Source organism: Triturus cristatus, chromosome 5_1 (genome assembly GCF_964204655.1).
Source record: "Triturus cristatus chromosome 5_1, aTriCri1.1, whole genome shotgun sequence".
Taxonomy (NCBI): domain Eukaryota; kingdom Metazoa; phylum Chordata; class Amphibia; order Caudata; family Salamandridae; genus Triturus; species Triturus cristatus.
In genome coordinates, this window is record NC_140587.1 from 573643360 (window position 1) to 573715448 (window position 72089).

A 72089-nucleotide genomic window follows, 5' to 3' on the forward strand; every position below is an offset into this window, starting at 1 on the left:
TCCTAGTTTTATTTTAAAACTTGTCTTGAAATCTAGGTTTATCTTTTGTTCTCATAGTAAACACTCCAGTAGTATGCACCTATTTCTATTAGGAAATAACACCCAGGAACTATATCATACATGACGGCCTATATGTACAAAGATTTTGCGCTGGTTTTGAGTTAACTAGTTAGCGCAGACCCAAGGTAAATTCCAGATAGGTATTTACAAACAAATGGATATTTGCTTTGGTTAGTAACCAAAAGTAACGCAGCCTTGCTATTTTTGCATGGGGGGGGGGGGCGTTCCAGGGTTAGTGCATGGGCATTCCCCTGAATCCACCTATTGATTTTGACAAAATCCACATCTACAAAGTCTTGTAGACAGGGATTTGTGCCGAAATTGCCTTTCACAAAAACTATGCTGACCACAACAAATGACACCCTTGCTCTATGGTGCAAGGGTTCCTGCATTGCTGCATTTCTGAAATAAGTGCGCCAGTGCAGGGAGAGTGCAGAACTGTGACACTTCTTAGTAGATATGATGCAGATCTGCTCTCTACAGTTGACACACCGCAATGCAGCAACTTTGCCTGCTGCCCTGCATTGTATCAACGTTTTGTAAATCTGGACCTCCATATTATACCCATGTCTCACTTATAGGTACTTAAGATTCAAGATATGAGGTTGTAAATAGGTGTAAATTTTTTTTTTTACATTCTGTTGCATTCTTTTGAACTCCGCGTGTTCACCTGAAATAACTCAGTCTTTGAGGACAGTGTCTATGATCTAAATATGAATTTGCATAGATAGTGAAAAATGCATTTTAATGTCAAAAAGGAACAATTTCTTCAACCCTGTAATTTATTTAAATTGATACAGAAACATCTTAAAGATTTTGGGGCCTCTAAGCCAAACCTATTTCGGGGGCCCCTTTCCCCAACAACTTTGAATGTCTGATCCATTTTCAGCTAAATCACGCCCATTGAGTCATAACTTAAAATTTAAAAACCGGTAAAAGAATGAAGACAAATATTAGGCAATTGCTTATTTAGAATCAGCACCATTAACATCCCTCCTATTTCAAGGTGTCCTTGGACTTCCTTGATCGACACTCTGCACACAGATGGCATGGAGGTGGACCCTGTATGAGCCTGTGGTCCACCTGCCAACATTCTATTACCAAAAGAGTTTGGATCTTTCAGATTTCTTACATGCTATTTTGCATAATGATGACATCAAAGAAATGGCATCACATGGCTTTTAGCCAGACCATGAGATCACAGGAAATGACTACACAGCACATGACTTGTAACAAACCACAGGAAAAGGCTGTGTGGCTGTTGATTCAGAGGACATCACCACGGGGGTGGAAGAGATAGGCTAAATGTATACAGATTTTTATTGTGCACCATAGAAACATAGTAGCAGATGAGGACTGCACGCCTAATCCATTCTAGGCATTTGATACCCATGGTTTGTTTACCAACCATATGTGAACTCCAACCTTACCCATGCCTTTTTCCAGTTCTATTCTTACCCTATGCTTAAAGGGATTTAGTGCACCCTTTCCAGACATTTCATAACTATCAAACCATACATGGGCTCCAGCTTCACTCAAGTACAATAGCTCTATTGTCTTTTTCTTGTGCTTTCAAGAATAAAGTGGAGGGAGAGAAAAAAAAGAATATGAAAAAGGAGACAGGGATAGGAATGAGAAGGGAGTGAAAAAGGAGGTAGGACGAGAAAGGAGATATAGGGAGGAAGAAAAGAGAGAAGGGATGGAAGCAAGACAAAGGGGCAAAAGAAAGAAGGAGCCGTGATAAGGAAAGGAGGGAGAAAGAGGATTAAACAGGGAAGAACCTGAGATAATAAAGGAGCAGGAGTTGGGAACAGGGAGGTAAATGAGAAAGGAAATGAGAAGTAATGAGAGAACAGAATATAAAGAGAGAGGAAAATTAGATGGGAAAAGGCAGTTTTAGGGATAGAGAATTTGATAAACAAGTAAAACTTGTTGGAGGAGAGGAGGTTCAAGAGAACAGAGAAGGAAGGGGAAGCAAAGTGACAGAGAGAACAGGGGTGTAAAGAGGAGAAGTAGGAAGAAAGGAAAGAGAAAGTGAGAGAATGGAGTGAGAAATGGCTGGGACAGAAGCCAAGGATGATGTATAGAAAAAAACTGAAGAATTGAGAGAAGGTGCAGAGAGGGGGAGAAACAGGGATAAGTAAAGAAGTTGTCAGAGCAAAGAGAAGACTGTGAGAATGAGGGGTATTAAGACACTTCTTGCTTTAGATGAAGCAGACAAAAATACAGGAACTTTATATCCCCTTAGGTGGCTAAACATTGCTGAAATAGATGTTGGCCAGTGCCTGGTCATTGCTTTGGTCCTTGTAGACCTGTCCGCGGCCTATGACATGGTGGACCATTCCATTCTGTTATCCATCTAGCAGTGGCAGGTCTAGAGGAGCATGCACTCAGCTAGTCTCAGTCCTTTCTTTTCAGAAGCTTGCAAGCCTTGAAGCCGGATAATGTGATAGCCAAAAGAGTGCCAATTTCCTGTTGGTGAAGAAGGACTTGGCTCTCTCACCCCACCAGTTCAATATATATTTCGTACCCTTTGTAAATGCCTTTTCTAATTTAGACTTTAAAACTTCTATGTATGCTGATGACACACAAATTGATTTATGTCTTGGTAATAATGCTCATTTCCATGAAACTTTCCATGACTTAAAACAATTTATTTGGTACTGTATGTGAAGCAATTGCCTAAAACTTAATGCAGAAAAAAGGTTCTAATGATTATTGGAGAATCTGACCTCTGCCTAGACTCTTACACAGGCTACACAAAATGGGTCCCCTCTCGTGCTCCTGTTTTAAAGAGCCTTGGGAGTCAAAACTGACACTACCGGACCCCGTTCACCCACATTTCTACTGTAGTCTCAACATGTTTCTTTAATCTCAAAATTTAGAAGAAGCTTCTTGGTATTCCAACAGAAGATGGCAGCAGCTATTTTTAGAGAAAGATCAGATTGCACTAATGTGCTCTACTTAGGCTCCTTCAACATTGGTGAAACGACTTCAAATATTCCAAAAGTCTTCACCAAGGCTGATCCTAAAGACCCCCAGATTTTGTTCAGCTCATGCGCTTCAATGACTGCTGCATTGTCTTCCCATCATGCAGAGGAACCATTTCAAATCTATCTTCAATGCATTTAAAACTGTTCATGGTGCAGCTCCTAAGTTCATCCCTGATCGCATGAACTAGGCGTATCCTTAGGCACACGCTGCACTCTCCATCTGACTTTGGGTTGATTGTCCATAAGATCAGGAAAGCAAGGCGTGGAGGTTGCTTCCTTTCTTACGGTGCCCTGAAGCTATGTTATCATCTGTTCCACTGCCTCCATATAGAATCTGATCTTCTATCTCTTAGATTCTCTTTGAAAGCTAGACTCATTTAGCATTCTGCGGTTCAACACATATTGTTTTACTCACCAGTTAGTGCCAAGAACCCTGTAGGTGAATGTGCATTCCACAAATAGAATTAACATAACCTAACAACATAATGTACAACAGAATGAGGACAAAACTAGTCTAACTAAGCTTGGTTGGTAAGGGCCAAAAACTACAATGGGATTGTATATACTTGCTGGATGTTATTTCTTTCCTTTTGGAAGGTCACTAGTCAATGAGGCATCATTAAAGTGTTACAACATGTGCTGGGTATAGCCTCAAGGATATATTTAATGCTAAAAAGTAGTTCCAAAAACTCAAGTACTGCAAATGACAGCCCAAACATTGGGGTAATTCGGGTTGTTACGGGTAATTACACAGAATGCAAACAAGGCATTTAGCACTATGTTTTCGCAAAAAAATCATCCTCACATCCGGTTTGGACTCAAGGATGTATTTAATGCAGAAATGTAGCTCCAAAAACTCAAGTACTGCAAATGACAGCCCTCGAATTTAAGTTATTCATGCTGTGTCCGCGCAATAATTTTGCTACAAATTTATGCGATGAGGGAGATGCGGGGATTTTGCATAACAAGCATATGGTGACATTTCCAAAATTAGGCCGGCTGAATTTAAATTTCACTCAGGCCTAGAGAACTCTTGCTTCACCTCTTGGTGCTCTCAGTAATAACAGATGAGGTCAGGGAAAGATGCTTAGAAGCCACGGACAAAAGAATGCCCTCTTCATCTTAACTTGTGGGACTGGTAGCACCCCAGTGGACTCGACTAGCCAGACCCAAGGCCACTTTACGGCAAGCCACAATTAGTGTTCAGGCAAAAACAGCAAATAGCTTTAATGTTAAGCTGCAAGTGAGCTGGGTCTAGCTGACTTGCAAAACAATAAAACAATGAAAGAAGGAAGTAACTGGTTTTTAAAGTGGTTATTGCAACTTGACTGTTGTGCTAAAAATTAATGAGGGGCCCTGTCCTGACCAATTAACAAGAATCCCCCTTCAAACTGGGGCCCTGGGCCAAAGCCCACTTTGCTCATGACTTAAAACGTTTTTGAGTTTAGAAGGATTTTGTTTCTTCGTAAAGACAATACTCAGTGCATCAATTGGGAATGTTAACATCACCTAGACAAAATGTTTACCTCTTTAGTACCTGACAACATCAATCAACAAGTGATAGATTGCCAATTACATTTTGTAAAATTTGCCACTTAATTACATTTTAATAACCTTTGAAACATTAGAGTTGGAAGCAATAGTTTTTGTTGAAATTATGCAACAGATGGTGACTTATGTGTTCCACTCTTATGCAAATACACCAGCGGTGGAATCACAACATTTCAGAGGCCCTGACCAGATTTCAACAAACGATAAAAAATACAAATGAATCATTCTCAATGTAAAGTGCTGAATGTCATGCAATAATACTTCTGTGTCAGAAATGCCTTGGCAAGACAGCCAGTGGCTGTGCTTGGTTCCATTGTCATCATGTGATTTCCACTAAATCAGTTGCACATCTTCTTCTGCATAGAAGCCTCTGTCATCCTCATGGTGGAAAGTGCGACACATTGCATTTTTATACTCTCTTTGGGAAATACCGTAAAGAAATCTAGCATGAGAAACATGGATGCATTCATCCCTGCAAGATCTCTCGTGAAATTAGGGAAGTTCAATAAAGCCAGGAAACTAAAGATGTGGCCAACTAAGAATTAGAGAATATAAATAATCTTATTGCCATGGTTTGGTGGTTGGCAACTGTGCATCCCATGCTCTGCCGATGACAGTGATCTTCTAAATCACTAAATTATTGTAGTGAGTTCAATTTCTATTAATGTTCTTCTGTCACTGTGATCTCAACAGGTACCAGGACAAGATTATTTTTGTCACCTCAGGACATGAGGACATTAGCACAACTCTGATCCTCTCAGCTCTAGAAATAATAGAAACAAAGGTAGCACTTAGAGTCAAACATTTTTGGGAGAAGTTAAAGCATGCATACTTTGCCTGTAAAGTGTGTCTCACCTCTAAAAGAGAGACTGTATGTTCACCCCTCCTCGGCCATAAGTAAGGAGGAATTTGATGAGTATCCATCTTAGGGCCAGATGTACAACCCGTTTTTGCATGCGGAAACAGATTTGTGAACCCGTTTGCGCATGAAAAAAAATATTGGTCCATGTCCCTAGCCTATTTAGCGAGTCACAATTTTTTTGCGACTTGCTATATAGGTTTTGCGACTCACTATTTGGAAGGGACTTTCCCTTCCAAATAGTGAGTCTCAAATCAATGTACTAATGTTTTGAGACTGCAATTGCCTCCTACTTCAAGTAGGTGGCAATGCATTTGACACCTTCCCCTTTGCAATTGCATGCAAAATATATTTTTAAGGGCAGGAGGTGGTCCTAGGGACCACTGCCTGCCCTTAAAAAATGAAACAAAAACGTTTCATTTGTTTTTTTAAATGCATCCTGTTTTCCTTTAAGGAAAACGTGCTGCATAAAAAAAAAAAGCTGCTTTATTAAAAAGCAGTCCCAGACATGGTGGTCTGCTGAGCCCAGAAGGCCACCATCCCTGGGATGGCTGGCATTCACAATGGGCACGCAAATTGCGAGAGGCTCATTCATATTAATATGCCTCGCAATTTGCGACCCCATTGGGAATTGCAAAACAGTGTAAACACACTGTTGTACATTTCTTTTAGCACCTCGCAATTTGCGACTCGCATGTGTCGCAAATTACGAGGCGCTAAATGAAAGGGTCGGACATCTGGCCCCAAGTCCCTTAAAAAAATGTTGGACCCTTAGAAAACTATTCAAAACCTAAAACCTACTTGTCCTACTCACATATTAGACCTACATATGTTTGGTGAACGAGGTCCTCGCTCTCGGACCCTCCCCCTCTGCATGGGACAACACCTGGTGGCCCACCGCCCTCGACAGCCCCGTAACCCCCATGGACCACTCCCGGAACCTCAGCATTGTACTCGACTCCTCCCTCTCCATGACCCAACAGATCAACGCCATCGCCTCCACCTATTTCAACACCCTCCGCATCTTCCGGAAGACCTTCAAATGCATCCCCCCGAATCAAGAAAGACCGTCACCCACGCACTCATAACCAGCAGACTGGACTACGCAAACGCCCTCTATACCGGATCAACAAGTTTCTGCTCCGCAAACTCCAGACCATACAGAACACCGCAGCCAGACTCATCCTTGGGATCCTTCGACACAAACACATCACCCAACACCTGTGAAAACTCCACTGGCTCCCCATGGAGAAGAGAGAAACTTTCAAGATACTCACCCACGCCTACAAATGCCTACACAACACCGGACCCCAATATCTCAACAGAAGAATCTCCTTCCACGAACCCAAGAGAAACCTCCGATCCGCCGACCTCGCCCTCGCCGAACACCCAGGCGTACGCAGAGCAAAAACGCGTGGAAGAACCTTCTCCTACATCGTGGTGAAGACCTGGAACAAGCTCCCAATCAACATCAGATGCGCCCCCACTCTGCACATCTTCAGGAAGACCCTCAAGGCCTGGCTCATTGACTGACTGGAGCTTCTCCCCACCCCCCAGCACCTTCAGACCCTCACAGGTGAGTAGTGCACTTCCAAATTCCCTGATTGATTGATTAATTGAATAAACGCACCTGTAGGTGATTACATTCAAATTGTGAGATACAATCTTCTAAATCATGTAAATACTGTAAGAATGCTGCTAAGATATAAGGAGATGGGACACAGTCTTGAAATGAGTCGTGTTAGTGCTCACACAACAATACACATCGATGAAACAGGTTTCAATAAGTGCAGCCAAGGAATACATTTGGTAGCCCAACCTGAGCTAGAAGGCAGTCCTTGGAGAAAATTGTGAGTGTGAGTTATAAATATCCAATAACAATGCAACTAAGAAAAATAAAGTCACTAAACCTTAGAAGACATGGCATGGACATGCAGGAAAAAAGAGGACCACCTTTGATCATAAGAAATGTGTACATTTATTCTGAGTGCAACGGTGCCTGTTTTACACAATACCACTTTATTCTGGGGGGTAGAAAAAGGACTCGCTGGAGGATGTCACTGCTGACTGTAGAGCTAGTGCCCCCTGCCTACCCTGCTTATGCGGTAGTAGATATCCTGTGTCCTTCTTCCGAAGATTTATACCATATGGTGTAGTGAAAAGCCAAAGTCTTTATAAATGACAGATACTCCACTCCTGATGTTTCAGCCACCAAAGCTGAGAAGCAGCTTTGAAACTGTACCCTTATCGTAAAGCAAGATCACGGAAGAGAACAAGCAGCTCAATTCCTGCAGGAGTTAATTATTCCATGCTTAATAACCATGCAACAATTAAGTCTAATTCTTATATGATGTTTCACAGCTGACAGTGTGTAATCATAAAATGGGGCATTACTTTTATCATTTATATGCAATCAGTACTAGGAGAATTTGTTTTACCCGCCATGAGTAATGAGTACTTGGGGTACTGACTTTACTTTCCATGATAAACCAGTATGTGCATTTATCTTTCATGAGCAATAAATACTTGCAAAACTAGTTTTATCCTCCACACTAACTGATTAAGCATTACGTTAGGCATTGGTTTCACCGATCATTTGTAATCAGTATTTGGGAAATTTCTTTTTACTCTAGCCATCATTAGAATTTCATTCAACCCTCCACTCGGGAGTAATCAGTACTTGGGGCATGTTGTGACCTTTAATGAGTAATCAGTACTTCTAGAATCACCTTGATCCTCCACTATTCAGGAGAAATCAGTCCCTGGCTAAATACCTATAAACTCCATGAGCAATTAGTACATGGGATAGTAGATCTACTTTCCATGAGTAATCAGCACCTGGGGTAGGAAATCTTCATGAATATATTACCAAGGGTATTAGATCCACTATCCATGAATAATTATCTCTTGGGTTGTTAGATCCACCCTCCGTGAGTAATCAGCATGGTTTTTTCCTGCAGGAGACTCACGAGATTGCAGAAAAAAACTATTTTTGTTCATTTTAGCCCAGAAGGGTTAGGGTATTTCTTAAGGACCTTTTTCAGGACAGGGGACTAAGTCGCCAATTCCTGTAATGGCCGCCACAACATTTCTTTTCATGTTGCGGTCAGCAAATCAGAGTGCCAATCAGGGTGAGTACTCCTGTTGGAGGGAGGTGGCCGATGGGAAAAAGCCCTCTCGGGCAATCAGTTTGCTCTAGTTATTTTAAGTTTCGTGATCATGGGACTCTCATGAGAGTCCCACGAACCCAACCGTCCAGTTATACAAAGTTTTTGACCCTTAATTTCTCATATATAACTAAAGGGAATTACATCAAATCACAAAAAGAACGCTTTCTTGAACAAGATCTAACTTTTTGCCGCATTTGGTTTAATTCTGTTTAGCCATATCGCAGTATCACTGTTCAATATTGCTCTGGAAAAATGAATGGGGATTTTAAGTTTTGGGACTGTCTGTTTTTTCTTGGCCCAAATCTTTCCAGGAAGGAGCTGAGGTGTATCAACTTTTTTTGGGATCGTTTGATGAAGATTCGTCAAATGGCCAATCCATTTCCTATGGTAACAAGGTCCTAACTATAACTACAAAGTGGAGAGCGCCACTGTGTAATGTGTGTGTGTGTGTGTGTGCGTGCGTGCGTGCGTGCATGTGTGCTTGTGTGTGTGTGTGTGCCCTGTGTAGATAGTCCCACCATTATCTGTGGCCCAATGTGTGCCTGCCACCCCCCCAAAAAAATTTACTTTTAGAGCTGTCACTGCACAAAAATATTGTATCACAAAAATATCATAGGAAAATGTTGTGAAGGTAAATACAGATAATGTGATATAGATGCATGAGTATAAACTCCACATCTAAGTACCTTGTGGAGTTAAGTACTGCAAATCTAGATAAATATTTTCATTTAATTTAATAAGTGATATATTTTGTTTGTGTGCATGTTTTAAAGACGAGTAATTTGTGTGTTACTGTGAATTTATATATATATTTGTAGCTGAAAGAGCGTGCTACTAGTTTCAAACAGTTAATAGAATTAAGGGTTACGGGATGTCAACTTCCATCGCCTGCTAAATCTATTTAACGTTTTTGTGAAGATTTTCCTGGCCAGTTTATAAAGTCTGAAGTGACTTGCTTATGTCTTGGCAAAGTCAGTGGAATGTCATGCTCTCTGCCTCTTCGCTGCTCCGCGCCCTTGCATTTCCTGTTTAAGAGGAAGTGTAAAGTGATGTGCTTACACTAGCTGTACAGTGCAGACACAACTCAAAGGTACATCTAAGTAATTCAGCATTTTTAAGGGTTCTCTAAAAAGGCAACCAGAATTATCTTGCCAATGGGTGACTAAACAAGACGGCCTCATTGGCCGTCTGCTTTCCAACGTGTCAATTGGATTTTCAGATGATTCTCCTGCCAGCTCGGGCAGCAGTGAGCAGGCCTACTCGTGCCAGTCAAGTTTAGCCAAAACGCATGCCGTGATGAGACAGATAGAGTGAAAGGAAAGGAATACTACATTCTCTCTGTAATATTATGCATTCTATGTTCGGAAATATACATCACACGTGTAAGCGATATTAATACCTTTTTCATGCCACCACAGCAAACTGTGCTGCTATGATGAACATTTAAATATGACTTTATTTTGATTATTTCTGAAGAATTTCCATCCTACTAGCTGAGGTAATACATATGTCTGTCATTTTAAGATGAAACGTACAAGATGTGAACCTCGCGTCTCTATTAGATGTCTGGAAACCTGAGGGAGTTGGGAGAGTGCAAAAGGCAGAGGGGGAGATCCTGAACAGCTCCAATCCTGCCCCCAAAATATTCCCAAATTACTAGCTTGCAGGCCTTCGCGCCATTTGACTGCTGCAGTAATCAAGACCAGCTCTGCCCCACCTGCACTCACCGTCCACTGAGAGGCTTCGGCCTTGACCTTTCACCCCCAGCGTTATTTTGAGTGGACGCACACAGAAGGACGGCTGCATTTACACAAGTGCCGGGGTGTGTGAAAGACCAATCATTTCCCGTCTCCGTGATCGTATAGGTTATATCAACAGTGCTGGGTGGTATGTGATGTCACCAGTGGTGTCGCTGATAGTGTCCTTTGCCATGGCATCAGTGATATTGTGTGTGAGGTAATGAGGCGGAGTTATGGTTGTGTAGCTCAGCATCATTGCCACATTTCAGATGGTTAGTGGCTTTTACGTTTTGGATCATAACCATATTACAAATTTAACTGAAGGTTTTTTGAGAGAAATTTCTACTTTTTGGTCTTCAGCACAAATAGTCACTCTCAAACCGTTCTTCAATGACTTGCTTTGGGTTTGTTTTGATTCCCTGTGACTACTGCCCGAAGTATCCACTGGTTAGAGCTTCTGCCTCTCATCTCAGCCTGTCTGTTTTCCAGCTGAATCTCCCATCCTGAACCATCATTCCCAAACCTCAGCATACATTTGAACCCTCCTGCACTTAGAAACTTGCATAGTTATCTTGACCACAGTTGTCAGGTATGGAGTAAGGAACAAATTCAAAATGTATACAAAATTTCCCTTCCACACAGCAAAGAGTCTGATCTCTGCACTAATCCTCCACAGACTCGACTCCAGCAGCAGCCTATTGATAGTCTGCTCTCGACTTCATCTCCCGACATGGTAAGGTACTTGATTTCACAACGAAGACCCTTACAAGTTTCAAAGGCATATCTGTTCCTTGTATCTTACCTATCTTTCAAAACGAGAGACCTATTCAAGCTATTGCTCCTAATGCTTTTAGATGTTAAAAGTTCTTCTACGTACCCTCTTCGATACATCCATGATCGCAATTTATTCCCAGCCCGTTCAAAACATCCATGCAGTGGTGGCCAAGAGGGACAGTGCCAAACACTGGGGAGCCCCAAACCCCTCTACAGTGACCGAATGGAGAACAGGCATGGATCTTTATATGTGGCAGAAGAGGTAACGTACAAGGTGAGAGGGTGCCCAAAGAAGTTCTCAAAGATTTGGGGCCCTTGGCTGAGATACTATGGGCTGGAGATGGGTGGAGAGTCCGATGAACCTCGGTCGCTAGCTGTAGAATAGAAAATTAAATGGAAGGTGAGACAGCACTCGTCCATGTGCATCATAGGTGTTTGTATTGAATATGGGGACGCTGTCTTGTGGTGACTGTGCCGGTCCCAATTTGTAACTGTACCACTGCTGATTTGACTCCATGTACCATTGCTTTACGATGCTCTTCGTTCTTAATTCAAAGTTCTGTACCATACTGTATTTTCAGAAACTGTTTAAAAAAAATTATTTAAAAAACCCCCAAAAAACCATCCCTGCTACCCACTGAGTTTCTGGTCCTGCAGTCTACTGGACCCACTCTACTATAACTTGCATACTGCTGACCTGAGTTCTCTCTCATGGTATCTTATGTTCAACATTGCTCTTACGCACATTTCCTCCTATATGAATACAAAAATTACTAAGCACTCACCATCTTTCTATTTATATTGTTTTCTTTTCTCAAGGTAATCTGCAGCAGTAAATATGTTTGTAAATATGTTAGAATATTCTATGTTGTGAATATGCCTAGGACTCTCTGTCCACTTTCCCTCTTGGCAGCTAAATCCCTAAGGGATGACAAACATTTACCATTTCACCACACTGCTACCTTTCCACCTCGCGTCCAGTATATCCCTGTTGTATTCACCCATGAAGGTAACAAACTAAGACCCACTAACCACTCCTCCCCAAAAACCACATGCATCATCATATCATGATCTTACTTGATAAGACAAAGGGTGACTCCCGGCCCTGTTCTAAAGATAGCTCCTAAGAACCTCTCCATCATTTTCTAATGATGATCATTACCAAAATATTTCAAAAAAATAAAACAAAAGTGTTTGCAGCAACCATTGTTGCAGATATTTACATAAGGCATACAACAGGACTAACTAAAAGTAACCTCCTATTTCCCAGAGCCTACCTAGAAGCATATTTGGCCACATTCCAGAAACTGCTTACCACCACAAATCTAAGAAGTTCTTATCCTTGATACAGTATATAACCCCAGACCTCTAGACAAATCTCCCTCTAGATCTATTTAAATGGGGAAATCACAAGCTAGGATAGCAACAGAAAACTGGCCTAATTGAAAAGGACACACCAGAACCTAGAAAAGGACGAACGAACCACTGCATCCACTCCGAAACTGTCCTCAGTACTGCCCCATTAAAGCTGCACTCAACTGAAAACATATATCTGTTTTTTCTCAATTCTCTGCCATCACAATTTCAGGCTGTCAACACTATGACACCAGATGTTCCAAGCCATTCTTAACAGCACCATACCCACCAATTCCTAAGCCCCAAAGGTGTAACCCTCCTCTCCTGCTGATGTCGACACCATCCTTACACCTCCTCCTCCTATCTTTCTGGACCACCCACAACTCTGAACTATCCTATGTCTTTGCCCAGCAGCGTAACCCAGCTAACCTCTGAAACCAAATATAGCTCTCTCATAAAACTGTCTCTACTTCAGAACCTAACCAGGCAAATTGTAATCATTACGGATTCAGCCTGTGGATCGACAGACTATACTATAATCCAGTAAATAACTGCCTCTGGGGTTTATTGCCTTTGCATTAGAAATGACTCACCATTCATTTTAATTAGTAACTATAGAAAAGCCTCTAAAAGCATTGGAAAGTTCTTGTAACCATGCAAAATCATTGCTCCAAACTCACCACACACTGAAGTACTGCTGGACAGCCTTTGTTACAACATAAATCCAACTGAACTAAAGTGATATAGCAAGAACCTGGAGCCCATTTGTCATAATCATTGAGGTCAGAGGACACACTCCATTGCGTGAAACAAACAAGAGGTTATCACAAAGCTACAGAAAGGGCTTCAAATAGTACATTAACAGGGCCTCTAAATGGCCAAGTGAGATCTTTTTCCAAGAACTGTCCTATCCTGAGGCCCCAGCTCACTAAACAACATTGCCAAGACCTCCTGGATAAGACTCAAGATTCTATATCCAGCAACATTGTGGCCAGGGTATGCCTAGACTGTATTCAAGCTAGCCTGGCTTAGGAGGGGTGTTACCCCAAAACCGGTCCCAGGAAGCTTGTTTCCGGTCCAGGGAGGACCTGGCCTGATCGTTCGGATGTTGTGAGGTTAATTCCTCTCTTCTTTCTTTGCCTCAATATTCTATATTTATAACTGAAACTACTTGGAACTTATAACTTGTCTGCATATGGATTTTCATACTACAACATCGGGCTGGACTGTTCCCATGAGGAACAGGGTCTAGACTGATTGGCATGTGGCTGGGTCCAAACTGGGGTGGCTTAGTGAACAGAAGAACGATGATGGATTAAACCTAGATCTGTGACTGGGGGTGAGTGTCTGAAAAGTTTCAGCACTCCGTCCATCATCTTATTGTGTTTGCCAATCAGTGGCGGTTCCTCTGCTTTCACGGAGGAGAGTCGCCCCACTGCATTTCGCAGCGTAAAAAAAATGATAATAGCTTGATGTTATTATCATTTTATTTGTTCAAGCTGCGGCGTCTTGTAGAGACAGGTGGATCTGCTCTGCTATCAGTGCTGGGATGAGGAGTGGTGGGCACTCTGTGAGTGTGTAATGACTGATTTGCCACCCCTCTCGAGCTGGCCAAACAGTCATGCATATTTTGTTTCAAATTCTTTTTATTGAGTTTTAAAGTCACCACACAGAAATAGCACAATTGCAACATTTTCCATGTAAGCCAAGAGTTACAGATATAACATGAGGGTTACAGCTTGTTCACAATATCTTTGGGGAGCCAGGCCTACTTGTAGGTGCAGTTGTGGCATGTCACAATTTGCTATCCTGCAACATTACTTTTACCATACCTCTAAGAAGAGGAACAAAAGAAAAGAAAAATGAAAAATGAAAACCAAAGATAAATACGAAGAACAATATTACATTGATGTCATGGTGCATATGTTATGTTGTCGGTCAGGAGAGGAGGGCGTCCGACCTAATGGAGAGGCAACTTCCTAGATGCAAGCCCAGTCTGTTCCCCTGTGAGGTTATATATGAAACAAATGGAGGGCTCTCAGCCGTGGAGCGCACCCTGTCAACTGGAGCCCTTCCGATAGATAGCCCACCAGCGGGGACCAAATATACTCAAACCCTTTCCTCGAGTCTTCCACAATGTCGGTCATACGCTCCAGACCAGCGCCCTCCACAACCGCGCATGCCATTGAGTTAGAGAAGGTGCCTCTTGTTTCTTCCATGCGGCTGCTACTGTCATTTTTGCTGCCCCCAAGCAGTGCCACATAACCGATCCATCTCAGTGCATTTGACGTTTCAAGATTGGATCTCTCACCCCCAGCAGTGTGTGTTCCAGGGAATTCGGGATTGGGTAACCTAGAATGATTTTGATTTGGGGCAGGATCTCTTTCCAAAATGGTTGTATGGAGGGGCAGTCCCACCAAATATGGCAAAAGTCACCCAGCAGACCACACCCCCGCCAGCATCTATCAGAAGAGTTGGGGAAGATCTTGTGCAGTTTCTGGGGGTATAGATACCAATCGTACATGATTTTGTAGTGAGCCTCTCTAAGATACGTCGAGCGGTTGAATTTGGAAATGTCTCTACATAAATGGTCTCACTGTTTTTCCTCTACAGGGGTGTCTAGGATTGTGTCCCAAAATTGTTTATGTCGCGGGTCGATCTTAGGCTCAGTGCCTGAATGAGGGCATACAGGAATGAAATGCACCCCTTGGAAGTGGACCCAGACTTGGCAAATTTCTCTATGAGAAGCAGGCCTCTGGTAGCGGCCAGCCGCACCAAAGGTTGCTGTACCCAATGGTTAAGTTGCAAGTAGTGGAATTCCTCCTTGGCATTCAGAGTGAATTGTTTCATGCAGTCTCGAAAGGTGAGTAAGTCCCCTCTGCTGAACAAGTCGGAGATCATGAGATAGCCCTCTGCCTGCCAAGCCTTGAAGGGTCCATCGTGAAGCGCTGGGGGGAAGGCAGCATTAAAATGTATGGGAGTGTAGGGAGATGGAAAAGTTGCAACCGCTTAGTGAGGTCATCCTAGACTCGTAACGTGTAGGCATTGGGCGGTCTATCATGTTTTGGCTTCCAGAGGAGGTCCCAAATAGTCCTGCCAGTTACCTGCCTGTCTAGTGAAGCCAGTGTTTTTCAGAGGCTCACGGCGACCACTCCGTCAGTACCCGCAACTGAGCGTCCCTGTAGTACCCCAAAAAGTCCGGCAAAGCCAGACCCCCTTCCTTGCGCGGTCTGTTGGGAATACGATAGGGCAAGTGCACCCTCTTCCCCTGCCAAATGAATTTAGTGATCATCTGTTGCAGCTCTCTGAAAATACCTTGTTCTACCTGTATAGGTAACCCCTGAAAGAGGTAGAGCAAGTGAGGGAGAGCGTTCATCTTGATGGCATTGATCCTGCCCATCCAAGAGATATATGCGGCGCTCCATTTGCCCAAGTCAGCTTTTAACTGTCGCAGTTGGGGGGGAAAGTTGACCTTACATAGGTCTGCGACCCGGGGAGTGAGCCTAATGCCCAAGTAGGTGATTTCCTTGGCTGTGCAGCGAAAGGACGACGCTCCCTCCACCTGTCGCCACTCCTCTCGAGATAAAGTCAAATTAAGTAAGAAGGAAGTAGCCAAATTGACCCTAAATCCTGCTACTTTTTCTAACAGTAAGAGCTCCATCTGAATAGCCGGAAGACAGGTCAATAGGTCCATGACTGGGAGGAGCACATCGTTTGCAAAGAGTGAGATCTTTTGATAATCCGTTCCAAACCTCACCCGCCGTATGTCGGGATGCTCTCTAATTTTATGCGCTAGGGGCTCTATACACAGGGAGAAGAGAAGGGGGGACAACAGACACGTCTGTCTCGTCCCCCTTGCCAGGCTAAAGGAGCACGATGCGGCGCCATTGACCAGGACTCGGGAGTTGGGGGAGTGATAATTAGCACAAATCATCCCTATAAAGGTCTCGCTAAATCCAAAGCGTAGTAGCGCCCGCAATAAAAAGGTCAGTTCCACGAGGTCAAAAGCTTTCTCCACGTCTAGCGAGAGAAGAGCTGCCGGGATGTTATTTTTCCGGACCTTTTCAATGATATGGATGATTCACCACAGGTTATCATGGGTCTGACGCCCCTTAATAAACCCTGATTGGTCTGGGTCAATAAGGCCTGGAAGTACATTTTCTAAGCGGGTAGCTAACATTTTTGAATAAAGTGTGGCGTCCAAATTCAGAAGGGCTATCGGGCGGTAAGAGGAGCAAGCTTTGGGGTCCTTACCTGGCTTATGTATCACCGCAACAAGTGCCTCTCCCATGGTGGGAGTGACCTGCTGTGTAGATGCAATAACATTAAACAAGGTTGCTATGTAGGGGGCTAGGTCCGGTGCAAGGTGCGGTAAAAGTACACCGTAAACCCATCAGGTCCTGGTGCCTTCCGTAATTTGAGCGTGTCTATCACGTTCTGGACTTCCTCAGTCGAGATAGGTTTAGCCAGGTCCTCATTGGTACTTGATAGGACCTGTGAGAGGTCAAAGGGGTCCAGGTAACCCGCTTGGTCCTGTGGCCGTGGGTCCTCCGAGGTGTAGAGAGTGTGATAGAACTCCCCGAAGGCTTTGGCCTTCCCCTCTTCTGTCATGTGGGAAGCGCCCTTGTCATCCACTATTAATTTGATGTACTCTCTTTCTTGCCTGGCCCTTAACTGGCATGCTAATAGTGAGCCCACCTTGTTCCCCCCCTCATATCCCCTGACTTGCAACCGCAGAATAGTTTTTTCCGCCATGTTGGTGTATATGGCCTACAGCTTCCCTTTGAGGGATGTTACTTTCCATAGTGACGGTGCTGATTGACCCTCCTTGTGCGCCTTCTCTGTGGCCTGCAGTTTCCTTTCTAGCATGGGTCTCTCCTCTCTCAGCTGGGTTTTCAGAGTAGTGGCCAGTTCTACACATTAACCCCGGACAACCGCTTTAAAAGCGTCCCAGGTAGTGGAATGGGAGGTGAACTTGGGATCATTATTCGCAAAAAAATTCTTGATGGTCTGTCTGAGTTTGTCCCGCAGGAGTCTATCCCTGCAGAGGAAATTAGGGAAATACCAGCGCGCATGCTTGATCGCGGAGCCGGCCAGCTGAGGGTCATCTCTAGAGATGCGTGGTCAGACAGGCATATCGGGTGAAAGTGGGACTGCAGAATCGTGGGGAACAGAGCATGTGATTCAGGAGTATGTCCTATGAGCATGGGAGAAGAAGGAATAGTCACGCACAGTGGGATTAGTCTCCCTCCACATGTCCACCAAGCCCAGGTGTTGGAGTCGTGACCTAAGTGCCTTTCTAAAAACTCCCCCTACCGCGCAAAGTTCCCCAGACTCGTGAGTAAAGAAAGGAGAAAGTCCTGCTGGCCTGCGCTAGGTGCGTATATTACTGCGAACGTGCATGGCCGTCCTTTCAGGTCCCCCGCACCATTAGATATCTCTCTGTTTTATCAAATTTTGTGTTGTGAGTTTGGAACGGGACCCCCGCATGAAAAAGTAGCGCCACCCCATTCTGTTTTGAGGCATGAGAGGATCTAAAGATGAGAGGGTAAGCTTTGTGTTTTAGACAGTGTTCCTCAGTTTTTTTAAGGTGGGTTTCTTGGAGTGCCGCCACTTGGATATTGTGGTCTAGGAGGTATTTCCAAAGGCGCTGCCGCTTGTTAGGGGAATTAAGATCCCTAATCTTCCATGTTAGACTTCGAACTGCCATACTCATCAGGGTGGGTACCGGCCCCTCCGCCTTAGACCCCCTGTTCTGACGCTCTCCCCTTTCCTCCCTCTCCCCCCGACCCATTGAGTGTAAAGCGAAGCAAAGACATCATGACACCGAGCTTGCGCAACACAACAATACAAACAAAAACTATGAGTTCAGAGAATCCCCATCTCAGAGGGGAATCCCGTTACAAACAACTCCAGGAGCAAGACCACTTCCGCTCCCCCAGCCCCATCATCCTCAACAATTAAGGTGTATGCTTAGCTGTGCTTTACAGCTACTTACTAATTAGTGCACCCCATACTTCCCCTGCATTAACTACTCAAGACTGTCCATGCAGGTATCTCCACACCCTTCAGAGTAAAAGCAAGTCCTCCGCCCCATAAACCCTCCATCCGATGTCCCGCTACCGCACCAGTGGTGGGGCTTGAGCTGCTTCGCTGTCAGAAAGGACAGTCTAACCATGGGACCCACAGTTCGCACAACTTAGTCCGGAGTTTTCTTGCCCCGCGTCCTGCCTGACGCCATGGGGCACCACCTGGTCGCTCTCGCAGCTGGTCCCCCTCGGTGTCCCTCGAAGATGCTGCACTGTTGGGTGAGGAGATCTTGACTCCCAGGAGGTCTGCCGCCTCCGCCGACTCCATACAATGAAGGTGTTTATTGTCCCATTGGAAGGCGATCCCAAATGGATATGTCCATCTGTACTTGACCTTGTTTTCTCTTAAGATGTCAGTGATCGGGCGCAATTGCGGCCGTCTCGTAAGCATGGCCTGAGCTACATCCTGGTAGAGCGATCACGTGGCATTCTGGAAGGAGACCATATCGGTAATCTTCGCCTTTTGTTGGCCCATTTCTTTGACCTTGATTGAGCTGAATTTCACCAAGATGTCACGAGGCCTCCGATTCTCCCTCGGGAGCTGCGGCCCCACTCTATGTACTCATTCTAGTCAGACGTCAGGACTGTCTTCCCCCATGACAGAGGAAAAAAGACCCACCATGAATGCTTCCAGGTCCGGCCCTCGCAACCTTCCTCCAGGCCTCGGACTCAAATATTGCCTCGGTGGGACCGATTTTCCAAGTCATGGCACTTAAGTAAGGTAGTCCGCAACTGACCGCTCAGGTCCGCCAAGCCTTCTTCCAAGGGTTTCAAGCGATCAGCCAACTCCTGACATTTCACCTCAAGGTCCAGCGTACAGGTGCCCACCGAGTCGACGTCCGCCCGTTGAGTCACCAGATTCTCTCGCATCTCCGCTCGGAAAGAATCAAAGAAGGCATCCATATCTGCTTTGATATCTGCACAAAGCTCCTGTTTAATCTCCCGTAGGGAAGCCAGTAAGTCCTCTCTTGTGAGCACCATGGTGCTTTTCGGATGTGACGCTTCCTCACCAGGCGTCCCTGCACCTGCGGTAGCAAAATAGTTGGAGACTTTGTTGTTGGGTGCCTTTTTCGGTGGCATAAGGGGACAAGCACTTTGGTCAGCTCTTGGCCGACCCATCTCCTGCGTTGAACCAGTCCAGCCTCTCTCAGCGTTCGCGGGGGCCCGTCTCCGCTCCTCAACCCTCTCTAGAAGCTCCCCGGGTTCTGGTCTCGGCGGTTGTGAGGTTTGCTGAAAAAGCCCACTTGGCCTACCCTTGGTTAATGCATCTTCTTATGCTTCCCGTGCTCCTTCTAAGCTGCCCGAGACCTCAGACTTCCTTCCCTCATTGCTCATTGTAAGGGGGACCGGCATTCGTGCTGCTCCTTGGTCCTGCTCACGTTCATCAGCTTGCAAAGGCGGCCATCTTAAAGTCAGGCGCCAGGCGACCAGAGCTGTGGAAGGGGCTCTGTCTTGCAGCTCGTGGGCCACTTCAGGAGCAGAGTCCCCCACTCAGGGGCCCTCACCTGCCTCACACCGCTTGCCTGGTCCCCCGCTGGTAAGTCTTGCCTTTTATTTCAGTCGGGAGTCCCGGGGGCCCCTCGTTGCCAGCGGCCATTCGCCGGGTGCTTGAGACCACCTGCTGGTTACTGTGTGCGGTTCCCCCGATCACAATGGGGGACCCAGGCTGCACCATTCTCCATGCACTTTCCCTAGGGCACTCACTCTTTGCTAGCCATTGCTCCTGACGGAGAGATCCGCCAGTTCCTCATAGGTCTGGTTCAGGGGAGTCTCGGCTCCTCTGGCGCCTGCCACAACGCCACGGACACTCACCGCGGGCGCATATGAGGTCTCAGCTGTTCCACTCACCACACGACCCGGCCGGACCTCTCTGTTACTGTGCTTGCTGCGCCCAGCGGGAAGAGCCACCATTGCACAAAGTCTGGTGTCCACTCCAAGTCAATTGCGGCTCCGCTGGCACCTTGCCACCGCACTTCGGGGCACACAACAAGCCACAGTGGGGCCACCAGCAGTTCCGCTCTCCTTACTTCCCGGCTGGGGCTCACCCTTATTGCCTCTCAGAACTCCTGGCTGGGAGATCCGCCATTTTGCGAAGATGGCCTCGAGGCAATTGCGGCTCCGTTGGCGCCTAAAACCAGGACATCGGAGGCTCCCTGGATCGCGGAAGCGGATACCAGCTACTCCCCCACACCAGGCTGCTCTGTTTGGTGGTCAGGGTGCACGCTAAGTTGCCTCAATTCATGTTATTAACGGGGCCTGGGACAGAGCTTGTTGGATTCATGTCCGATTGGCCATGTTGGTTGGCCATGCCCCCGTCATGCGTATTTTGAATGTTCTCCACCCATGCTGCATTACAGCCTGGTTGGAGAAGAGTACGAGGCTCCCATTGCCTGGCTGAGTGCCGAAGTACGGCGCTCAGACCAATCATAACACTGCATGTTGTGTTTGACTATGAGAAGCCTGGGAGCCCAGGTGCTTCCTGCTTCCTGTTTGCACAGAATCAATCAATCAATCAATCATGGTATCTGTAAAGTGCACTACATACCCGCGAAGGTCTCAAGGCGCTAGGGGGGGAGAGGGGAAGCTGCTTCTTTTCGAAGAGCCAGGTCTTGAGAAGTCTTCTGAAGGTCAAAAGGTCTTTGGTCTGCCGCAGGTGGATGGGGAGGGTGTTCCATATCTTGGCGGCGAGGTGGGAGAATGATCTGCCGCCGACGGCCACTCTTCAGATGTGGGGGACGGTGGCGAGGGCGCGGTCTGCGGAGCGAAGCTGGCGGTGTGACAGATATCATCCATCTTGTTTAAAAGTGTAGAATTATACAGACATGTGGCCTAACTAAAACACCTTAATAACTCCACTTATATACATCCAATAAAATCTGTTTCAACCGCAATTATATTCTTTCAGTCTCTCTCTCTCTCTCCATATATATATATATATATATATATATATATATATATATATATATATATATATATATATATATATATATATATATATATATATATATATTCCTGTAAACGACTGTTCACACAATTTGAAACAGACTCCAGCATGCTCAGGGTCGCTTCATAGAGATGTTATTTCAGCCACACACAACCAGGTAACGCGTTTTGTCGGTTAAAAAAAATTCACTTACCTGTCGGACGGCTGGTTGGCCCGCCTCTCCTCTGTCCTCTTCCTGCTTCAACACCCTCCGCATGCTTCTCAGGATATTCAAGTGGCTCCCCACCGAAACAAGAAGGAAGGTCACCCAGGCCCTCGTCAGCAGTAGACTGGACTACGGAAACGCACTCTACGCAGGAGCCCCGTCCAAACTCCTGAAACGGCTTCAACACATCCAGAACGCCTCCGCATGCCTGATCCTCGACATCTCTCGCCGCAACAACAGGATAACCTTCAAACTCCTTACCCACGCACACAAGGCACTCCACAACACCGGACCAACGTACCTCAACAGCCGACTCAGCCTCTACACCCTCCTGTTTCTTCACTACACACATTTTCTCCCCTCAGGCTCCATAGGGCACAGTCGTTTGATAGTCTATTTCCACTGTTATGATTACAATGCTTTCGATGAACTTTTCCCTGTCAAGGTCTCTTCCACTGCCATACCCCTCTGATCACTAGCTTAAAGTTTTTATTGTTCAGTGTGTTATATTTGTTAGAAAATCTCCAGGTGACAATAGCATAAAGGGTTTTGAATGAGTTTTTTAGAAATGGGATGGCGCTTAAGTGTTACGGTAATGACACGTATTATACTTGTGGTCTGATTTGCTAAAGAACTGATACTTTTGCTAACTCCATGATAAGTTTGCAGTTTCTCTAATTTGCTATGCAAGAAATGCGTATAAGAACCCCTTGGTTTTGGGGGTGAGCCAGATTCAGAGAGATGTTCCTGAGCTTTCCTATGCTGCTAGGGATACTACCTGATTTTCCTATGATTTTGCTGCCACTGAGACTTAAAATATTTTCTGATTTTTACATACTCTGGAAAATCCTGCTTCTGAGAGCTTTCATAGCATTGACTCTGTACTGCTTATTGGAATTTTTGTATTAAAACCCTTCAACTTTTCATTGACCTAAAACTCAATTGAGTGGACCTCATCATCTAATGAACTATTTTTACTGTACTAATTAATGTTTTGGGAGATGCCTTATCGCGAGACACTTTTCCTCTTCAAATTGAGGTTTAACACCGTCGCTAATCCTGTAAACCAAGGGCGAAACGATTGAGGTAAATATTTGGGTGTCTGAGTTTTGTGTACGATTTTGCTCCCACAAAAAAAAGACAACATTTCTGGAAGTCCTCCAGTTTAACGTGTGTTAATGCAAAAATAGCAAGCAGCACCGCAAATAAAAAAACAATTACCATTTCAACTGACCAGATCGCTCACTAGCAAAGAGTCAGTTGGAGCCTAATGCTAAAATACAAGAAATTTAGAGCAGTATGCTTTCTCTAAATACAAGTCCATGTAACTTAGTCATGTGACAGAAATGTAGTACTTTCAGCAAAAACATATCTCCTCTGGAAAGCGCAAGACAGCTTTGAGGAGATTATATCATTCATGAAAACAATAAAGAGTTCATTATACTCCTAAAATCCTGTTTATAACTTCCAACTCTGAGAACGAGCTTCCACTTTTCATACATTTTCAAATGTACTACCCTGAATAAAATGGCTTCTGGGCCTTCTAAAGTCATGAAACTTAGCAAGCATAATCGAAGCTTTAGATCAATATGAAACAACATGCATATTTGATAATAAAATATATTGATATACACTGTGATTTCTGAAAAATAATAACACGAAAGTACATATTATGTGATTATGTTTTCACAACTTGCCCTTTTTACAGTGAGGAAATATTTCTCTCCAATAACTTAGCAGAAAAGAACCTCATCACTTACTTGTTCATTTTCCTCATCATCCTTAGAAATACCAGGCCTGATTCACAAAAGTAATCTGAGCCAAATCCTAACTCTACGACTTTCGGTATTCACAAAAGGCATTTAGGAGTAGTAAAGTTAGGATTTTGTCTTAAATTTGTCTTAAGTTTTGGTCTTACAACAAAATCCTAATTTAAGTTTAATTTAAGTTTAACTTAAGTTAAGATTTTGTCTTAAAACCAAAACTTAAGTCAAACTTAAGACAAAATCCTATCTTTACTACTCCTAAATGCCCCCCTCCTTTTGCCTGTGGCCGTGCGGGGGGAGGGGCGTCATGAGAATCGCTATCACCCCTCTCCCGCTCTTGCATGTGGCAGCCAGGCAGCAAACACAGTGACCACCACGGGCAGCACAACGTCTAGCAACGCCACTGATCTTGTGCAGTTTCCTGACACTCTTTTCAATGCTATCTATCTGCTCATGTATGCTAAGGAAAGTGTTTGGGAGATGGGTTCAACATTCAGAACCTACAATAGGATATACCCTCCTTGGGCCACTAAGAGGTAATATAAGGCCATTCTATTTTGAATTAGCATCTTGTCATCGGCGTTAAGCTCCTCGGTCACTAATCCTAAAGCTATTACAGTAGAATTAAAAATGCCTTCTAAGATCTCTGCAACATTCATCCCTTACTAGGGAATTAAGGCACAAAAGTATCTAGTTGAAGATGAAACAGCATTCCTACTCCTCCTTTGTTCTAAGAGAAGTCATCATCAATGTCGTACCTCCTAGTTAAGTTATGCGGTCCATGTGGTGTATGCGGTTCATAGATTGTATCCAGATTACCTGTTTCATATGTTGATCCCGCAGAGTCATTCGTGCTCTTTTAGCAATTATCATTTACATATTTTCATGTACAACGTTTTATGAATTACGACCTACGTTTATATTCCCACTGCTAAAATGTCTGCCACAGTGTTACGATTTACGTTTGTATTCCCATTGCAAAATGTCTGCCACTGTACTGACTTGTGCCAACAGGATTGTCCTTTGTCACTGTTTACCGCTCCCGGAAGACTTTATCTGTTGCTCACTTATTGTTTGTCCTTACGTGATCAAGACTCTGCATAGAGTTGAAACGCGTTGTTGTGAGGAATAAACACCTCTTTGGATATCACTTTGGATCTTGGATTTTACTGGTGACTGAGAGCGCAGTATTGGACTTTTGGGGAAATATTTACGAGTCGGCGTGCTCCGCCGGCGTTTGCGCCACCTCCCTTGGGTCGAGCAATCCAGCAGGAGCGTTTCTTGGAGTATATATATATATATATATATATATATATATATATATATAGAGAGAGAGAGAGAGAGAGAGAGAGAGAGAGAGAGAGAGACTGAAAGAATATAATTGCGGTTGAAACAGATTTTATTGGATGTAAATAAGTGGAGTTATTAAGGTGTTTTAGTTAGGCCACATGTCTGTATAATTCTACACTTTTAAACAAGATGGATGATATCTGTCACTCCTGTTTCTTCACTACACACATTTTCTCCCCTCAGGCTCCATAGGTCACAGTCGTTTGATAGTCTATTTCCACTGTTATGATTACAATGCTTTCGATGAACTTTTCCCTGTCAAGGTCTCTTCCACTGCCATACCCCTCTGATCACTAGCTTAAAGTTTTTATTGTTCAGTGTGTTATATTTGTTAGAAAATCTCCAGGTGACAATAGCATAAAGGGTTTTGAATGAGTTTTTTAGAAATGGGATGGCGCTTAAGTGTTACGGTAATGACACGTATTATACTTGTGGTCTGATTTGCTAAAGAACTGATACTTTTGCTAACTCCATAATAAGTTTGCAGTTTCTCTAATTTGCTATGCAAGAAATGCGTATAAGAACCCCTTGGTTTTGGGGGTGAGCCAGATTCAGAGAGATGTTCCTGAGCTTTCCTATGCTGCTAGGGATACTACCTGATTTTCCTATGATTTTGCTGCCACTGAGACTTAAAATATTTTCTGATTTTTACATACTCTGGAAAATCCTGCTTCTGAGAGCTTTCATAGCATTGACTCTGTACTGCTTATTGGAATTTTTGTATTAAAACCCTTCAACTTTTCATTGACCTAAAACTCAATTGAGTGGACCTCATCATCTAATGAACTATTTTTACTGTACTAATTAATGTTTTGGGAGATGCCTTATCGCGAGACACTTTTCCTCTTCAAATTGAGGTTTAACACCGTCGCTAATCCTGTAAACCAAGGGCGAAACGATTGAGGTAAATATTTGGGTGTCTGAGTTTTGTGTACGATTTTGCTCCCACAAAAAAAAGACAACATTTCTGGAAGTCCTCCAGTTTAACGTGTGTTAATGCAAAAATAGCAAGCAGCACCGCAAATAAAAAAACAATTACCATTTCAACTGACCAGATCGCTCACTAGCAAAGAGTCAGTTGGAGCCTAATGCTAAAATACAAGAAATTTAGAGCAGTATGCTTTCTCTAAATACAAGTCCATGTAACTTAGTCATGTGACAGAAATGTAGTACTTTCAGCAAAAACATATCTCCTCTGGAAAGCGCAAGACAGCTTTGAGGAGATTATATCATTCATGAAAACAATAAAGAGTTCATTATACTCCTAAAATCCTGTTTATAACTTCCAACTCTGAGAACGAGCTTCCACTTTTCATACATTTTCAAATGTACTACCCTGAATAAAATGGCTTCTGGGCCTTCTAAAGTCATGAAACTTAGCAAGCATAATCGAAGCTTTAGATCAATATGAAACAACATGCATATTTGATAATAAAATATATTGATATACACTGTGATTTCTGAAAAATAATAACACGAAAGTACATATTATGTGATTATGTTTTCACAACTTGCCCTTTTTACAGTGAGGAAATATTTCTCTCCAATAACTTAGCAGAAAAGAACCTCATCACTTACTTGTTCATTTTCCTCATCATCCTTAGAAATACCAGGCCTGATTCACAAAAGTAATCTGAGCCAAATCCTAACTCTACGACTTTCGGTATTCACAAAAGGCATTTAGGAGTAGTAAAGTTAGGATTTTGTCTTAAATTTGTCTTAAGTTTTGGTCTTACAACAAAATCCTAATTTAAGTTTAATTTAAGTTTAACTTAAGTTAAGATTTTGTCTTAAAACCAAAACTTAAGTCAAACTTAAGACAAAATCCTATCTTTACTACTCCTAAATGCCCCCCTCCTTTTGCCTGTGGCCGTGCGGGGGAAGGGGCGTCATGAGAATCGCTATCACCCCTCTCCCGCTCTTGCATGTGGCAGCCAGGCAGCAAACACAGTGACCACCACGGGCAGCACAACGTCTAGCAACGCCACTGATCTTGTGCAGTTTCCTGACACTCTTTTCAATGCTATCTATCTGCTCATGTATGCTAAGGAAAGTGTTTGGGAGATGGGTTCAACATTCAGAACCTACAATAGGATATACCCTCCTTGGGCCACTAAGAGGTAATATAAGGCCATTCTATTTTGAATTAGCATCTTGTCATCGGCGTTAAGCTCCTCGGTCACTAATCCTAAAGCTATTACAGTAGAATTAAAAATGCCTTCTAAGATCTCTGCAACATTCATCCCTTACTAGGGAATTAAGGCACAAAAGTATCTAGTTGAAGATGAAACAGCATTCCTACTCCTCCTTTGTTCTAAGAGAAGTCATCATCAATGTATCTCATGGGGGAGAAATGTATCCTGGCTAATAAGTTCCAGTCAATTTAAGGGCAGCCAAGGGTAAACTTGTATCCCACAAATGAAATAGACATTACTTACTTATTGATGGCGCTAATGAAAGAACAGTCCATGAGGAAGATGGTATTCAAAATGAGGTCATTCAAAAGGAATGTTTTCTACTGTTAAATCACATTTACTATGTCAACAGAAACACGCGAGACCTTTGCTTCTCGATGCTCATAAATAAGTCCTAGCACAGTCGTCGCAAGATGAGTCACATCCGGTATGTAGCACTTCATAGGATTTATAGGTTTTCTAGGCCTGAGTAGGAAATGGGAGAGATGCCAGAACACTGGCAGTCGGTGCCCATAGTAGAACAGATGATAACAGGAGTCATTCTAAAGGATGGGACCTCCACCTCCGATCAAAGGACTACTATCACCCACATCCACGGGCATGTGTGCGCAAATCCATCAAGAGAAAGAATTTACTGTCTGTTTTTACTTTTGCAACATCAAGACGTAGACGTAGACGTAGGAGTTACCCTTATAGACACAACTGTGGCTCTGGGCAGGAAAATGATCACTACTGCTCGGTCTGGGAATAACTCTCCAATCTGCAGCAAGGATGTATCACACACCAAGCAGACGCTCAGAGCAGCAGCAAAGATAGGTGGCCAGAACCACAGAGGGATCCAGTAACCAGAAGGCGCTGCTTACCTCAGACCGAGGTGGCAACATTGAGAGATTACATGAGCATCATCACATGGTGGTGGTGGAGTAGGGAAAGACATTGGACACAAAGAACTTGGTACACAACAGAAAATGGGGTTGCAGCAGAAACAGCATCACTAGGGCCAGGAATAGGCAAGGAAACATAAGCAGGAGCTGTCTCTAAAAGAAGCAGCTTACACACTGAGATGATTGAACCCACGTCGCAATGCAATGGTATTTGACAGCTATGTGGTGCTGAGAGGGATCTGGCAGTGAGTTGAAGTATGGTCTTCCTCTGATGTACGCATATGTACACTCAGTCACTATGTGTATGGGAGTGGCAGGCTGCAATCGAAAGATTGCTTCGACCGAGAATGGAAACTGTAGAGATATTGTATAAGCTTTCTGCAATACTGTAAAACTGCATCATTGTTTAACTGTATACCTAACTTAGCAGTTGAGGCAGGAGGATTTGAGAGCATCATCATAGGTCAGCTCATGATTATTTCATATGGCCTCAATTTGATCTTGTGGGAAGGAATCACTCTGAGGGGCTATAATGCTAATGGCAGAGCATTAGGGATTTTAAGTGGGGGGCGTGGTCTGGCCGCTGACGGAGATGGCCGCCTAGTCTGTGAGCTCCGGTGTAAGGGGGGCTTTGAAGGGAGACGACGGCTATTTGTGCTTAGACTGAGGCAATGTACTAGTGCCTCTCGCAACATTAAGAGTGCAGGAAGCAGGCAGGTTTTGGGAGCTGCAGCAGCCTTGAAATGTGAGGAGACGTCGGGCCTGGAGGTGCGCCTGCAGCCGCTGATCTGGAGTGTCAGATGCTTCCGACTTCCGCATTCCACCGTAATCCGCTGAGTCCCCGGCTTCTTCTCTGACATGGAGAGGCCTGCACTGTTGGTGACGATGGCGGGCCTGAGAGATCATTTGCGGCGGCGGCGCTGTCTCTGAATGGACAGTTATCGCCTGAAGATGTAACCACAGAGGAGTGCTGTGGTTTGTATAGTTTGAGGTTGTGACTGAAATAAGTGAGAGGTGCTGGTTTCAGAAGTCGAAGGATTTGTTCCAGGGTTTTCCATGGTGCTGTTTTATTTTTGAAGGAGTGCTTTGCTCAGGGTCATGCCTGCAGCTGCTAGACATAGAGGACTAAATTACATACTCCCGCCCTTTGCGCCCTGTATGCTTCTTTCCGCCCAACACGCAGCATATTCAACCCCATATTAACCCCATCTGCACAAATATACTGGAACCTTCTGAAGAGGAAAGTACTGGGGACACTGTCCCTGAAAGGACTAATATCGCTTTCAGATTACACAAATGACGATAATATAGGAGTGGCGTCCTCAAGGCTCTTCCTCGTGTTCCCTTATGAAGTGAATTGTTGATGGATCTTTGGCTTCACCCCATTTTTCTCACTCGTAGGGCATGAACAATTGCGTTTAAATATTGATGATTCCCTAACCACTTTTTAATTTATTTGTTATTGAGGCTCTCGGAGAAAATTGTTTACATATTGCTGCCTTGATTTTTTTTTTTTTTTTTTTGCCTCAATACAATTCTTTCCTCAGGGAGGATAGTGATATAATTATTTATGATCTATATAAGTCTGAGGAACTATTGATGCCATCTTCTTGTTTGGATATAGCCGCTTAAGCAAATAACTCATGATGTAGTTCTTCATATGTTGTATCGTCCACAGTCTCCCTCCCCCTCCCGCCCTCGCTTGCGGTCTGGAGTTGTCACTCTTCCATGTGGTTCCACCTACACCCACCTTATATGTGTTTTGGATTTTTTGTAAGTATGTTCACCATGTCTTCTTTACTGTATTATGTACTCTTTCTCTCCCTTTATCCTCTTTTCTCTCTTCTTTTCATCCCTCTTTTCCTTCATCACACTCATTATCTTGATTCGCTGCTGTCTTTGCTGTTATGTTCACAATTAATTTGCTGGATGTCTTCACAAAACCTATTTCTGTTGTTCCTTCCCTTTTTCTTCCTCCTTCATCGCTTCTCTTTCCTTTCTTTTTCCAATTTTTCAAGTTTCAAATATTACATGCATTCTTATGTTTTTGATATGTCTTTTATTGGCAGTGGTATTATGGTGGATTCAATGTATTTTATACTCATTGTTCTTGAGTTATGGTTTTAAAGATTTGTACTTGGAATGTTAAAGGTTTAAATTCTCCTATTAAGAGACAAAGGGTTTTATCGTATCTATCTAAATTAGATGTTAAAATTGCTCTATTGCAGAAAACTCATCTTAATGATTCTGAATCTTTAAAGCTGAGGAGAAACTGGGTTGGTGAACTTTTTTACTCACCTGGAGATGGTAAACGTAATGGTGTTGTCACTCTGATCCACAAATCTTTGAAGGCCTTCCTTGTTTCGCAATTGAAAGACAAAGAAGGTAGATGAATATATACCAAGTTAGAAATTGATGGTATCCCTCTCTCTCTTTTTAATGTTTATGCCCCTACTTCTGGAGATGCTCCCTTTTGGTCTCATATGAATCAATTGATATCTCAGCATTTTGATCCTAATTTGATTTTAGCTGGAGATTGCAACCAGGTTTTTGACCCTTTTTTAGAAAGGAAATCAACATCTCCTTTCATTCCTTTAAAGCCACATAAAACGTTTACACAAACCATCAAACACTTACACTTATCTGACGCCTGGAGACTTTGTAATCCGACCCTACAAGAATTCACTTTTTTTCTCCACCACATCAGACTCAATCAAGAATAGATTATTTTTTTAGATCACACAATGTCTCCCAATCTCTCGTCTCTGCAGATATTGGTCCCATACTTATTTCTGATCATGCCCAGTTTCCATTTTGTTGGATCTTTTACCTCATACAGATCATCCTCGTAGATGGCACTTCAATAACTCTCTGCTTCTTGATTCTGCTTTTAACACCTCCTTTACCTCTTTTTTTAATGAATACTTTCTTCTAAATGACGTAGACAACATGCCCTTCCATAGAATATGGGACGCCTTTAAAGCTTCTGCCAGAGACTTTATTATTAGATATACCTCTGATAAATGCAAATCATTTCGGATTATAAATAAAAAACTCCTTTCAAAAATAAAATCTTTAGAACACACCTACTACACTTCCAAATCTAAAGATTGTTTAACTGCTCTCATCAATGCTAAGGTCCAATATAACAAGGATACAACAGATGCGGCCTCCTTGTTCCTCTTAAAGACTAGCGCCAAATTCTACGGTGGCCAGAAGAAATCTGGTAAATTGTTAGCCAATTATTTGAAAACCAAACAAAATAAGCTTCATATTGATTCTATTTTATCAGACACCAATAGTTCTAAACACAAAGACGCTGACATCTTACAAGAATTCGTTAATTTCTACAAGAAACTATATACTCCCGAGTCATATCCTACTAAGGATGATATTTCCCTCTATCTCTCTTCGATCCATAAACCCCCACCCCTCTCTTCACATCTTGATCCTCTTGAACTTGATTTGACTCAGTCCGATTTACTTAATGCCCTTAAATCCCTTAAAAAAGAAAAAGCTCCAGGACCTGATGGTTTTACAGTTGAATTCTTTTTACATTTTGCCCAACTTATTCTTCCTAAATTACATACTTTAATAACTTATTTTCTTTCTTCTGGATACTCCTCTGGCACCTTTATGGACGCCTTAATCTGTCTCATTCCAAAAGAGGGGAAAGATTTACGTTACTGCAAAAATGATCGTCCCATCTCTCTGGTTAATATAGACTATAAAATCTTTTCGAAGTCATTAGCTTTTCGGTTGGAGTCTCTATTGCCCCATCTTTTGGGGAAGGAACAGTCAGGCGTTGTTAAAGGTAGATCTATAAACGATAACACCCGCTTATCTTTGATATTATTTCCAAATCCTCTAGCCTTTCTGGTCCCCTTGCTGCCATTGCCTTAGATGCAGAGAAGGCGTTTAATAGGGTGTACTGGCCTTTTATTTTTCAGACTCTTAAATGGTTTGGCTTTGGCCCAAAAATTATTTCCCTAATTTCTTTGCTTTATTCAAACCCTAAAGCCGCTATCTTTGCCAACGGTCTTACTTCCTCCTACTTTTCTCTTCATAGAGGTGTAAGACAAGGATGTCCCTTATCTCCTTTTCTCTTTAATTTAGCATTGGAACCCTTTTTGTCTCAGATAAGACACAATACATCCATTATGGGATACACGTCTAAATCTTTACAAATCAAATTGGCTGCATATGTTGATGATGTTCTTTTATCCCCAAGATTCCTTACCGGCTTTCTTAAAGGACGTTGATTCATACTCTTTAGTCTCGGGTTATAAATTAAATAACGATAAATACCAAATTCTACCTTTGTCGAAATACACTTTCAAAGCTGATTTTTCCATCTCACATGGAACCATACTTACATAAAATACCTAGGTATATGGTTTACCACCTCCATCAAATCATCAATTGAGCTAAACTTCAATAAATGTATTGAGAAACTCACTTCCCTCACGACCAAATGGCACCCTCTATATTTTTCTTGGTGGGGCCGGCTTGACACTATTAAAATGATGCTAACATCCATAATCCTTTATCTTTTATCAAACATTCCAATTTCCATTCCCATGAAATGGTTTCACAAAATCAATGCCATTCTCACTTCTTTTCTTTGGTTAAACAAAAAACCTAGAATGTCCTTAGTAAAGTTATCGCGTCCGAAATCTGAAGGAGGGGTTCGTTTGCTTGATTTCCCTAAATATCACAAGGCTTTTCTATTAAAACATATTTCCAAATGGCTTTCAACCCCCTCTCAAGACCTCCCTCTATGGATTGATTTAGAAAATTCCTTCCTTTCCCCATTCTCTTTTCAAGAATATTTATCTTTTACGAGGAAACCGCATACTTTGCACACCCCAATTATCAAATATTCGTGCAACAGCTTAAATAAACTCCTCCTTATTGAAACGGATGATTTTAATACATTCCTTAATTCCACTATTTGGCACAATAATTTTATTTGTGTTAAAGGTAAACCGGTCTGTTGGAAAACCTGGAGGGACAAGGGCATTCTATGGGTACATCAACTATTTGAAGATGACTCCTTTTTAATTTTTTCCAAAGCTAGTTCCCTCTTTCATTTACCTACGTTATTTTCTAATAGATTTTCAACTTTACGTTCTGTTATTCCCGATTCTGACTTATATTTTCAATCTTTACCTAACTCTCCTTCACCATTGATCCACTCCTGGTCAACCATTCTACGCAAATCACATAGGGCCTCTACCCTATACTCTTGTTTTTTATCTTCACTTTCACCAAGATCTAAAACTAAGACTGAGATTGCCTGGGAGAGAGATTTAGACACAATTTGGCCCATACATTTCTGGGATAAAGTTTGGTCAAAAATTAGGAAGTCTTCCAGAGCTGCTAACACCACACAAACTCTCTTTTTTTATTTATAACAGACTACTTTTGACACCAGTCTCTTTACATAAAATGCACTCTGATACTCCTGATACCTGTTGGTCTTGTTCGTTTCCGCAGGCGGATATCAGTCATTTACTTTTTTCATGCCCTCATGTTTTTCAATTTTGGGAATCAGTTTGGTCCATTTTTTGGACCTCCATCCCTCTTACATTAGTCAATATTTTCCCAGGTAGTCTTTTTACATGCTGGAACAAACCAAAAGGTCAGATTCAAATTGTTGACTTATTATTAGCTACTGCTTTGCGGCAGATCACAAAACACTGGAAGGATGCCACTAAACTCTCATACTTAGCTTGGTGGTATTCCATCTGTCATAACCATAGGCTAGACACAACTTTTGTATTTCCCATATCTCTGAAGCAGAAGAGGCTGCTTTTGTGGTCTCCTGTTACTGACTTTCTAGATGACAATGCTGAAAAATCCTTTGCTCCGTCACCGTTTACTCAAGAGGTTCCTTAGCCCCCTTGATTCTTTAGTTTTTGTCATAAGCCATTTATACTATTTTCTTCAAAGTGCAATTGCTTTGTTCCATAACGGTTTTCAATTTTTCTTTATCTTCTGCCCTTGTCTCGAATCCTCTCCTCTTATATGATTTTTTGTTTATCTGCCACTTGCATTATACTTTGTATTGTTTATCTTTGATGCTTTGATTCAAGATATTGTGTATTGCTTGATATGACTTACTTTCAATAAACTTACCTTTTGAAGCTTAGGGATTTTAAGTGGGTCTCTGAGCATTTCTTTCAGTCTTGTGCTTAAGGGTACTGTTGTTCCTGTGTACCTTATCCGCTGACTCTGGGTGATATGCACAACAGAAATGCTGTCCTATTCTTAAAGCCTTTTAAACTGCTTGTACTATGACTGACAAGAAATGTGTCCTGTGGCCACTTACAATATGATATGGTACTCCGAACCGAGGGATAAAATCTCTGAGTAATCACTAGCTATTGTAATGGCATCTGTATAGGCACAGGTGTAAGCTTTCACCCATCCTAAAAACTACACTCAGTAACTAGGGCAAATGAATAACTTGTGCATTTGAATTGAACAACATACGGGCCCCCCGCGAAGTTGATGAGTGACACCAACATGTTTCTGCATCCAGGTCATCAAGCCATTGGCTCTACATGTTGTGACCACTCAGTGGCCCCCTTGGTCCTTTGACCGTGCTACACGCTCAAGCCAATAGCTTCATAAATACATCTCAAGTCCTTGAGAACTTCGTTTTAATGCCCTTTAAATCAAATGTAGGACAAAATGCTTCGACACCTCTAGGAAGCCCTCCTACAGCTGGATTACAAACCCTGGATTCATATTGTGGTGGGACTTAGTTCCAGAGAAATCCCTTCTTCCCCTGAAACAATGTGGCTTCTCTATCTTTATTTAGCTCTAATTAAGAGCATGGGCTCCTTATGATATAAGAACTCAAGGGCAAACAAGTCGCCCTGGGGCTAATTGGGCATTCTAATACATGACTGTTACATTTATTGAAAGAATTACTAATCATTGTTTATTAAATCATATTTTTTGCATTAATTAATGTATAATTTTGCAACTAGGGGTACAAGAGTTGGTATATCTAATAAGAATTTTTCTTCAGATTAACTCCTTGTTGAATTGTTAGCAAATTCACAATTTACCTAAAAGAACTTTTAGAATGTTTCCCCTTGATAGTAATCTTTTTCCTTGGTCTATTTTCCCAACTCTCAGGGTCTACAGGGAACGCCCCAAGCATTTTCTTCAGTTGCGCATTTGACATTTAAATTAATTTGGATGTGCACAAAATCACGTCAAGGGGTAGAGGGAGCAGTGGGGAGTGGCCCTAATCCCTTTTCCAACATTGTGTGACAGACAAACTGCACAGGACTGGCAATAGATTTGGTCCATTAAGGAAAGGAAGGTCACATACCAAAGGGTTGCTGTGGCATGTAACATGCTATCCCTACCAACTTGAGTTGCTCCATGATACAACTAGGTCATGGGCATAACTCCTGTAATTCAATGCAGCGTAATCACGTGGAATTGCCTGAGAATTCTGCAAATATGAGGACCAACAAACCTATCCTAGGCCCACTTAATGGCTTTTTCCTGTGCGGGAAATGTAAGGGTTGCAAATTTAGTAAGAAGGTTTTATCATATAAGACTCCAGCTATGGATGGTCCAAAAAGGATAAGGAAGTTTCTCACCTGTACAACTCCCTATACTGTGTACTGCCTGATATGTCCCTGCGGCCTCAAATATATAGGCAGCACTATCCATCCGACCAAAATCTGGATTTTGGAGCATATGCCGGTGATCACTAATGGTGATGAAGCCTATCCTGTGGCGCGCCACTTTAATCTTAAGCACCAACGCAACAGAGATCTCCTTAGTTACTATTGTGTAGATCAAGTGCCAGTCAATCCATGGGGTGGGGGCAGGGTTCGGAGCCTTAGACAGCTAGAATCCCGTTATATTATCGATCTCCAAACGAAGGCCCCCCTGGGACTCAACAGTATTGAAGAATTAGCCATACATTTAGGTGACCAGATTTCTGGGTTCTACTCTCTGGTTCATTGGTTTATCATCAGGGTGTTGATGGAGAGTGTCTTATGTTTACCGTTTATTGCATTTGTTCCCTGAGATTGCTTTTGGAGTTAAATGAACTGAAATGAAGAAATTTATAACTAGAGCTCTTCACGGCTGTGAAGGGTTAATTATGTATACTTGATTTGCTATTTTGCGGCTATGCCACCATATTTTGATTGATATATTGACCCAACCTGGTATTCCTTCCATCGAGGGCTGGATACTAATATAGTATAGGAGTAGTGTATCCCATTGGACATTCCATGTATTCAAAATGCCCATCCAGGGCATGATTGAAATAGGTGAGATGATCATCCTATGGACAGCGTTACTTGGTATTCGGGTGAAGGTTTGCATGATTTCATGTACACATCGTGAATGTATTTATTACATGATGTAGGTCTAATCTGCCCGAATAACTGCATTGTGAATTATCCATCATGGACATGATAATCAAATTCTATACAATGTTTGTTTACAGATTGCACCTAGTATAAGTTAAAACATTTGTTTTATATAACACTTACATAGGATTGAAGGTACCCGGAAATAGTTCCAAGATGGCGGGTCGTTATGCAACGGCATTACGGCGCTCCAACACGGATTGTCCTTTGTTGATGTTGGTGCTAGGAAATGGGAAAGGGATGTGTGTATTTAAAATGGTGGTCATGGCGTTTACCGGCATACATCGAGAAAGGCTGTTGCCGAAACGCGTCTGTGCCTGTGGTTCTAAAATAAATCTGAAGAACCTGCCCCCGTGAGTGCTATTTTCTTGGCGTACTTTCCAGGAGATTTTTGGAGCGAAAATATATGTGTATATACATAAATAATCCCCTTTTGTCCAAATTCCGATTTATACTAAACTGAGGAAAATATAAGCAATTGGACTGTTTGGTAATAACTAGGTTAAATAAGTACAGATTAAGATGGCCGCCATATTAACGTGAGCCAAAATGATGAATTGTGAAGTCCTTTATCTATTTTTGATGATTACGTTTGGACGAATAACTTAAAGGTCATGTAATGTTCACCTAAGACTGACGAAGGCCAGGGTGCCGGAACGCGTGTGTTAGCGATCTTCTTGGAAACGGAATAAAGAAATGTTTATATTGGAGCTGGAGTGTGCAGCATTGTTTCTGTGGTGGAGACTTGGGTGATTGAACATTTTGTGTGTTGCTGTCTACACAAAGTGTGCCCCGCACTGTGGAGAGCGAAGAAATTGGGCGGTCTTGTGTCTTTCTTGCAGTTTGAAAACCTCGCTCCGCCGCCACCGGTGATTGGCAGCTCGAAACGCGATACGAGATGTGGGGACTAACGGCCGCTGGGAGGATACACCAAGACGCAGCCGACGCGGAGGTGGATGCCTGCATGGTGGAGGCTGTCCCGGTGAGTCCCTTGTGTTGCGGCGTCCCGAGTAAGACAGTACGGTTATTGGCGGCAAGTGCGTAGAGCTCTGGCAATCCATGCAGGAATTTGGTGATAATATTTGAACATTGCTGTTTCCAAGTCGAGAATGATTAGTGACGCCGAAAGACAGGAAGCGGCGGACTTGGTGTTCAAAGGCGCCGCGTTCACGCAGCAAGCGGACGGAGGCGCAAGCACGGATAAAGGGCCAGATAATCTCAAGGGATGGTTCGTGAAACTAGAGCGCACATATGAGAAAGAAGTGAGGAAGTGGTGGGAGGCCACTTCCCTTCAGAGTTATCTTGAAGTGGGACATATACCGAGGGGTCTTCGAATCTACACGATCCCCTCATATGAGAATCCAGATCCCAATCTTCTTAAGGACTGGGCAGACCATACAGTGGCATCATCGAAGAGTATGGTCCAGATTCTAATTACTTATGCGAAAAGCGATAGAATCAAATTATTGAATGAGATCAAGGAAATTGAAGATCACATTGCAATTTTTGAAGAACAGATAGAGGCTGACAACCTCAGAGCAAAAATGAAAACTTGGCTTATTTCATATGAGAACGATATAAAGCAATGCAAGCAAAACAAATTTGCGAGAGATCAACAAGACTATGAGTCGGGTCGTGTGCTTACTTTTGCGAAAAGATATGATACACCAAGGAAAGCACTTCAAACAGCCACACCAAGAGTAAAGCAGCAAAACCCAAGGGACACCTCAGAGTCAGAAATTGAAACTGACCATTCTGAAGCTGAAAATGTCCCTAGAGATTTAGAAGCCAGCATAAGCCAGGAACCATATTTTCCGAAGGAATACGAAGTGATGAAAGAATCATGGAGGAGATATCCACAAAGAGCGAGAACCCCAGAGAAAAAGATTATAAAACCAGGAGAGGGGGCAAAAACCGGAAGAGGAGGAGCCACCCCCCGGATGACAAGAAGCAAACGGGGGAACAACGAAAAGTGAATGAGCTGGCTGTGATCAATTTGTCATCAAAAACATTGTCTGACACCAAAGCCGAAGTCCTTAAGATGGGGCTTACATTCCGCCCAACGTCGGAATGGGACTACATGCAGACATGAATTGATCTTTACCGTAATTTAAAACTGAAAAAGACATTCGTCCTACGTCCAAGTATACCTGGATCTATAATGACACATGAGGCAACAGATGAACTCACAGGGCATGATCTTGAAGCTCTACAAAAGTTGCATGCACTTTGTATGGATACTTCATATGATGGGTCTAACGAGGAGAACAAGAGGGGCAACAACTGTATGGACATAGAACAAACCAGTGGCAAAAGTAGGTTTAAAGCAAAATCAAAGTTTATTCCCAAAATGGCTTTAGATGCCATTGACTGTTTCCACAAGACCATGATCAAAGATTTAAATAAGTTGAAAATTGGGAGCTCCCAACAGAAAAACAAATGCTCTTTCAATATTTCTAAAGTACAGTGGGCAGCAGTCAAGGCTCTTAAAGACGATACCACCATCACGATAAAACAATCAGACAAAGGCGGAAATGTGGTGGTACTGTGTAAAGAACTATATAAGGAGGAAGCATTACGCATTTTGGGGGACAGGACGAGTTACACAAAGGTTAAAAGAGACAGATATAATAATAGTGTACTATCGTTCTATGATTTGCTTGAAAAATGAAGGGTAAGTGGTATTTTAGAAGAGAACGAGATTCGGTTCATGAAGGTGGACTGTCCCGTGTTGCCAATATTTTATCACTTAAGGTGCATAAAGATGCCCACAAACCACCAGGGCGTCCCATTGTTTCAAGTAAGAATAGCCTGCTGGAGAAAGCTTCCATTTATGTAGACCATTTTTTATTTCCACTGGTTAAAGATTTAAGTTCTTTTGTGCAGGACACAACGGATTTAATTAAGCGTGTCCAAGACATACAGTGGGAACCTGATTTTCTGCTCATTACCATGGATATAACCAGTCTGTACACTTGCATAGCGCACAATGGTGAACTTAAATCACTCCAATATTTCTTAAAAACCAGGCCACTTAAGTTTGAGATGCATAATAAGATGCTACTTGAAATCGCAGAATTCTGTCTATGCAATAATATTTTTTTGTTTGGTGGCCAGCTTTATTTACAAACACAGGGGACCACCATGGGCACGTGCTTCGTGTGCTGGTGGGAGAAGCTCGTGGCCTGGTCAGATGAATAAGAAGAGTGGGTCGAGAAAATTGCCTTATGGGCACGATATTTTGACGACCTATTTATTGTCTGGAGGGGCACACCGGAAGAAGCAGCACAATATATCAGAATTTTCAATGACAATACACTAAACTTGAGGTTCACGAGTTATATGAGTAAGACTGAAGTACCTTTTTTAGATCTTACAGTGTTTGTGGCAAATGATAAGATATGTACGAAACTTTATCGTAAACCAATGACCGGAAACACATTCTTACATTGTAAAAGTCAGCATCCACAGTATCCCCCATGGTGAGCTGTTACGATTGAAAAGAAATTGCATCTTCTCCAGTGACTACACGCAAGCAGCAAGTGAATCCTTAGGGAGATTCAGGCAGAGACCATCTGCTAAATGAGACGGTCTTAAGGGCACAAGCAATAGAGAGGCAGACACTCTTGGGGTGTCAGAAAGTGGCAGAAACCCAAGAAAGAGACGATGTCGAAAGTATGAGACTGATTCTAGGATTCTCCAATGAGTCAGGTACCATCAGAAGGCTGGTTGAGAATAATTGGAATGTGCTACATACAGACAGTATAATCGGTAAATTGGTACCAGATAGACCACAAATTACGTACTGGAAAAGTAAATCTTTAAAAGATCTCCTAGTACGCAGCCACTTTACAGAAACAACTCATAAGAGCACAGTGGTAGGTTTTTATCCATGCACTTCTTTTAAGGCATGCAAGAACAGTGCTAAGATAATATATTCATCCCTATGAACACTGTATGGTAAACTTGGTTTTTACTTTCAGCCTATGTGTAATAGTATGACTCATTTCATGTTCAATCATGATAAGAGAGTAATAGCCTATTTGAGGGCTCAATTTTGCAAATTAACATTGTATGGAGTAATGTTTTAATCATATTCAGAGCGAACATGAATGCTCTGTTAGTATTCATAGGAATTGAAATGCCTGTATGAATTTTCCGAATGATTTCATAATCTATGGAGGGAAAGGGGTGAAAGAAATCAGATTTTAAAAATAATCCCCTTTTGTCCAAATTCCGATTTATACTAAACTGTGGAAAATACAAGCTATGTTACTGTTTGGTAATAACTAAATTAAATAAGTACAGGTTAAGATGGCCGCCATGTTAGCGCGAGCCAACATGATGAATTGTGAAGTCCTTTATCTATTTTTGATGATTACCTTTGGATGAATAACTGAATCCGTTATTTAAATGTCATGTAATGTTTAACTAACTGACACTGACGAAGGCCAGGGTGCCGGAACGCATGTGTTAGCGATCTTCTTGGAAACGGAATAAAGACATTTTCATATTGGAGCCGGAGTGCGCAGCATTGTTTCTGTGGTGGAGACTTGGTTGATTGAATATATATATATATATATATATATATATATATATCAATCCGAGTCGCTCCTTTAGCATCCCCAATCCATTGAGGGGTGGCGCGAGACCGGTGGAGAAACCGGTAAATCAATATGTCTCGAGAACGGGATCCCACTCGTGCTCTCAAAAACTTCTGACACAGTAAACCAGGCTTTAGTTCATATCCAAGTGGGGGTTTATTCTTTTCATAAACCCACCGTGACGCGTTTCGCCACCGTAGTGTGAACAAGCCACTACGGTGGCGAAACGCGTCACGGTGGGTTTATGAAAAGAATAAACCCCCACTTGGATATGAACTAAAGCCTGATTTACTGTATCAGAAGTTTTTGAGAGCACGAGTGGGATCCCGTTCTCGAGACATATATATATATATATATATATATATATATATATATATATATATATATATATATATATTTACTCCAGGGTTTCCCAGTTTTGACGCCGGCGCTCCCTTTCAGGGCGGTGCATTCCTTCCGACAGGGAACAGTCGGTTTAATATTTTAGAAAAGAACAAAGGCGCTGCCAAACGACAGCACCCTTCGTAGTTTAGGAATGCACTCACTCGTGTGCTTTTGATTCAAAGGCGCTTTATTAATGGAGAGTTTTTAAGGATGCGGAGAAATTGCTCAGAAGATTGTGAATTCCAGAAACACAGCAAACAGGCTGAAGCACGATTTCTCAAACGAAAATATCTGAAAAATGTGGTGAAAAAAAGCTTGAACAAAGTATTGACTTTGAATCGAAAAGACATCCTACAACCGCAATCAACACGAAAAGAGAAAGAAGGAACGATCATAAGACTGATAACTACACAAAGTGCAGAAAACAACAAGCTATCAGCAATAATTAAGAAACACTGGGGAATCCTCCAATTGGATCAAACCTTATCCAATATTATCGGTAATCACCCGAATATCACTTATCGACGAGCAACTAACATAAGTGATAAAATCATACATAGCCACTTCCAAGAGGCCCCCATTACAACCTGGCTTCAAAGAATAGGCTTCTGGCCCTGCAAGCAATGCAAAGTATGCAAAATTGCAATACCAACGAAATCCGTAGACATGGGGAAAAACAAAACTTGGCAAATCAAACAACATCTAACATGCAAAAGTACTCATGTGATCTACATGATAGAATGCCCCTGCAAGAAACGGTACATCGGGAGCACCATCTTTGAAGCATAAAAGAGAATCCTGGAGCACACCAGAGCTACAACTCACAAAGATTCAACAAATGCAATAGCAAAACATATGTCTCAACATCATGATGGCAAATGGGAGTCATTAAAATTCTGGGCTCTAGAACAAATACCGCAATCAGAAAGAGGCGGAGACAGAACAAGGATCTTAAGACAGAAAGAATCCCGCCATATCATAACATTCAGAACCCTCGACCCCAGAGGTTTGAATCAAAATGAGGTATTATATGTACACCTGTAATCACATTTGAAAATAACAACTCATTAATAAACTCATCAAAACAAAAAAACAGACAACTGACCAACAGGATAGAAGGCTGCAATACAACTCACCAGAGAGTGCAAATGCAATCCATGAGAATAGTAATAACTCACCAGAGAGATGAAATGATTGATGAGGATAAGTTAAACCGGGACTGTGAATACAAAGACAACTCACCAGAGAGTATGAATGGACACATTGATTTCCAATTCATTGGCTTCGTAGTAAATTGATAAACACTATTAATCACAATCAATAGAAAGCACTTCTTTAAAGACCCCTTTTCAAACACTGTATAAGAGCACTAAAAACTAAAAAACAGAAAAGAAAAAAATGTATATTTGTATTCACGTGCACACTACAAATACCACAATGCACCACTGGACAGACAAAAGGAGTGTGCACAACAAGTGGAAATAAAAGAAGGCTGGGTGAGACAAACAACATCCCGTGATCAAGCCTCAGGTGGAGGTGAAACGCGTTGGGTGAAGTAGCGTCTTTGTTAATAAAGCGCCTTTGAATCAAAAGCACACGAGTGAGTGCATTCCTAAACTACGAAGGGTGCTGTCGTTTGGCAGCGCCTTTGTTCTTTTCTAAAATATATATATATATATATATATTCTCTGAAAAAACCATAGGTTTCATGCATTTTATAGTTAGGAATTGGCATTTAAAAAACCTTTGAAATTCACTGAAAAAACCACAGGTTTCAGGGGCGTTACAGTTAGGAATTGGCATTTAAAAAACCTTAGAAATTCACTGAAAAAAACAAAGGTTTCAGGGGTGTTATAGTTAGCTGGACATTTTCCTCGTACAAAACCCTAGAAATTCCCCTGTTATAGTTAGTTCAGCTAACTATAACTCGCGCCCCCGCATTGCACTTCTGAAGACGTCACATATTACATCACTCATGACATGGTCAATGACATCACTGATGACATCACTGATGACATCTCAAATGACATCACTGATGACATCACTGATGGTATACATTTTTTTCATATATTCATTGCAATCTAAATTCATATAAATTGCTTGTTTTAAAATTTGGATCCGTGAAAGGAAAGAAAAAAAAAATTATGACATGTAATAATACATTTTTTATAACACAGCATAATTTCCACAAAGTAATTTGTTTGCCTTTTTTGCTGTTCTCAGAATATATTGAATTTCGCTAAAAATAGTGATTTCAATCGTACTCATCATTTAACAGCGGGAAAAAAAAACCAATCATAAAGATTGTTACAAAAAAAACAACATACTATTCTCATTAAAATACCAGAAAATACAAATCACACATATATGAAATGCTTACAGATTACAAAATTTTATAACTTTAACTTATAAAAACTGTAAATGTTGCCGCATTAAAATAATCACCGAATAAATGACCACCAAAAAGTCCATAATTCAAAAATATACCTTTCCTTGAGGCCAAATGGAATTTTTGCACTTCTTCTTTATGTAAATTGTCCAATGGTAGTCCTATTAAATTATAATCATAAATTCCTCAGAGAGTTAATTATCTTCCTAAAACTTTGGCTTTAAAAATATTAGGTAGGAATTTGGTAATTCACTAGGCAAACATTGTTTGAAAACCAACTGGGCATCATTGCAAAGTGTCCAGCCTTTGTCACATTTTAGATAGGCAGTGTAATGTCCAGATGTGGTGGAAGGACCATAATGGAAAAATATTGCAATTGCTACAAAAGTCCTTCCTGATATTGATAGTTGTGCTGCTACAAATGTTTTATTAAAGTATCCAATTTTCTTCCGTCAGCTGTACAACGTTGCATCATTAAAATTATGTATTTTACATATTTTGTTAAGAATAATGTGGATTACATTTCTGATTTACATTGGCTACACGCCATGTTTTGAATTTCACCTTTCACTAATTTATTGAAAGACACTGATTTACAGTCTGGTAATGTTAAATACAGAAATCTCTCAGTGTCTACATTGGTGTTACATGTATACATGCAATTTTCACAATAATGTTCCCATTTGTAAGAAAGGCCAAAAATATTTTCTATTTCTACACCTTCATTTTCAAAAATGGTAAGCATATACATAAAAAATTCCTGAGCATCTTGTTGGATATTTTGTGTAAATTGTGTAGAACCAGAACACACATCCAAAAGACTACGAACATCTGAAACAGATTGTATTTTACTTCTATCTGTAGGCAATTTTTCATAAACAGAATGCAACAGAGAACAAAATCTTTTTTGCTGATTCTCCATGATTTGTTCTTGCAAACCTTCAAGATAAAAAACAACATTGACCACTACATTAGCATAGCAGTTGACACCAGAACTATTTTCAAACTGATAACCAACAATCTCTCCAACAGTGTCCAATTTCTTTTTACCTGCAATCACAACATTATCTTGTTCTTTTCTTTTCTTGACTCCTTCAGAACAGATATTCTCTAACCTTCTTTTTCGACCAACCACACGATTTTCAAATACAGGATATTGACCTAAATTTGGACCATACACCCTTCTTAACCTATTATACTCTTTTACACAGTTTGCATCTGCAGTAACCTTTGTCTCATCAAAATCAATCAAAAACAAACCAGATAAGGTTCTGACTCGCAACAAAGCAACATATGCCATACCCTCTTTAAATACGGTAGATCCAATGTTCACCAATGCACTGTCTACACTTAATCCTTGAGATTTATGAATAGTCACTGCATATGCCAGAGAAAATGGAAATTGTTTCCTACGGACATATAAATCTTTAACACGCAAAAAACGAACTGAACAACGACCAATTTCTTTAACTTCTTCAATCTGATCAAATTTAATTTTTAAAAATTCAATTCCTTCTTTTTTCTGATAATTCACAAAATCCACCACTTTGCCCATTGCACCATTAACTAAACCTTTCTCTACATCCAAATTACGCCTTAAAATTACCCAACAGTTTACACACGCATATAGTGTCTTTTCTAAACCAGCAGTTTTAGATATTCTTTTTTCTAAACAATCCAGTTTTGATCTCAACTTACCCGTCAAAATAATAGTGATTCCTTCATGCAGTATTTTATCAATGGCTTCCATTTTTACAATTTCTTCATTTTCCAGTTTTAATAATTCTTCGTTGAATATTGAACACTCATGCAGTGTTGGCATTAAGCAAATCACTGACTTATTTTTAGCAATTTCCACATAAACTTTTGCAGGAACTGCATTTTTATTTGGAAAGACATTGCAAAGTAATCGACTCTCCAAAGCTTCTTTCCCTTTTTTTGAAAGAATTCCAATTCTTATATCTTGAAGAATACTTCCATATTCAGCATCATTTGCCTGTCGCATATTTGTTGTCAGTTCTTTGTATGCAAAATTACTCCACATGTTCACATTACCAACACTGCCAAGAGACTTTCTGGTATCTTCATGAGCAAGTGTTTTAAATACCGGTTGTCCTTTTACCGGAGTCAGTTGCAGTAGATCTTCAAAAACTATGACGTGTTTTCCTCCAAATAACACGTCATACTCTGTTTTAAGAATTTTCTGCATTCTTAAATGCACAAAGGCAAGCATCAAGTTTGAGACCATGCTCACCTCATCAATAATGAGAAGTTTCATTTTATTCAGGACTCCTGAAACTTCACAACAAGCTTCTCCAGATAGCTTGTGGTATTCCAATTTGTTCTCATGCTCTACTGGTAGCATTAGTGAACAATGTAAAGTAATTCCTTTAATGTTATGTGCTACCAACCCAGTTGGAGCAGTGACAACACAAAACAAATGCGACTCAGTTGTTTTTTGCAGATAACTTGTAATTAATTTAATTAAGAAACTTTTTCCTGTTCCAGCTTGACCACTCACATACATTCGGATAGGTTGAAATGATGTACATGAACACCCTCTCTTTTCATGAAGTAATCCATGCTCAATCTGCTCTTTTACTTGCTGATATATTTGTTTCTGTTCAACATTTAGTTGCTCTTCCAAGTTTCCTAACTGTATTGCATCTTCTTTTGCTTGATACATTGCTGTTTCCACCTGATCCATTGCAATCGCTGCTTCATTTTCAACAATTGGTTGTCCTAGTGGATCTTGACTCAGTGCAGCAGAACTTTGACTGCCTTGAGAACTGTCTCTAGCAATTTCAGCTGCAATTACAGCTTCTTGATCATTCAACATTTTGACATAATTTGCACTACATTGTATGCTATCTTTAGAAGCATTAAATGAATCTTCATAGCTGGGAAAATCTCCAAGTAATTCCAGTTTTGAACGCCATTGTTTGAACATTTGCAAAAGGGCTAAATAGTAAAATTCCCTTTTGTCAGCAGTGTCGCAACTCAGTTTCCTGTGATTAATTAAATTTCCTTTCCTTTGTTTCACCAGACATCCTTCGGAACCAATCACTCCATATTTTCCATCGTTGATGTTCTCTGTAGTATTCCGTTTAAAAGTGTAGTTTTGCAGCACTTCATAGAGACACATGTTCTCAAGATGATGACTTCTATTTGGATAGTATGTGTCCAACATATTGATTTTCAAAATATCTGTACTTTCAGGGTCATTTTCTGCTAAATATTCAATTTCTTGAACAGATCTCAGTACCCGATTTCGCATTCCTGCAAGACCTAGACTCACCCAAATGATTCTTCTACTTTTGGAATATAGACTTGCAGATGATAACCTATCTGAACATTCATATGCTCCAATTTCACGATGCGATAACATCTTCAAACTGAAACTGTATAATTTCTTACTTAGAGTCTTCTCGTGAGAAATCTCTTCCCACATTTCTGTCAATTCAGTCTTTTCTGATTTAGTAATGTAAGACGTTACATATCGAGCAACAGCAATGGAATTGTCCGCAACATACTGAATATCCATGTTAGCGTTCCACATGGATAAAATAACTGGATTGTAGTCATTTATGTATTTTGATTCTTCGCTTCTTCTTAAGTTGTAGGTGTTTTTCGGAGACTTTCTTGTGATGGTATGTCGTACAGCTGACATAAAACTGTTCACTCTTCCTTTGGATAATACAGGACGTGGAAATCCAAAACGACATTTGGTATAGAACTTATCCTTTGACTTGTACTTTCGCCTACAGTATTTTCCACACCTGTGTCTTTGAAATCATAAGACTTGTTGTTTTAAGTTTTTGTCTTCTCTGCTATTGGGAAGAGCACATGTAGCATAATCTTCAATGAAAGACAAAACAGTTTCATCTGAATCTGTTCCAAATTTGGAGGCGTCCTTGACCCATAACAACATATGTATGTGAGGAGCACCTCTTGCTTGATACTCCTTTCCCCAAAAGAAATCCACAACTTCTCCAAGAGGAGGATTCTTTTTATTGCAGATGAAAGACATCATAGCTTCAAATCTATGATTGAAATATCTGCATACATTGACAGGTTCCAAAGAGCACAATTCTCCAGGTGTCTTGTATTCAATATTTTTTATATTGGAATTTGCCTCTCGAAGAAATTCAAGTAAATCATCCCAAGCATACTCAGCACAGCTTAGTGTAACTAACCATGTAGGCGTTCCCAAGTTCCGTAGCATACATTTCAGTTCTCCATGTCGACGGTACCAATATTCATTCGTCCCACGCTGACATGCCATCAGATTAATCAACTGAGATTCTAAATGATCATCTCTCTGATGCACTTTATCCATAAAATCCTTTGCAGTTACATTTTGAAGATGCATTCCAGTTTTTAAAATGTGATTTACTGCATATGAAAGTCCAGACAAGTCACTTTCAAACAAAAGATGAAACATATAAGGGATACATTGACGAAATCTTGGATCTTCTGCATATAATCTTCTTGTCCGATATTCAGATGCAGGAATCTGCACAGGACGTTCATCATATCGTCCAGCTTTTCCTGTTGGAAACAACTGCGGGAAACAACGAGCTTCCAAGCTCTCTTCCCATACACTCATGGGACTTCCTGTTGCTTTTTTCATTTGAAACAACTCAATCGTATTCCCCATCACCTCTTATAATGAAGTGGATGTACACTGTAATGTTCATAGATCTCTTCACATCTGGACATGTCCACTTTTTCAATTTATCCACTTAATGTTTCAGTATCTTCTGCTAAATCTATTTCTTCTTCTCCAACAAACACATTTCTATAGTACTCATTATTTTTTAACAGATACAATGATGCCTTTTGCACTTTTCTAACATCCAGTAACTCTTGCCAGATTTTCTTATTCTTAGTAGGAACACCATTAACTAGAATGACTAGTGGCTCATTTTCTGCATGATCTACACCAATAGTTTCAATATTTTTCCTTAAATCTAATGGTAAATACACAACTCTTCCTTTCAATCCTCTTTGCAACTCTGATGGAGGTAATTTACTTGTTTTGGGCTCCATACGAACAATAGCCTGAAACGGGTGAACACACTGTATGAGAATAGACTCATACGTATTTAAATCTATCAGCTCTGGAGGAATAGCAACCAACTCTAGATTATTATGAACAGCTCTAGCAGGCATTTTATTCTCATCTAATTTGTTATAACAATATTTGCAAATACGCTGCTCACATCCCAAATCAAAACAATCCTCTACCAACAAATAAGTTGCAAATTCCATCCACTTATCATTATCTTCTATTTCACTTTTAAAATACAGATTGACACCCCTAGTCTGATTTTTATAGTGACTTCGCCGACAACAAATACAAGAAACATTTGGTCTTTCACCTGAAATTACCTTAAACTTTGTGATTTCATCCTTAAATGTTTCTGTAATTACGGGTTCTACATTGCCTTCAACATTTTGTTCTACTAATGTGTCAGTTTCTTCACTCTCTTGCTGAGGCCCAAAGTAACAAAACTCAATATCCTCACAGACCTGCTTCACATCTGATACTGACCCACGCAAAAGAGCACTGTTCAACTCACTTAACTTTAGTGCTGGACTTTTTGCATAATACAACCTTCTCACTAACTTCCGCATTTGAGTTTGATGTACTGCCAGCATTCTGAAATGGTGAAAAACACTTTGACAAACTTTCCTAGAAAGACAAGCCAGAGAATGACCTTGCAAACCACTATGTTTTCTCACTCTGCAAAGGTCTAGTCCTTGCAACAGCTTAATCTTTTGTTTTACACTTTTTTTAGTATAGGCTCATAAAAAAAGACATAATTTTTCAATAGATTCCTGTCGTACACTGCAAACACTACTGCAATCCCAAGTGTACACAGGGTGTTTAGCACGTCTCCCTAAAACTTCATCAGCTATCACTTCTTCTACATTTCTTTCAACCATTTTCTCTTTCTCCATTGGACAACCGTCACTAACCTCATAACCTCTACCACTGGTGTCAACTGCATACAATAATTTTTCGCTCAGTGAATAACTCTCTTCATTAAAAAAGGCTCTGAACTAGAACTGTGTTTCCATTCTCCAAAAAAAACTTCACAACATTTTTTTTTATTAATAACTCTTTTCCTCCTACTTTTGGCCTTCATTACATATATTGGTTTATCTAGTGATCGAATTCTGTTTAACACTTAAATAAACAGTTTCCTTTTTCCTTCAAAAGCCTTTTCCACAATGCTTTTAATATGCTTCTTCTTTTTATAAAATAAAGCTCTCTTTTTATTTTTCTTCACATCTTTCAGCAAATTATGCACTACTCTCTTGTAAAATATTTTTTTGCGTAATTCCTTATACTGATTTTGCCTTCTTTTACCATACTTTATCTCCTTTGACTGAACATTTGCTTTTTTACTTTTCCTCTTATTTTGAATTTTTTTCTTACTTGAAAAATTCTCAGAAGTTCCTGCATTATCTACATTCTGTTTGCTCCTACAAACATTTTTAATAAATTGCTTCGTGATGTTACCAGAAGATTTTTTCCTTTTAGCCACATTATCTGGTTGATGTTTCTTCAAATAATCCTCCTGTCTCTGTTCTTTTCTGTTTCTTTTTTTTCTGGCATAATTTCTCTATTTTAACGTTGAAAAACAGTATCTGTAAAAAAGAATCACAAATAAATGTAGATTAATAACTTTCAAATTTACACTATTTCATTACGGTACAAACACATTTTATATAAAAACTGACTAAGAAACTATAGCCCTGAACCACAAGTGTGACGATGGTTAAAACACTACATGCATAGTGCATACTACTTTGAAGCAGTTCATGCCCTAAAGCCTACCTCATTAAAAGACTACATGCTAACTGACTGAATGATTACAGTACTATAAGGAGACACACTGGGTGAGTAGCAGGGTGTTTGCTAGAAGTGTATGAATACTAACTGGGGAATTGAAGGTGTGAAAGACAACTGTGTAGCTGATTAGAGGACTGAATGCATACTGGATAGGCATTTAAAGCAGTCCATGTGCTAAGGCCTGGCTCACTGCATGAGTACTTGGGTACTGACTGAATGATTAGACTACAGCAAGGAGAGTGCCTGGGTGAATTTATAAGTGGTAGGCTTTTGGCGTAGGGAATGGATTAGTACTTGGTACTGAATGGGTCACTAGAGGAGTGCAAAAGGAGTCACAGGATGTTTGCTGGACAGTATGGATACTGACTAGGGAATTGAAAGTCTGAAAGACAAGTGTCTAGGTGGTTAGAAGAGTGCATGCATAGTGGATAGGGGTTTCAAACAGTCCATGTGCTAAGGCCTGCCTCAGTGCATGAATACTAAGGCACTGACTGAATGATTAGAGTACTGCAAAGAGAGTGTCTTGGTGAATTTATAAGTGTTTGGGTTTTGGCACAGTGAATGGATTACTACATGGTGCTGAATGGGTCACTAGAGGACTGCAAAGGGAGTGAGAGGGTGTTTTCTGGAAGTGTATGGATACTGACTAGGGAATTGAAGGTGTGAAAAACAACTGTGTAGGTGGTTAGAGGACTACATGAATAGTGAATAGGCGTTTGAAGCAGTCTATGTGATAAGGCCTGGCTCACTGCATGAGTACTTGAGTACTGACTGAATGATTAGAGTACAGCAAAAAGACTGCCTGGGTGAATTTATAAGTGGAAGGCTTTTGGCGCAGGGAATGGATTAGTACTTGGTACTGAATGGGTCACTAGAAGAGTGCAAAGTGACAGGATGTTTGCTGGACTGTATGGACACTGACTAGGGAATTGAAAGTGTGAAAGACAAGTGTCTAGGTGATTAGAAGACTGCATGCATAGTGGATAGGGGTTTGAAGAAGTCCATGTGCTAAGGCCTGGCTCAGTGCATAAATACTTAGGCAGTGACTGAATCATTAGAGTACTGGAAAGAGAGTGTCTTGGTGAATTTATAGGTGTTTCGGTTTTGGCACAGTGAATGGATTAGTACATGGTGCTGAATGGGTCACTAGAGGACTGCAAAGGGAGTGACAGGGTGTTTCCTGGAAGTGTGTGGATACTGACTAGGGAATTGAAGGTGTAAAAGACAAGTGTATAGTATGTTAGAACACTACATGCATACTGCATAGACATTTGAAGCAGTCTATTTGGTAATGAATGGTTCACAACATAAGTACTTAGAAACTGACTAAATCATCAGACTACTTCTAGGACAGTGCCTGGGTAAAACTTTTAAATGTTCACTTCTGCCACAGTGAAGAGAATAAAACATGGTACTGCACCTTAGTGTCAAACCCTGACTCATTTTATCAATGCATAAGCAAAGACTAGCTTCTAATGCTACTAAAACTTGACAACATGACCGGTTTTAAAAGAGTTATCTGTCAGAAAATACACGATGTTATCCAATCCTTCTTTCACAGTGGTTCCCAAATGCACACACACCCACAGTGTGATTCTAGACAAGCACCACTATCCCTAGGAGTTTACCAAAACTCATTCACTACAGTGGAAGTGGTAAGGGAACTGCACACAATCTACATATTTCAGGACTGCACATTTGTGTCAAAGCCTGACTCATTTAATCAACGCATTAGCAAAGACTGGCTTCTAATGCTACTAAAACTTGACAACATGACCGGTTTCATGGAGTTTACCAAAACGTATTTACTACTATGGAAGTGGTAAGGGAACTGCACACAGTGTGCATATTTCAGGAGTGCACTTTTGTGTCAAAGCCTGACTCATTTAATCAACGCATAAGCAAAGACTGGCTTCTAATGCTACTAAAACTTATGACAGGTTTTAAAAGAATTATCTGTCAGCAAATACACGATGTTACCAAATGCTTCTCTCACAGTGGTTCCCAAATGCACACAGACTCACTGTGTGATTCTAGACAAACAACACTATCCCTTGCACTATACCAAAACCATTTCTTCATCTACAAGGAGTACTACATTTTAGGGCAGAAACATAACTCATTTCACAAATTCATAAACAATGACTGGTTTCTAATTCTACCAAAATATAAAAACTGCATAGTTATCTGTCTAGAAACACATGAAAAAAGCAAATGCTTATCACAGAATGGTTTCTACATGCACACACACTGTCAATAAGATTGCAGAGAAAAACAAGTACTCCCTACACTTTAGCAGAAGAAATACATTAGTCTGATTAAAATAAAAATAGCCTACATACATCCCATCACAATTAAATAACTCACCTTTCAAGATGTTTTGTAGATTAAGAAGTATATCAGTCACACACCAGATATCAGTCACACCAGATTTTCTTATACAGAATCTCTGCACTGTGCACCTGTCAGCAGAACCAAAGAATGGCAAAGTTTCCCTCTCATTTTCCACACATATACATGTAAACATCAAATCACATTCCTTCCCACATAAATTCTAAAGCAAACACACATTTCTATTGGTTAAACATTTCAACCCTTTCCAAATGACATAAACTTCAACCCTGCCCCCAATCTGCCTTCTGCCCGTTACCATAGAAACAGGTCATGGAACACTGTACTGAGCACACAGGTCACAAGTTCAGCAAACACAATGTTGCTAATCAAGACAGCAAGTGTGCTTGACTTCTCAACATATCAGCTTATCATATATAATGTTCCTTACAATCAGTTTTTGTTAACCAATAAGAATCATGCGTTTAAAAAACAGAAATATACACCCTACCTTTCAGTGTAGAAGGTTGTCAAACAACCAATCATTTCTTTTCTTTTTTCAAAACTGCATCTTAGCCGCCATTTTAGAAACATCTTACTTTCCAAACTGCCATTTCATTTACAGAGACCATCTGAGTGCATCCAGACCTCCTTACAAGATGCTTAGAGTGTGGATTGTGGGACACAGCTACATTTTCTGGAGCCAAATGTAGACATTAAATGGATTGGACAGAGAGGGTTAAAGTGGCACCAATTGATGCCATTGGTGAAATCCTTCATGCAAATCCAACACCCTGACCTCATAATAGTGCACTGTGGTGGCAATGACCTAGGCACTTTGACTGGGGTAGGTCTGGAAATGCTTATGAAGGACACCTTTGCAGAACTGATTTCACTTTTCCCTAAAACTGCCTTTGTGTATTCTAACATATGCCAAAGGCAGAAATGGAACTGGTCCGATCATTTTTGTCCACAGATTGAGAAAGCTAGGAAACATGTGAATAAATCTGTATCTGCTTTTCTCCGAGACTACAGAATGGGGTCCATTTACAATAACAATCTGCGCTTTCATATGCAAGAGATGTATAGGAGAGATGGAGTACAATATCAAAAAGGAGGAGGGACTAGGAGCAATTTGAAAAGGTCCTGAACCATAGCTCCTAAAAGTCATACATTTTTCCAATGGATGGTTACAGTTCCTATAATATAAGAGAGAAGTGACAGCCTGCAGGTAAGCTGTAGATAGAAGGGAATGTCTCCAAAGGTAGGGTGAGTGTGCAGAGTGAGGAGCGGATGCTCCTTGTGGTAGTACTGTGTGCCCTCACACACCCTCGCGGATGTATAGCATCATCATTGGGCACGGTTGCTCCTCGTGGGGGTGGCGCTGCAGTCCCTCACGGGCCCTTGGTTAGGGGCTCTCTGGTGGAGTTCTTTTAAGGAGTTGCCGCATTTGTGAGTAAGGGTATGTGGGTAGAAATGTGCTAGTGAGTGTAAGATTAAAAATGAAACAGGGAACTAAAATATTTTAATCATGAGTTCCCTGGTCCAAACTAAAAAAATACTCGGGGATGGAGATGCACTGTAGTGCTGTTCAGAGAGGGGAATCAAGACCAAATAAAAGTCCCACTTCTCTTGACCCGATTGGTGTGTTAACAAAGGTGGTTTAATGAGAGGTCAACATGTTTCGCGCTGTAAGATGGTCCCTAATGGATCCCAGAGCGCTTCGTCAGGACCGGAAAAGTGTGTTAGAGGATGGGTTTCGGGTAAAGACTACCCGTAATCCCATTCGTTACCTAGGTCTGGTGTGCTTGACAGTTAGGGTCCAGAATCCGTTATTATACGTCAATCCTGTTCACAGCCTAAAAAGGGAGACAAAAAGGGGGGAGACAAAAAGAAGGGGGAAGGGGGGGGAAAAAAGGGGGGTAATAACTTAATAAAGATATATGGTCTATATATCTCATATATGGGGAGACACTAGTGCACAGCATGTGCTATAATGCCTCATGCATGAAAAGGACATCAACCGGTGTTGTGTCTAAAGTGATCATGTTAGGATGGTCAACCAAGTTGCTGGGATGATGCCCACCGGGGTTGGGTTAACGTGGTGATGGTTATGAGCTCACTGGGCACCAAACTGTCCAGAGTCCAGGTGTAGGTGGTATGCAGGGTGTGAGATTAGTCGTCGTTACCTCGATGGTGACTGCTCAGGGAGGTGGCGTGAATGAGCGTCCATGTGTGGTATCAACGTGAGGATGCTGTGCTAGTCATGCCTCGTGTCGACATGGGAATGGAGGGGTGAGTGACTAGATAAAACAAGGTGGCACGGAGTGTTATTGTGATCATGCCTCGAGACAACCAGGGTGATGCGACGAGGCGTGAATAACCCCGTATGCATATCTCGATATCAAAGAGCAGGCAGAAGCATGATAAAACATCAATACAGTATACAGAGCTACATTAATGGATCGCCAGCCTACCCTCTCCTCCTTGATGATGGGCTCCGTCAGCAATGCCGCGGAGTAAGGCTAGAAAACAAATGCGAGATAGGTCTATGATAAAAGACAATGGTAAAGGGGACGGTGCTCAAGGGTCCTCAGTCAAAGGGGGAAGGAGGTACTTACATATCTGTACGCCTTACGCCTCGGGGAAACCTACCCGTGCGGTTGCACTGCCGGTTACAAGGTTGGTGTGGCTGCGGACTCGTTAAGTAGTGGAAACGGTGATGCAGCGGGCCCTGTGTAATGAAGTTGCGTCGATGCGACCGGAGGTCTTGGGCGGAAGTGGCCGGATGGATGTGTGGCTATCGCGGCCATCTTAGAGTGGAGTGAAGCGAACGGGAATTAACCGGAGGTCAATGGGAGTGATAAGGGCGGTGTGCCCGGGGCCAAAAGGGGGGGTCACGGGCAGGGGACTATATTAATAGTCAATAAGGATGCTACGAAAATAAATATATACATTATCGATAGTGTCATGGTCGGTGTGTACTATTTTACAAAAGTACATAGTCTTGAACACAAGGATCAACATGGTACATGAGGGTAGGTCCGGGGTGGAGGCACGGACACAGTACCAATATCTAAAAATACAGAGAAATCCTCACAGGGGATCTGTCTACTATGGCACCGGGTATGCATCTCAAGTGACGTGATGTCTCAGTGTCAATGTGGTAAATACTGCCCCTCTGTATATTGCCGTATAATCGGAGCTCAGATCACAGCATTTTAAAACAGGATAAACAGAAATGTAATGATGTCTCCTGCCCAAGGGTGGAAAAAGATGGTTATGTGGTACATGCGATTTAAATGACACAGGCAGGGATAAGGGTGAAGTAGTACATAAAGACGATTGTGCAAAGGCTGTAAGAAATCCATAGTTAGTATAACTGGGGATACTTAGCAACCTTGACCTCATCTAACAGATTGTAAACTGTGTTATTCAAGATTGGAGATATTGTTGGTGACTAGTATCTCTAACACACATGTGGAGGTCTGAGCAGTTGATGTAACTGGTGTTCTGGATACAAAACTCTCTGCTTACGATAGGGAATATTACTATCAAGCAACCTCATGGTGTATAGTTATCTGGATAGTTCAATCCAGGGAATATCTTCATTGAGTCCCCTTTTATTGCTTTGCAGTTTGAACACCCATCGTTGTTCCTGTCTAAACAGTGTGGATGGTGACCAATGTGGATTGGATTCAATTATGGTCCATCGTAAGCTATCGGGGGAGTGATTCATTTCCAAGAAATGGCTTTGGAGTCTTGTCGCTGTGCGCTTGCACCGGATTGTACTCTTATGTTCCCCAATTCGAGTTTTGACTGTTCTTGTGGTCATCCCAATGTATCGTGAACCGCAGGGGCAGGTGATCATGTACACACAATTTTTTGTGTTGCAGTTGGTGTGGCGTAACTGTTTCCATGGTCTTGATAACCCTAGATCAAGTTCCTTGGTACTGCTTGTCAGTGGGCATGCTGTACAGGACCCGCATGGGTAATGACCCATAACCGGGGGAAGGTTCCATAGTGTTGGTTGCGTTTTTGTGATGTTCTTGGGACGCGTGTGCACTAACATGTCCCTCAGATTTTGTGTTCTCTTAAAGGCGAAGAGAGGTTTTGGTCCTGGTTGGAAATCCCCCATCTCAAGGATCTTCCAATGTTTCTTGATTATCCTTTGGACTTTGTTCGAGTTTGGGGTGAAGGATGTTACACATGTTAATATGTCTGAGGTGCTTTTTTCTTTGATTTCTAGTAGAGCCCCTCTGTGATTATTTCTTGCTCTTTTGCGTGCCTGCTTCACAATTCTCTTTGGATATTCTCTCCTTATCAGATTTTCTGTTAAGGAGTCCACCTCCTTCTCAAATTCTTTGATGGTATTGCAATTACGGCGTAAGCGGAGGAATTGTCCAACCGGTAAATTGTTTCTTAGAGATTTCGGATGGTGACTTTGGAATAGGAGGAGGCGGTTCCTATCCGTGGGCTTCTTGTAGTTGGTGGTCATCAGGCACCCTTATTTTAAAGATATCAACAGGTCAAGGAATGGGATTGATTCAGATGACAGTGTGCCCACAAATTGTAAGTATGGATTTAGAGTGTTGATCCAAATGAAGAATGTCCGGCACGTTTCTTCATCCCCTTGCCAGAAGATGATAATGTCATCAATGTACCTACGCCATAACAAGATGTTGTTAGTATATGGGTTGGTCTCTGTTAGGATGTGCTCCTCTTCAAAGTTAGCCATGTATAGGCATGCCAGACTCGGCGCAAAGGTGCTCCCCATGCTCGTGCCCTGTATTTGGTGATACAGATTGTTCTCAAAGGCAAAGTAGTTTTCTTTTAAGGCTATCGTCGCACAGTCACAAATGAAAGTGATGGGGGTAGTCGATGGCCATGGGTCGATGTTGCGCAGGGCCTTGTCAAGGACCGTCAGAGTGGCATCTTGGGGAATGTTGGTATACAATGATTCCACGTCTAGCGTGACTAAAAGAGTGATAGATTCTGGTGTCTCGAATCGTTCAATGAGGTTCAGTACCTCTGTGGTGTCTCTCAGATATGTCGGAGTTTTCATCACTAGGGGGCGTAGGAACACATCACAACATTTGCTCAAGGGTTCTAACAGGGAATCAATCCCGGACACAATGGGTCTGCCTGGTGGGGGGGTGATTCCCTTATGAATTTTCGGGAGGCAGTAGAAGTATGGTGTACGTGGATTTTTGTTCAGAAGGAACTGGGCCTCCTCCTTGGAGATCCATTCCTCCGCCTCTGCTTCCATTATGAGGTGTTGTATCATGGTGGAGAGGCGTGCGGTAGGGTCTTCCTCAATGGGTTCGTAATACCTGATGTTAGATAATTGTCGTGTACATTCACCATCATAGATGTTCTTCTCTTGGATGACAATGGCTCCTCCCTTGTCCGCAGGTTTCAGGATGATGGTTTCATCCTCTGTCAGATGTTTGAGGAGTGACCTTTCTTTTTTGGAGAGATTGTCAAACGGGCGGTCAGTAGTGATGTTGTTCACTTCCTTCAGGACTGCTTGTTCAAATGTTAGTACCTCATTTAAGGTCATAGCTGAGGTTGGAGTGAATTTGGATTTGTTCTTAAGGCCTGATCCGTTTGGTGGAGGCTGAGGTTTGTCTTGGAAGAAGGCTCTTAGGCGGACCTTTCGAAAAAATTGATGGAGTTCTTGGTGCAAGATAAAATCATCTTCCTTGGGTGTCGGCACAAATCCTAAACCTTTTTCCAAAAGGCTGTTTTCACCTTCAGTTAAGGGCCTGGAGGACAGGTTAACCACTAAGGTCTTGTTGTCTTGCTGCGTAGGGTCATTGGTTCTGGGTCCTGCCAGTGGACGGTCTTGGTTGTTCCTCTTCTTTTGCCTCTTCCTCTGCCCCTCCCTCTGTTGAGAAAAGGTGGGGTCTGATACTGGTGATAGTTTGGTATAGGATTCTGTCCCATGGGACCATTCCATATAGGTTGGGGACCCATCCATGGTCCTTGGTACATGGGTGTTTGGAAAGGGTGTGAAGGGAACCCGTGGAACAAAGGTGGTGGAGGAGGTTGATGTCTGTATCCTCCTCTTGGTCTTGATTGTCTGGTGTTGTAGTTGGATTCACTCCCAGTCGAATCTGACCTTCCTGAGCTGCAGCTGCTTGCATCATCAGACGTGGTGTCTGTGTTGGAGAACACATAATCGTCTTTGGTATAAGGATAGATCTTCTCCTTGTCGAACCGTTTGACGTCTTTTTGCAACTGGCTTATCTTTTGTTTTGTCAGATATTCTTTATGTTCATTCATTTCAAGATTGATTTCTGAGAGCTTAGATTTGAATGCTGTGATGGAGATCCCAGTCTTCAGTCTATTCTCAGACAGATTGATTTGGATCAGTAGTTCATCTGATAATTGTTTAGCTGTATTTATATTAGTATCAACCAATCACGGGTACATTTCCAGGATATTCTCGACCATTCACGGCGGAACGTCAGATCTTCCAAAAATATCCTTGGGGCCAGTGTTATCAGCAGGCCATTGGGGGCGATGTTAGCTCTCAGATATTCTGTCATAATAGTCCTGTGTAGGGCTGTCTTAATCTGTAATTTCCGTAGGGTTAGGAGTGACCTCCAGTCATCATTGCCGCTCCCTGATGGTGCACTACCATCTTCTGCTAGTAGTGATGGTGCTCTCAAGATCTCTGCTACCATATCGTCATCAAAACTGAGGCCTGGGTTGTCCATTGTGTCAGTTGTATGTCTAAATAAGCTTTAGAGAGTCCAGAACAGCCAGTGGTCCCAGATCACGTGTGTCAGGAAAGATGGGGACAGGGTGAGTTAGAAAAAGAAGAGAAGATACAAATGTCCCACGGCCGTTGGCCGTACTAAATATACAATATCAAAAAGGAGGAGGGACTAGGAGCAATTATAAAAGGTCCTGAACTATAGCTCCTAAAAGTCATACATTTTTCCAATGGATGGTTACAGTTCCTATAATATAAGAGAGAAGTGACAGCCTGCAGGTAAGCTGTAGATAGAAGGGAATGTCTCCAAAGGTAGGGTGAGTGTGCAGAGTGAGGAGGGGATGCTCCTTGTGGTAGTACTGTGTGCCCTCACACACCCTCGCGGATGTATAGCATCATCATTGGGCACGGTTGCTCCTCGTGGGGTTGCGCTGCAGTCCCTCACGGGCCCTTGGTTAGGGGCTCTCTGGTGGAGTTCTTTTAAGGAGTTGCCGCATTTGTGAGTGAGGGTATGTGGGTAGAAATGTGCTAGTGAGTGTAAGATTAAAAATGAAACAGGGAACTAAAATATTTTAATCTTGAATAATAGGAGAGATGGAGTACACTTTACTGATGAAGGAAACAGAGGGCCCGATTCACAGAACTAACTTAAGACAAAATCCTAAACTTACTACCATTTTGGTATTCACAGAAGGCACTTACTCATTTTGGTATTCACAGAAGGCACTTACTCATTTCGGTATTCACAGAAGTTAGGAGTCCTAACTTTAGGACTCCTAAATGCCTTCTGTGAATACCGAAAGTCTTAAAATTAGGATTTTTCGCAGTTTAGTAGTAGTATAGTTAGGACTCCTAACTTTAGGACTCCTAAATGCCTTCTGTGAATACCGAAATTCTTAAAATTAGGATTTTTCTCAATTTAGTAGTCCTAAGTTTAGGACTCCTAACTTTAGGACTCCTAAATGCCTTCTGTGACTACCGAAAGCCTTAAAATTAGGATTTTTCTCAGTTTAGTAGTAGTATAGTTAGGACTCCTAACTTTAGGACTCCTAAATGCCTTCTGTGAATACCGAAAGTCTTAAAATTAGGATTTTTCTCAATTTAGTAGTCCTAAGTCTAAATTTAGGACTACTAAATTGAGAAAAATCCTAATTTTAAGACTTTCGGTATTCACAGAAGGCATTTAGGAGTCCTAAAGTTAGGAGTCCTAACTATACTACTACTAAACTGCGAAAAATCCTAATTTTAAGACTTTCGGTATTCACAGAAGGCATTTAGGAGTCCTAAAGTTAGGACTCCTAACTTCTGTGAATACCGAAATGAGTAAGTGCCTTCTGTGAATACCAAAATGAGTAAGTGCCTTCTGTGAATACCAAAATGGTAGTAAGTTTAGGATTTTGTCTTAAGTTAGTTCTGTGAATCGGGCCCAATGTCTTCCTCAACAACTTTAGACTCTGTATAGGTACTTACTTATAAGTTCCAAAAACTCTGAATGAACACTATAACTCACGCGACCGCAATCCTCTGCTGATGACGTCAGATATTACATCACTGATGACATATGTGTCTTTCTGAAAAAAAATATTTGTAATATATGTATAGCTAAAAATTAATGGAAGAAGACATGGGTAAATAGGTGTCTAAATACAGTGATGTAATATCTGACGTCATCAGCAGAGGATTGCGGTCGCGTGAGTTATAGTTGCCTGCACTAACTATAACGGGGGAATTTCAATGGTTTTTCACGAGTGAAATGTCCAGCTAGCTATAACATGTGTGAAACCTATGGTTTTTTAAGTGAAGATATATATATATATATATATATATAAACTACCTGCTGGCGCCAGTAGGTAGTTATAGTTAGGACCTAGTTACCATAGGAAAATGGCAACATTCTATTCCCAATTACAATGATTGACGAATCTTCGCAAAATTTTCAAAACGAATTCTTTGTTGAGATCAGCTCCTATGTTGAAAGTTTGAGGGTGATTCGTGAAGGGGGGGCTGAGACAAAAGGGGGCTCCCAAAATGTGTTTTTTCAATGTTAATTTCCATAGGAAACTTTAGACAAGGCTACATTTCGGACGGGTGAACGGAATTACCCCAAATTTGGAAGGGAGAAGGGTCTTGGTCTAGAAAGCACGCTTTTGTTTATTTGGTGTAAATATGTTCAGTAGTTTATGAGAACTATCGAAATTTACAGATATCGATATTTGGGAATTCTGCCATCTGATTGGTTGAGGCGTTACGAGCACGAGCTTGCTGGTGATTGGCTGCGAGCGGTGCGAGCGGTTGCAACTAGGAAGTGTTGGCCGCCATTTTTTGATATAGTTGAAGCGAATAGGGGAAAAAGGGAGAACAAAGTGGGAAAGAGGAGGGTAGGAGCGCTGTGAGGTTTGTAGGGTAGGTAGGGTGTGATATAGAGGGAGTGTGAAGCGAATTATTTATCCCTACTGGTGTGAAAGTGCTGTTTAGCCCACTGTGAGATGGTGCTGAGGTGAGGTGCCGGTACACTCTGGGATGAAACCGTGCATTTAAACTGTGAGCTGAGTGCTGTAAAGTGATGTGCTCTGGGCGCTGTAGCATAGTGGGCGCTGTAGCATATCTGTGCAGGTGGTGTTAGTATGCGTTTAGAGTATAGTGGGAGTGGGAAGCAAAGTACTTAGTGGTATTGGCATGAAGACTCGGGATGAAACTGTGAGTGTAAGTCGTGAGTTTATTGCTGTGAAGTGATGTGCTGTGGGCGCTGTAGGATACTGGCCGCAGTAGCTCACCTGTGTGAGTAGTGTTAGTGTGCGTTTATTCTATACAGGGCGTGTGAAACGAACTACTCATCCCTATTGGTCTGAAGAGTCGAATGTAGTGTTTTAGGAAGCAGGAATAAAGGAATAATCGTGAAGAATATAATGCAGAATGTTGCAATGCCAGCGAAGGAAAAGGGTAAAATGAGTTGTGTCTAAGAAATTGGTTGTGTGTAATAAAGGGATGGAGTTTGAAAATTATATAGAAAGTGTCTTTATTTAAGTGCCATAATTGGACCCACTGGTGCAAGAGCTAAGGTATCCAGCTGATGGAAAGTTGAACCACTTCTGCTGTATTCAAACGTAAGCTCCGGCATCGGTGAATTGTATATTACATGTTACAGTTGCATGTGAAATAAACAATAGCTATTACGCTTGAATGACTCTACATTCTATAAAGAAAATAAAGGTAGGATACGATTACCACATGTATCGTTTAAGAAAATAAATAAATAAAAAAGAAATGGCAAAATGTAGTCATCAAACTTTTTATGTACCTTGGCAGTGCTGTTTTGTAACAGAAAATTAACAACAGTAGAATAGTTAGCAATCTGTTGTACAGTAGATTCAATGTGGTGCATGTCAGAATTGGTACAAGTTCTACCCACATTGGAACTTTGAGGATGAATACAAACATTTCGCTTCTGAGAAGCACATTCGGTACCTTTGTAGTCAAACCGTACATTACTGTCTTCAGCTGTTTCAAAAAAACAATCTTGTGTAGAGAGCTAAGGCATCGAGCTTAGACAAACTCCAATTGCTTCTGCTGTAGTCAAATCGAAGCTCCTGCATCAGCGAATTGCACATTATATGTTACAGTTCTATGTGACCTACAGAATAGCTATTAGACATGAATAAACACATTGTATAATGAAAATAAAGGTAGTTTACGATTACCACACTGTGCCAACCAGTTCCTAAATAAAGTAGTCTTTTTACATTTTTATGGTGAGGTTCTGAGCAGAGGCTGACTTTGAGTAAAACTGTGTGAAAGGGCTTTATGAATAACAGGCAGGCAGAGAGGTGTGTGCACAAAGAATAGACGTGGTTTCTAAATGGGTGTCGGGTTTAGGTTAATTTTGGAAGCAAATAGCTTCTTTGCATAGGCCATACATCACTGATTCCTGGTTAGACTGGAGATGTAAGGGGGAATAATGAGGACAGAGTTCAAATATCTGAGTATACTTAGAAAGTTATTATATAATAGTAGTAGAATGGAAGTGTATTATAAAAACTTTAAAGGAAAAAGCAAAAAAAGATGGAAAAAAATCCATTCAAGAATAATTATAGTTTCTTACAAGTCTTGGAGATTCCAGTCCAGAAGTTCTTCAGCTGCTTGAGATGCGTAATGTTCAAGAGGCTATTGTTGCCATCGTGTGAGAAAAGCGAAGCGATCCAATTCATATCCTCGAAGGGACAGTAATGTTCCTCGAATGTTGGAGCGGTAATTTGAATGGGCAGGCAATCTGCGATGTTGTGAAAGGTCGCACGTTGCAGGAGATCTTTTGCGGCTGCGCAGAAATCCCATTGCGCTGCGCTTCCTTTTTGCATTGCATTCGCCATTGCTCCGCTGCCACAACAATCACGTTCATGGTTTTCAAGATACTCCATTACTTGCTGGATATCTGGAGCGATTGTTGAGATGTTGGCAAGGCATACAGCCATTCGCCAGTCGAATAGGCAAGTTTTGCAATCAAACGATGGTTGTACGCATATTGCATAAGTGTAGATAAATGTTATGTTCTAGCTAGCTCCGATAATAGATAGAGGCAGGCAACCGAAAAGTTTTCCGTTGTTTTCCAGTATTGATGTAGCTTGGCGTAGAGACGTATTCTGTCGGACATAGTTGTTACCATAGAGAGCGTAGCCATTTCTAGAAGTAGAATTAGTAGTAGGATGGCCGCAAAGAGGGTGAGAATTATGGGCACTGTTCCTGTTATTTCAGAGATGATCGAAAGAATGTCTGATTGTAGTCTGGTATTAAAAGAACAACAGTTTGAAAGCGTGTTAGAAGGCTGTAGGAGACCATGTTAAAAAAGTGTGCCAGACCTTGAGTGTGACATGTGTTGAAAATTGTGTAACAATTCACAAAGTGTAATTGGCGGTTCGTATTTAAAAGGGAGTGTATTTTATTTGAAGTTCGTGGTATCTGCAGTCGATAAATTTCTTTTGCAGAAGTGAGGGAGACTTCTGTTCTGAACAAAGGTGCTTTTAGTTTGGTTTGTTTCTTGAAATGTGTTTTCAAACTAGGAATTGAAGGCCAAGTTGAAGTTTGGGAGTTAGTTTGTGTGGGTGGGAATAGATATTGCCACAGGAAGTTACTGTGTTTGAAACAGTAAGGACATGCGGTATGCCAGCTCATATTCCGTAGGAGTGTATGTTATTGAGAAGCAGATAACTGTTGTTAGAAAGCTGTGTGAATGTTGGTGTGATTGTGGGAGTTGGCGTCCTTTTAAGAAAGGACGCAAGATTGGTGTCTGTAAGCTTAGAAGCGCCGTGTAGTTGGACATTCTTAGATAGTAATGAATGACTGCCATTGTGGTCGCACTATTCACCTGTGAGAAAAACTTTTGTATGCTCTTTAAGACACTACATACTGTGGGAACCGTGGCTAGCCATGTATACAAACTAAACATGGCATGGCACCTCTGCCTCACTATGCAGAATGCGGGGAGAGATGAGTGCAAAGTATACAATGCAAAGTCTTGAGGGGATGTGCCGGACAGACTTGAGTATGCAGAGTACAGACATGTACATGTCAACATACACTGATGGTCTATTGAGTGAAGTGGACAGTGAACGCAACCATGATAGTACAGTCAATAGGGAAGATTACGGAATGGCAGCGCGTACGTGCCCCCCCCCCCAAATGTTTAGGGAAGTGGGCTGGCTCGCCGTACGCAAGGCTAGCATAGGGGTATGAATAAAAGGCACGTTTCTTTGGGTGTGGTTCTCTTCCAGATTGGCGAACGTTTCTGCCAGGTCTGCGCAGCTTAAATCGTCACGAGGCTGATCCTGTGAGCGAAGGTGGGTGCGTGAATGATGCTCTCAGCCTGCTGGTACTCAGAAACCGTCATGGCCGCTGTGACGCATATATGCCCCACAGTTCACCTTTCGACACCTTTGTATGTGAAAGAGGGCCAACCACGTGCCGGCGGAAGGTCCTGGGCCGAGGTCTGCAAGCTCGGAAGGCTCCTGAGATTAATGCTGGCTACCGCGACACAGGCACACAGAGCTCAGCCTAAGGCCTAGGAGCGTGGAGTGCTCTGTATAATAGTAACACAGTAGTTCAACAGGTACCGACAGTGGAACGTTGTTTTGATACCATAGTGGACGATGTTAGAACTGTATCTGAGAGTGTAGATGAAGGTACTCCCTTCGACCAGCTGCAACCAACTCTGGGTCCCAACAGTGGAACGGTGTCTTGAACCCATAATGGATGATGTCCGATAATACCTGCTGCTTGCTTTCACAGAACTCCATCCGTTGAGGTGCATCACACTCTGTGCTTCTGTAGCTAACTGCTGTACAGGGTTATTGGGCTTTGTTGACTGTAGTTGCTGGACTATAGCACGGTACAGCAGGTCCGAACAATGAAACAGGGTCTTGATTCTATGATTGAGGATGTCAGAAGTTAAAGTCTGTGATGATTTTGGTGTACCCCCTCCGATCAGGTGCAACCAACTCTAGGTCCGAACAGTGGAACAGTGTCTTGATCCCACAATGCACAATGTTAGAACTGCATCTGCGAGTGGAGATGGAGGTGCTCCCTTTGACCAGCTGCAACCAACTCTGGGTCCCAACAGTGGAACGGTGTCTTGATGCCATAATGGATGATGTTAGAACTGCATCTGAGAGTGGAGATGAAGGTACTCCCTTTGACAAGGTGGAACCAACTCTAGGTTGCAACAGTGGAAAGTTGTCTTGATTCCACAATGGAAGATGTCCGATATTACATTCTGCTTAATTTTTACAGAACTCCTTCCGTTGAGGTGGATTAGACTCTGTGCTTCTGTAGTTAACTGCTGCACATAATTATTAGGCATGGTTTATTGCAGTTGCTGGAGTACACAGCGGTACAGCATGTTCGAACAGTGAAACGAGGTCTTGATTCTCTGGTTGAGGATGTCATAAGTTAAAGTCTGTGATGATTTTTGTGTACCCTCTCTGATCAGGTGCAACCAACTCCGTGCTTCCAAATCCAACGGTATGTGGCTGTGAGTTGTGAATGACCACTGGATTTGGTGTAAACTGCAGCTCGCAGGGTTCACAACTTAGATTGCGTGGTAATTGTTTAATTACAGAATCCAGTAGTTAAGTAATTAGAACGTCTATTGAAACATACACAATATTGTTTTAGTATACTTGCTTCAAGAAGTTTTTTTATATCAGTTATAGGTTTAGTGAAATGACCAAATTTATCTTGGAAGTCCAAAGGAACAGTGAATAGTGTACACTGTGGAGAGATGAAACCCCAATTGGGATTGTTTTGATTTATTCATTGTAGAGTTCTCTGTAATTTATGTTGTTTTCTTTTGTAAAGAGGGAGTGAGAAAAAGTATCGATGGTTGTGTGTATGAGTACTGCTTTTAATTAACAATGCAGACAGTAGTGTTCACAATTCAGATTGAGTTGCTATTGTAGATGATGCAGTCCTGTAGGAGAAGAGATTGCTGTAATGTGCTCTGCCTGCACCACTCATACGCATCATTGCAGGCTCTGCACACGTTTTTTTTTGCTTTGTGTATTGCAAACTGTAGAGCTCAAGTCAATGCTACGTGACTGTGGGCCCTTGCTGAATGCTCTCTCAGGCCTATACTGCAGACTTCAGTGTTCACATTTGACATTGAGTCGGTATTGTAGATGATGCAGTCCTGTAGGAAAATACATTGCTCCAGTGTGCTCTGTCTGCACTATTCATATGCATCATTGCGGGCTCTGCACACGTTTTTTTTGCTTCGTGTATTGCAAACCGTAGAGCTCAAGTCAATGCCACGTGGCTGTGGGCCCTTGCTGAACGCTCTCTCTGGCCTATACTGCAGACTTCAGTGTCCACATTTGACATTGAGTCGCTATTGTAGATGGGGTAGTCCTGTAGGAAAAGACATAGTGTGTACTGTCTGCACCATGCATATGTATCATTGCAGGCTTTGCACACTCTTTTTTGTTGCTTCGCTGACGACAAACTGGGTAGGTGAAGTCACTTTACGTATCTGTGGGTCCTTTGTGACCGCTCTCTATGGCCTACACTACAGACAGCAGTATTCATAATTCAGATTGAGTCGGTATTGCAGATGATGCAGTGTTGATGGCAACAGATATTGCTCCTAGTACGGCCTGTCTACAGCACGCATTATCGGTGGCTGTGCACATGCTGAATGCTTTTGATGTGGTTATGTGAGTGCACTAGAACTCATGGAGCGTTTATGATAAAATCTTTTTGTGTAATATTTCAGATCTATTGATTGTGTGTCAGTATACCACAAGTTGTTGTTCTTTTACGATGGAATTATTTCTGTATTATTTCACATCTACTGTCCCTACCTTACTGCAGCATAAATTATTGATTCTTTTAATATTGAATCTCTGTGTATGATCCAATGATTACTGTTGTAGTTGATGCTAGCAGCAACCATTGTCTGATGCCTGGTTTAGACTTACCGCACACACATCCAACACAGACGTCACTGGATATGTCATCATGGTAATAAGAAGGAGTCGAGTGTACCTGCCCGTTTCCACTTCCACTATCTATCTGTGTCCGTGTGTTCATTATCTATGCATGATACCGTCTCTGGGCCGTACTATATTACGTTGTGTTGTAGACAGTGTATGCAACCATGTTACCTGTGGTATTGGAGAACATTTCGGTAATGTAACTTTTAGGTGTATGGGTATCATAGGTGGAAGGCTACTTTACAGAGCATGAATATTGAAGAAAATGATGGTTGCATGTTGTGTGTAGTGTATGATATGTGTATATTGCAAAACGTTTTGAACAAAGGTCTCTAAGCAGAAAAGGTGTGTCTCATGAAATGCAGTACAGATATTGACTAAAATGGGTGGCGTTTTCGAACTGTTACAATGGGAAATGTTATGAACTAATGAAATGCTTTTTTTTTATAGTTACATGGCAATCGCGCAGCCAGTGCGCAATGAGACCGCACCCAATGTGATTTTGAGAAAATATATTTATTATAATATAAGTTTATTAGAGTTAGAAATATATAACTGTTGAAAATATTTTTAATTATCGCTTGCTCTCATATACACTTTAAAGTTTTTTAGATATAGTTTTGAGACCAAAAAAAATGAGGGCATGGCGTATGCGGCGCGACATCATACGTCTATGACACAACACAGGGCGTGGCAGCGTGCACTCGTCGCATACGCAACACGCAGCGGGTGCGACCCTATACGGACATGACGTAACGCACGGCTTGGTAGTGTGTACCCGTCGCATACCAAAGTAGCAGCTGGCGTGACCTCATATGTACATGTTGTTACACGGGACATGGTGCCGCAAACCCGTCGGATACGAAATGCGCATCATATAAATGTGGTGGATAGGATTCGCGTGTTGATCGAGCTTGGTAGACTACTGGTACAGGACTGTAGTTTTCCCCCCCCAAAAAAAAAGATATACATATTTTGTGGGGAAGAGATGAACGATTACCTAATTTGTAAAGTTTAAAAAAAAGATGATAGAGTTGCAAAATATTAAAAAACAATTTGAAAAAATATAGGTTTTATAAATATTAAAATATGAAATTAACATTTAAAAAACCTTCGAAATTCACTGAAAAAACTATAGGTTTTACAGACGTTATAGTTAGGAATTAGCATTTAAAAAACCTTAGAAATTCACTGAAAAAAACATAGGTTTTAGGGACGTTATAGTTAGTTGGACATTTGACTGATATAAAAACAAAGAAATTTGCCTGTTATAGTTAGTTGAGCTAACTATAATTCGCGCGCCAGCAATGCACTGCTGATGACGTCACATATTACATCACTCATGACATGGTCAGTGACATCACTCATGACATCACTGATGACATCTCAAATGACATCACTGATGACACCATCCAGTGAATGTGTGTTTCTGTAAAGTTTAAATATTTTTCATATATATCTATGCCAAGGTCTATTTAAGAATAAGTCGATGTAAAAGTGCCTGAATACATTATTTAGTAGATGCATGACTGACTCTATAAGTCACGGATTGAATGTATGTTACTGAATGTATGGATTAGTGACTAGACTGTGTGACTGTCTCTCTTATTCTCTCACTTGGTGTGTAAGCAGGTGCATGGATTGGTGAGTAGCTACATCAGTGTATGTGTTTTTCATTGTTTGTATGAGTATCTGTATGGGGGCCTGACTGTCTATGTGGGTGTGTGGGTGGTGTCTGACTCTGTCCATACATGTCTGAATGGCCGATTCACTGGTTCTATTGATTCAAAAGTGCATCTCAGAAGGGCTGTATCGATAGCTGACTGTGTGAACAGGTGTGTTCATTAGTGAATTGATGTCTCAGTTGTATATATGTGAGTAACTATATATGTTTTTACACACTATATGTGAGTGTTGGGGTGTATAATTGACTACGTGAAAGACAGTGATTGCAAGAGTGTCTACATACACGAATGTGTACATGTATTAGTGATTGTATAAGAGAGTAAGTATGTGATAGTATCTATATAAATAAGGAAAGTGATGTGTGTATAAATAAGGCAGGTGTTGTGTATATATCTGCATAGGTGAGTACATGAGTGAATGATTGATATTTGGCATGACTGAATAGATGTGCGAGTAACTCTATGGATCAGTAGCACTGTGTAAATGTATATATACGTGTATGAGTGGATATTATACTGATGTAATGGAGTGACATCAGGTATGAGTGACTGTATCAGTGTATATCTGGCTCACAATATATAGATAGGAATCAGTGGATGGATATCTAGTATTTGGTATTAGTGTGTCTATGCTTTTCAAAACGGTAGTCTGTATTTTAGAGTGCGTCTATCAAAGGTTATATTACAGCGTGAATAGGTGTGTCAGACTATTGACGTGGATGATGTCATATCAGTGATCTAATATCTGACGTCATCAGCAGAGGATTGCCACCTCCTTTTGTACCGCTTTGTTCGCCATAAGTTGGCAGGGTATGCTCAGACGTGAGTCCCTTGCTCACTTTGCCACTGGATTCAAGCAAGCCTGGCTGAAGACGGCTGAAATGCCAGAAACCAGTCCTAGGAAGCTTGTTTCCGGTCCAGGGAAGGCATGGCTTGGCAGTTCGGGCTGGACTGTTCCCATGAGGCACAGGGTCAGACTGATTTGCATATGGCCATGTCTGAACTGGGGTGGCAGAGTGGGCTGAAGAACGGTGATGGATCAAACCCAGATCTGTTGACTGGGTGTGAGTGTTTGATTGGTTCTGATGCCCCGTCCATCACCACCCCCTTTTGTACCACTTTGTTCGCCATAAGTTGGCAGGGTATGCTCAGACGTGAGTCCCTTGCTCACTTTGCCACTGGATTCAAGCAAGCCTGGCTGAAGACGGCTGAAATGCCAGAAACTGGTCCTAAGAAGCTTGTTTCCGGTCCAGGGAAGGCATGGCTTGGCAGTTCGGGCTGGACTGTTCCCATGAGGCACAGGGTCAGACTGATTTGCATATGGCCATGTCTGAACTGGGGTGGCAGAGTGGGCTAAAGAACGGTGATGGATCAAACCCAGATCTGTTGACTGGGTGTGAGTGTTTGATTGGTTCTGATGCTCCGTCCATCACCACCCCCTTTTGTACCATTTGTTTACCACATGCCATATTTGTACTGAATGGGCGATCGGACCCGTAAGGGGGTATTTCTGGGGCCTGGAGTAGAGTGCTCTACTGTAGTTCCCACCTGGGAGGAGCCATCAGTCCATGGTGTAGCCAGGGTCATCTGGATGACCGTACATCCCCTGGTTTATAGCAGCTAAATTGGAGAAGTTTCATTCTTATTGGCTGCCCACACTCCAAAGCAGTGGCGTACACTGAGCAATTGGCCCCTAGATTAGTTACACTGTATAAGGGTGCCAAACAAATGGGGCACCTCCCAACGACCACTAGAGAGGCCATAATTATCCCACTGCTGAAACCCGGTAAACCACCCTAGGACAGATCTGTCTATCGCCCGACCTCAATGCTAAATATGGACTATAAGATCTTGAGCCGTATATTAGCCACTCGACTCCTCCCCCACATGTCAACGTTAGTGCATACAGACCAGTCTGGGTTTATCCCCACTAGAAATACGGCTATTAATGTCAGGCGCTTACTGCGGGTTATTGAAGCCGATTTATATCCAAATAACGACGCAACTATTTTTGCAGTAGATATTGAGAAGGCGTTTGATAGTCTTGCATGGCCTTACTTTTTCCAGGTCATGCAAAAATTTGGCCTTGGGGATAACTTCATAGGATGGACAACCCTATTGTATAACAACTCCACGGCAAGGGTTACGATGGGCAGGTTAATATCCGCCGCTTGTGCTCTAGGCCGGGGAACAAGACAAGGATGCCCACTGTCCCCTCTCCTGTTTGCTTTGGCCGTAGAGCCATTTGCGGCTAAAGCTAGGACGGGGCATCACTATCGAG